The following is a 69507-nucleotide window of genomic DNA, read 5'->3' as shown; positions in this document are numbered from 1 at the left end:
CTGCACCACCAATTCTCTCTCTCTGGGATCATTCTTCAGAAGAGAATGCTAACTCTTCTCCCACCTTAGAAACAAAACAGGAAATGAATTAAACCCCCAAACAACCCTGTCTTCACCCCACCACTCAAGTTCTCTACTCCCAGGTCAGCCTTAACATTGGTAGAGCCTGGGACAAGAACACAGAGGGAGGCCCACAGACTCTAAGCCTAAATATCAAAATGGTATAAACACATTAACCAACTGGTAAATCACATATGCCCTCGCTTTCTACTTGAGAAGGAGATCTTAATGAAGGCTTTGGATTCAGAATTCTCCCACTCCTGGAACATGGTGGCATGGGGACAGCCAGCCTTGGCCTTGGCCTTGGCCCTGGTCCCCCAGCCCAGCCCCCTTCTGTCTCACCCGTGGCTGCATCCACACCTTGAATGGCCTTGAGCACCTGTGTGTGGACACCCAGCCCAGACCAAGCTCTCTCCACTGCCACCCCACGCCCAGCCCTGCAGCAAACAGTTGCCCCTCGGTCACCACTTGCGAGGGCAGTGGGCGGAGGCTCCTGTGGGGCTCTCTGAGCCTCTCGCCTGGGTTTCAGGGCAGCACAGCTGCTCCCCTATTCAGCCACACTCCTGGGAAGCATTGTCTCAACTTGCCCTTTTAACTTCCTTTCCCCTATTCTTTCCCAAACCCTCTCTTTCCTAAGAGGCTCCCTTCCACCACTCTGCAGGAGCTGTATCTGTCGTGTCCCCGTCCACCTCCGTGTTGTTGAGCGCTGCGCACCCTGGCTGAGGCCCCCTGCTCTCCTGGGCCCGCACCTCCGTGACCGCTCCTCTCAGACTCCTCTGCTGGTCCCTCCTAATCTCTTTGACTTCTAAATGTTGAGGGAAGCCCAGGGCTCAATCCTTGGATCTCTTCTGTGTCTACACTCATTCCCAGGGTGATCTCATCCGATCTCATGGGTTACTTACCACCCACAAGCCAATAACACCTAAATGTGTGTCCCCAGCTGGAACGTGGACTTCAGGCTCCCGGATCTGCTCCACTGCTCCCCGTGGATGGCTCGGATTTACCTCTGGGCACCTCAGCCTTAACTTGTCCAAGCTCAGCGCCTGCCCTCTCTGCTGCCACCCATCCCAAACCTGCCCCGCCCAGCCGGCCATTCTCCCAGGGCTGGGGCCCAAACCTTGGAATCAGCTTTCCCTTTCCTTTATCCATCCCCCTTGTATTCTTTCTCCAGGAATGCCCACTTATCTTCAGAGTCTCTCTCAACCTAGCACTGCAGGCTTCTAGTGAGTTGCAGCCTGTTTGTCACTCCTGCTCTGTAGTTAAATGATGCTCCAGACAAAGGGCAGGTCCCCTAATCACTACCCTGCCACACTTCTCTGCATGACCCCTTGCGCTCCCTGAAGCCCTCCTGTGAGCAGTCACCTCCTCCCTGAAGCCCTCCTGATTCACGCGTCTCTCTCTTTCTCTGGTGCCCTCCCAAGGGAAGCCACATTCCACCTGCGTCAGCGTTATCTATGGCTGCTGACTGTCCCACCCTCCCGAGGGACAGTGCACTCGCCAGGGATGGCTGACTCTTGGGCATTTCTGTAATCCGTCACTCCGCCCAGCCTCAGCACACAGTAGGTGCTCACTCAGTGTTTGCTGACTTGAGTTGAGCATTTGGCTTAGTTTTATGGTCAATAGTTTCCATTAGGTCTTAGTTTCATTTTTTATATTTTAAATCATGTTTATTTATTTTCTAGTTCATCTTTAAAGTATTTTTTATTACCTTAATTCACCTTTTTCTGATTATAAAACTGACACGTGCTTACTGCAGAAAACATTGAAATATGCAAGGGTATAAAGGAAAGACAAGATTACTCATAATTTAGCAATCTAGAGATAATCATTATTAGCATTTATTTGCTAATAATCCAGAGATAAGTATTATTAGCATTCAACTTTTTCTTCTGGGCACCCATTTCTTTCTTTTATTAAATCTTATATTGTGACCATTTCTTACGTCATCACTGTTCTTCAACGATATCGTATTTAATGGCTGCATAATATTCCACTGTGTCAGTTTATCATAGTTTATTTCACCAAGCGTTTCACACACAAATGTTCATGACACACATACCACCCCCCTGTCCTCTACACACATATACAACCCCCCCCATCCACCCTCACACCCTGAGAGCACACTGTCTGATAAACACCCAGACACACACTCCCGTGGCTCCCAGTCTCCACAATGGAGGTGATTTCCCAGCACGGGGTGAACAGTGCACTGGTCACGTGGACCCAGCAGGGTGGGGTTCCAGCCTTTTCCTCTTACTGTCCCTCAGACAGACAGCTGTCGGGACAGACACAAGACAGGCAGACAGGGAGAGCAGACAGGGGGCAGAAAGGGGTCAGGGGAAGAGGAGACAATGGCTTTGGGGGTGTCCGGGCTTTCAGGGGGATCAGGGGATGGGGAAGGTGGGGTCGTGGGCAGCAGGGCCCTGGCTGCACTGTGACGGGAAAGCCCCAGACAAGAGCAGCTGACAGAACGGGGCTTCCTCTGCTTAAGACTCTCAAGGGTATACAGAGGAAGGTCACAGAATGGAAAACTTGAACCTCAGAATCCTGGGAGCATGGAGGTTCTGCCCTCCAATGGTCAATGCATGCGCTGAGGCCCAGTGCTGGGACCTCTCAGGGCCCCTGACCCTGGCAAAGAGCCTTTTCTGCCTCCCCGTGTGGCCTGGACCAGGTTCCCCTGGTCTCTGTCCCCAGAGCCGGAACGAGCTTTTGAACTGCAAGAAGGCACGTGGAGGGCAGACCACTCAGGAGTGTCGCTAGGACTGGGCGGAAGGGCTTGGGGCGGCCCTTGAGCTGCAGGAGAGAGGGAAGAAGTCCAGACACTGGCGCCCCAGGCTTGACCCCAGATGTGTCCCTCCAGCGCAGCCCCTCCTGCCCCTCCCCCACCGAGCACTGCAGGATCCCTCCGGGTCCCCCAAGTGCAGAGGGCAGCTCAGAGACAGGCGCAGGATCCCTGCAGGATCTCTCCGGGTCCCCCAAGTGCAGAGGGCAGTTCAGAGAGAGGCGCAGGGGCCAGTGTCTGGGGTCATTTGCGCTCGGGCGTGGTCTCCTGAGGAGAGGAGGTTTCTGAGGCAGACCCCTGGGGAACTACCATGTCCCGGCTCCTTCCCAGAGAGCTTGGCTCTCACGGGTCTGAAACCAGAGGCTGTTTGCAGAAAAACATGGAAAAGAATGAACTCAGCTCTGGGTGGTTTGGGGGAGGAAGAGCGAATGCATGGGGCCCAGAGCCAGCTCAATGTGGCTGACTGTGGTATCTTGGACAAGTCACTTCCCTCCCAGGACCCCCAAGACACACCCATGCAGGAGGCTCTGGAGACTGACCACCCTGGGACTGCACTGTTTCCAGCTCTCCTCTGAGTCTCAGAAGTCTGCAGACCATTGCTACAGACGGAGTTAGCCCTAGATAAACAGTGGAAACGGCCATTACCTGCACAAGGGCAGTCTCGGTGCAGAGAAGGGCCGGGTATCTGCCCTTGATCAGAAGAGGCTCTGCAAAGAGGCAATTACTATACTGTGACACCACAGTGTAGCAATGCTGAGATTGCCCAAAGGAGGGAGACAACACTCCCATTTTGCAGATGGAGCAACTGAGTCTCATAAAGGGAAAGCAACTGTCCCAGGTACCAAAGACTAGAATCTAAGAGCCCTCTGCCCCTCCCCGCCCTCTCCCCACCCAGCCACCCCTGTCCCCTGGCCATTCTCCAGAGCTTCCCTGGGTATGGGGGACAGGCTGGGGAGCCCCACAAGGTATAACTGAAAGCAGAAACCCCTCCCCTTTTGGCTAACTGCCCCTAGGCTCCCCAAATCTCTCCTTCCAGGGCTGGGGTTTGTCCGCTTCTCTGATAGCCTGGGGTGAGTGGGACTGGTACAAGAGGGGTCCCCATCACTCCAAGTCCAAGGGGCACCCCAAGTGGGATGCTGTTCTGCCATGCCAGGACAGCGTGATACTGGGCCCGTGCCCCTGGCAGCAGTAGCTCCAGGCAGCTGGACCGGTTGCCGCCAAGAATGCCAGGAATGCAGAGCGGCTGTGTCCTTCCCGCTCCTCCTCCCCCCCACCCCACTCCAAGAACAGGATATTCCCTGTCCAGGGAAGCCCGAGTCCAGCCCCTTTATGGGAAAACCACAGAGCATGTGGTGGGCACTGTTCCTACCCTGGGATGGGCACTCGGTACAGGGGAGCCTGGGGGTCTGGCACCGCTGGGGAGGACACAGCAGGTCTGTGCAGGTTCGGTATGTGTTGAGGACCTACTATGTGCTAAGTGCTTCACGTGTACCAACACACTTAATCTCACAGCAATCCTGGGAGATTCTCCTTCACAGATCAGGAAATCGAGGCTCAGAGTGGCCAGGGAACATGCCGGAGGGTACCAGCTGGCAAACGGCAGAGCCAGACTTGAACCAGGCCAGACTGATCCTGAGGCCCTTGCTCTTGGCCACTAAGCCGGGTGGCCTCATCTCCACTGTGGCCACTGCGGGCCATCTCCTGGGGTCGCCCCATGGCACCTGCAGAGGGTGGAGGGCATGCTACAGAGAGGCAGCGCCTTCCTGCTGGCAGTTGATCTGTTTTGCAGCTGGCAAAGGGTCAAGGTGGGAGGTTTGTCTCTGAGCTACAGGGGCTAGAGGCTCAGCTCTGGCCCCTCCCTGGCTGTTCTTGTAGGGGCCCAGCATGGGGGAATCCTGAAGTTTGACCAGGTTGCAGGCCACCGGCTCCAGGAGCGGCTTTTTCTGGACCCTCTGTGATGGGCAGGTGGGCTGTCACTTGGTGCGGGCGCAGGGATAAGACGTAGGGTTCGGGAAGGCTGTAGGGAGATGCAGGGGTGGGGGGAGAGCATGAGCTATACCGGACTCCAGCCCTGTGATTCTAGAGGTGCCCCCACCGCCCCCAGGCTGAGCACCCATCTGTCCCTCCCGAGCCCAGCTTTCTCTGGCCCTTTGTCTGGGCTGCTCCTCTGGGGCACCAACCTGCCGGATCAGGTGCCGCCTTCCCATCCTTCGACCTGGACCAGGCCCTGTTGGTGGGTGGGGACAGACCACAGAACCTTGGGCTGTGCTGCAGAGGCTGCCCAGACTCAGGCCCACCCAGACCCAGGCCCAGGTGACTGGAGCACAAGAGGCCATCTACACAGGGGGTTGACCCATTAGAAATAGAGGAAACCAAGGCTCAGGGGGCCAGGGGGCCTGCTGGAAGTCACAGAGCTGTCACCCAGAAGAGCTCTGGTGTCCACCAGCCCTCCCAAAGGGGATCTTGGCTGGAGCCGCCGGCCCCTCACCTTCTCCTGGCCTTTCCGTTGGTCCCCTAGCCCCTGAGGCCTGGCTGGTTCTGTTCCAGTGTGTTGTCCTGCACTGGCTCCTGGTCCCCCGGGGGGCCAGGGTCAGGTAAACAGGATCCCAGCCAGCACTCCCTGACCTTGTTTACCTCCCGAAAGAATGTGAGGGCATTCTTCCCCTTCCCAGGCTGTGAGTCACCCCTCAGCGATGCGCCAGGCTCCCGCCACTGCCTGCCCGGTCCCCACTCACCCCCCCTCAGACCCCGGCCCCTTGCCTCCTCACCCGGTGATGTCAACCCTGTCTCCCCCTCCCCACCCCCGTGGAGCCCACCGGGCCTCGAGTCGCCATGGCAACAGCTCACAACAGGAAGCAAGGCCCCGCGGAGGCCTGAGCTGGGGCAGAAACACAGGAAGCAGCGCTGAGCACCGTGCAGCATTGTCAGTCCCGTAAAAAACAAAACAGGACAAAAAGATTTAATGAGAACAATTAGCCCAAAGAAAAAGGAAAAAAAAAAAGGCCAAAAAAACAAACAAGGCCAAACAGCCTGAAGGCGGGAGGCTGGCTGAGCTCCAAGGACCCCGTGTTTCCCCTCCCGACACAATGTCGGTTAAATAATACTTCCTTCTCAGAAGGCTCCTGGGGGGAAGAGGGGTCCTTCCCAGTGGCTCCTGTGTTGAGCCCCCCAACTTCTGAGGACCAGATGGGCTAGTCCCCCGCCCCCACCCCAGGTATTGTTACTCCCCAAGTCCTTCATCGGGTGGCATCCAGCTCAGGGGAAGACAGGCCAGAGGCCTGGGCCACTCAGATGGAAACAACTCCTGGCCCCAATGCCGGGAGATTCTGTGCAGCGATGATCTCTCCTGAGCCTCAGTTTCCTCCCTCGTTTGCACCCTTGCTGTCCTCATCGTCGTCAGCATCACCCTCCCCTCGTCTCTGAAGTGTCGCGAAGCTTCAATGAGTTGGCACATCCACAGGCACACAGTAGGCGATCGATGCGTGTTGAATGAACGAGTGAAGGAATGAATGAATCAGCGGAAGTTCGTGGAGTCAATTTCAGCTCAGTACAAATTAAGAGTCAGAGATGGACAAGATGCCCTGTGAGGGACAGAGCTCCCTGTCAGTGGAGGTGGACGAGCAGAGGTTGGGAAGACTTGGTGGGATCTTATAGAGGGAACTGAGCCCTGGGGTAGGGGAGGGTGCAGCGGAGGATCCTCGGGTCTCTCTCCCTCCCACCAGCGGAGGGCTCTGGCCCAGTGGCTCTATCTGGATGATACAGTCTAGTCCTGGGCCCCGTCCAGGCACCAGGGGGCCCCTGGTGGCTTCCGAGCAGGGCAGTGATACGTGCAATTGGATAACTTAGGGAGGTATCCCTGGACAGATTAGGAATGGTGGGGACACACCAGAAAAGAACAAGATGGGAGATGGGGGAAGCTGGGGTCTGCTGACTTGGTTTCTTTTCTTTTGAACTCAATAGTAATGACGCATAGTAAGTGTTCAGTCAGTATTTATTGAACGAACGAGTGATCACCCCCTTATACTGAGATATTTGTTTTGCGTACATTGTTTTATTCATCCTCATTACAACCCTATGAAGTAAGCCTCATTCTTCCTAGTTTACAAATGAAGGAATGGAGGCTCAGAGAGGTTGAGTGACTTGCCCCAGGCTGCACAGCATGTAATGGAGCTGGATTCCAGCCCATCTGACTCCACCTGCCATCTCAGACATGCCACACCGCAGTATTGCCCTGTGCTGACTCCATGCTGGGCCTTGGGGACACATAGATGATCAAGCCCCAGCCATGCCTCTGAGGAGCCCCTGGGTTAGTGGCCTCAGTTTTCCCAGCCATAGACTGAGGGGTGGTAGGGGAAGGCCCAGGCCCCTCCAAGCTCTCCCACCACCATCCCCAGTGAGGCTACACGGAAGGGGCAGCCAAATGGGCACCAGGGAGGGCAGGGAGGCAGCGTCAGGCCCAGGGGGGGAAGGGAAGGCTGAGATGGAGGAGGGAAGGAGGAGCCTTCAGGAGATCAGATAACCGCGGGGTGTCCCTCAGGAAAAGGAACAGAGACCGGGGCTTGGTGAGGGGGAAGGAGAAGCAGATGTGGTGAGAGGCAGGGACAGGTGCACTCAGGGCCGGGAGGAAATGAATCTCAGTCCCGGCGCCTGGCCTTCTGGCCCCAGGCCTGCTCAGCCGGAAGCTGGGCCCCAAACATAGCATCTGGGGTTTGGGGCTGCACCTGAGGGCTTCAGGTGGGACCCGGAAAGGACTTCCCGCCCACACCTGTCCTCCTGCCTCCTCATCCGGGTGCCCCACACGCACCTGCCTCGGGGCCTGCTAGAAATCCTCCTGGGGGCTGTTGAATGGGCTACAGGAAAGGGGATACAGTCTGTGGGTGGTTTGTGCCCGGAGCGAAGGAGGGAGAGGAGGCTGGGCGGTGCAGGGAGGGGCCCCGGGGGCCCCACGGGAATGGGACAGGTCTCCTAGGACAGGAAGCGACAGAGGGTCGTCACAGATGGCTGAGGAAGAGTCCTGTTCTACATTGGGGGTCTCTGTCAAGTTGTTCCCCTCTGGGCCTCAGTTTCCCCATTTGTGAAGTGAGGGCTCTCATTCTCAGGAGAGGCAATAGGTCAGCCTAGTGCTTAAGAGTGTGTCGGCGCCTGGACCACCTGGGCTCAGTCCTGGCTCCGAAGTCATGCCAGACAGACCCAAGGGTGCGGGGTTTTAATAACACAGAATCCAATAGGGTCTGCAGTGTGGCAATGTTCTGGCTCCACCACTTGTCAGCTGTGTGACTTGGGCAAGATGCCCAATGTCTCTGTGCTGTTTCTCACCTTCAGGAAGAAGGTTGTAGGGCTTCCCTGGTGGCGCAGTGGTTGAGAGTGCACCTGCAGATGCAGGGGACACGGGTTCGTGCCCCGGTCCGGGAAGATCCCACAGGCCGCGGAGCAGCCTGTGGCCCATGAACCATGGCCGCTGAGGCTGCGTGTCCGGCAAAAAAAAAAAAAAAGAAGAAGGTCGTAACAACGCGAATGTCCTGGGGAGCTGGAGGACCCAGAGAGTTAACACACCTACCGAGGCAGAATAACACTAAGTAGGTTGTAAGGGCCCAGAGACCATCCTAAGATGCTTTCTAACTGGGGATCCCCGAGACAACTCCACTTCCAGGCTCTGTGCCCAGCCTGGCCCTCAGGACAGAGGGGAACAGGCAGAGGAGAAACAGGGAGAGAAAGTGGGAAACTGTCTGGCCCAGAGGTTGGGGCTGGCTCCTTCAGCCTCTGCCCCCTGGCCCTGATCACAATTATCGTGGGTGGGGTCGAGCCCTCGGGTCCTGCCCTGTGGGTCTCTCTCCCTGGACTGGGCAGGGGTTTGGCACACAGCAGGAGCCCCCAGGAGGCACTGGGGCCCGGGGAAGAGTGCACGGCCTGGGTTTCTCAGGGAGTCGCTGAAGGCCTCAGCGTGCTCCTTGTAAAGTGAGAGCTGGAAGCGTGAGGACCCAGGGACACCCCTCACGTGGGGGCCGCTGCACCCAGGAGGTGCCCCCCATGCTGCTCCTCTTCCCTTCCCTTCCAGAACCATCAGCTCCTTCCCTTCCACCAGCTGCCCCATCGCTACTGGTTCTCCTCTCACAGCCCAGACTCGACCTCAATTGTCTGCCCTGAAACAGACAAGCTCCTTGACCCCCAGCTACCACCTCTCCGTCTCCCTTGTTCCTTGTGTCCACACCACCTCTGCACCTTTGTGGTCACTCTTTAGCCTGACACATCTCTCATCAGTCTTCAGCACTTCCAAGTCTCTCTCTCACTTGGCTTCAAGGTGCCCCCCTGACGTTCTTCTCAGACCCCTTGGCGCCTCCTCCTCAGTCTAGTTGGCTTCCCCTGCCAGCCTGGACCCTCAGGCCTCCTTCCTGTGCCTCTGCGTCCACCCTCTTCTCTTCTCCCAGTCCCAGCCGTCGCATCCACATCTGATCCCTCCCCAGCAGGACCCACCTCCTGGCTGCATAATCTTTAGCTACTTAGCTTCTCTGTGCCTCAGTTCCCTCATCTGTAAAATGGAACCAACAGTGGTTCCTACATCATAGGGCAGTGGAGGGATTAATGGAGTAACACAAGTGAAGCGCTCAGAATGTGCCTGCACGTAAGCCAGACCCAGCCTAGGAGTACCTGTCACGTGGCCAGTAAGTGTCAGAGCGGGGACTTGAGCCCAGGGACCCTGGATCCAAGTCCCGTTCTCTTCCACTGTTCTTGTGACACATTCATCGTCCAAGGCGTTCCTCGGTGGCGGGGGGTGTGTGTGTGGGGGGGTGCGTGCAGTTTGCAGCGTAGAGCAGGCATCCCATCCCCAGAGGGTGGAATCTGAGGCACAGAAAAGCAGACGGGGCAGGACCCCTTGAAGACCTGGGGTGACACCAAGGGCTGGCCTAGAGGAACCCACTTGCATTGCTGCTGTGGGACATGCAGGTTCTGGTTCCGGGCTCCTTGGGCCTCTATCCTATGAGGGAACATGTGCTGGGCAGCCAGACGCCTGGGAGCCTGGTGCCACCTGGTGGTCAGAGCGCATCCCACTGTGTTCTGGGGCTTAAGACGAGAACTCTGGGCTCCCGGCGTCCTGTAACCGTCCCAATGCAATTATTTTTCAATCGAGGCTGACTCGTTTAACAGCCTTCCCACCTCCTGCTGTGTAGCCCCAATTTAGTGTCCTCTTCCCCTTGCCTTGCTGAAGGCCAGCCTCTCACTGAGCATTTATTTATTCACTCAACAAATGCAAAACCACTATTGTGTGCCTGGCCCCGGGCAGAGTGCCAGGATGGTGACCTGAATCAAACCTGTTCCCTGTCCTGGAGGAGGTCCCATTCTGATGGGGGAGATGCACACAGACTGACAGCAGAATCAGAGCTGTCACTGAGCGAAGCCCAGGAGGTTTTGCTGGGGCAGATTAAGCAGTAGCCCAGGAGGCTTCATGGAGGAGGAGACGTTTGAGATTCATTTCGAAGGATGGAAACAATAACTACTGGTAGAGGCCCTCAGTAATCAGAGTAGGGACAGGGAAAAAAGTCATGAAGGGAAGAGCACATGCAGAGTATGGAGGCCTTGAGCTGAGAGCCATTGAATGGTGGTCCGGTATGTTTTTCCAACACCACCAAACAATCAGTTCTACCTGGGGATAGCGTCAAATCTCATAGGTTAAGGGCTCAGTCCCACAGGGCCAGCCATCCCTGCCCCCTCCCCCACTTTGGAAGCCAATCATAAGTCAAAGTTGTCACCTGTGCTTCTGTGCCACCAGCTACAAATTGGAGATTCCCACAACCCCTTCTTTGGGTTTGATTAAGTTGCTAGAGCAGCTCACAGAACTAAGGAAAACAGCTTACCTACTAGATAATCAGTTTATTGTAAAAGGATATAACTCAGGAACAGCCAGATGGAAGAGATGCGTAGGGCAAGGTACGGGGAAGGGGTGCGGAGCTTCCGCACTCTCTCTGGGAGTACCATTCTCCCAAGACCTCCAGGTGTTCACCAAGCCAGAAGCTCTCTGAACCCCCTCCTTTTGGGTTTTTATGGAGGCTTCACTACATAGGCATGATTGGTTAAATCGTTTGCCACTGACTATTGATTCAAACTTCAGCCCTTCTCACCTTGGAGCTGAAAGCTCCAATGCTCTAAGCATCTGGTTGGTTCCCTTGAACCAGCCCCTACCCTTAGTCGCTTTCCGAAAGTCACCTTATTAACATAAACTCAGATGTGGTTGAAAGGGGTTTGTTATGAATATCAAGACACCTTTTTTTATTTTTATTTTTTTATTTTTTTTGCGGTACGCGGGCCTCTCACTGTTGTGGCCTCTCCCATTGCGGAGCACAGGCTCTGGACGCGCAGACTCAGTGGCCATGGCTCACGGGCCCAGCCGCTCTGCGGCATGTGGGATCTTCCCGGACTGGGGCACGAACCTGCGTCCCCTGCATCGGCAGGCGGACTCAACTACTGCGCCACCAGGGAAGCCCTCAAGATACCTTTATCACTCTTCTCACTTAGGAAATTCCAAGGGTTTTAGGAGTTCTGTGCCAGAAATGGGAAAACCAAATATACATTTCTTATTATAATCACTATATCACAAGTGGTTAGTAGGGAATGACAGGGTCACTTAGGCTACAAGTGCCAGATGGAAGAGGTGGCAGGGACTGAAGTGAGAGGTGCTGGTGGCTTGGTCTGGGAGGGAGGATGGTGGTGGTGACCATAGGGGTTGGGAGATGGCATTGCGAGATGGGTGGGAGGTGAGTCAGAAGGAGGATCTGGGACACCCCTCAGGGTCTGAGAATATGCATTTTTTATTAAAAATATATTTAACTTTATTATTGATTTAAAAATCAAATGTTAATTCACCATATTAATTAACTAAACAAAGAACACCATATGATCATCCCAATAGATGCAGAAAAAGCATTTGACAAAATTCAACAGTTATAATAAAAACTCTCAGCAAACTGGGAATAGAAGAAAACTTTCCCAGTCTAATAAAAGGTGTCTATGAAAAAATCTGTAGCTAATATCATAAAAATCTGAGTGCTTTCTCCCTAAGATCAGGAAAAAGGTAAAGATGTCTGCTCTTAACGCTTCTAGTCAACATTGTACCGGATGTCTTAGCCAGTGCAATAAGGCAAGAAAAAAAAGGCATACAGACTGGAAATGAAAGAAAACTGTCTTTATTCACAGACATGAACATCTACATAGAAAACTTGATGGAATTTTTAAAAAGCTAATAGAACTAATAAGTGAGTTTAGCAATGTTGTAGGATACAGGTCAATATAAAAAAATCAAATTTAGTTATATATACCAGTCATGAACAGTTGGAAATTTTAAATTTAAAATACCACTTACAGCAGCATGAAACACTTAGGGATAATTCTGACAAAGATAGGTAGCAACTGCACCTGTGAAACTACAGAACATTGTTGACAATTTCAACATTGTTTAAAAAAATCAAATGAGAACTGAGCATTAAATATTGTTAAATGGAGAGTTATAAGTTTTTCATGATAGGAAAATTCAATATTGTTAAGATGTCAGTCATTTCCAAATTGAACTACAGATTCAAAATAATCTAAATAAAAATTCTAACAGTTTTTTTTGGTAGAAATTGACAAGATGGGTAACCATATGGAAAACAGTGAACCTGATCCTTACCTCATATCATATACAAAAATTAACTCATAATGAATCATATACCTAAATGCAAAAGCTTTTGTTCTTTGAAAGACACCATTAAGAAAATTAAAAGACAAGCCACAGTCTGGGAGAAAATATTTGCAAAACATACATCTCATGAAGGAGTTGGAATATTTAAAGAATTCTTATAACTTGAAAATAAGAAGACAAACACCCTGGTTTTTAAAATGGGCAAAATATTTGAAAACACATTTTACCGAAGAGGATATATGAATGGCAAATAAGCATATGAGGGGACCTCCCTTGTGGTCCAGTGGTTAAGAATCTCCCTTCCAATGTAGGGGACGCGGGTTTGATCCCTGGTCGGAGAACTAAGATCCCACATGCCACAGGGCAACTAAGCCCGCACGCCACAACTACTGAGCCCACGCGCCACAACTAGAGAGGAGCCTGTGTGCTGCAACTAAGACCTGACAGCCAAAAATAAATAAATAAAAAAATTTTTAAAGCACATGAAAAGATGCTCAATATCAATAGTCATTAGAGAAACGCAAATTCTCTACATTCTATCAGTATACATGCAATAAATAGCTAAAATGGAAAAGACTGATGATATCAAGTGTTGGCAAGGATGTGGAGCAATGGAACTCTCGGTGTTAATGGGAAGGTAAAATAGTCCAGCCATTGTAGAAAACAGTTTGACAGGTTCTTAAAAAGTTGCCATTTACAACCCAGTGATTCCACTCCTAGGTTTCTACCCACGAGACAGGAAAACTGCTTTCTAGGCTTGCTGCAACCGGTACGTTCCCGAGATTTCTTTCCACTGGACTTCTGGATAAATCCCTTTGTTTCATTTCCTACATCTTCCTCTTAGTTTCACCTTGTAAGAGACTGCAGTTACTCAGCAAAGTCCACGAGCTCCTCTGCTTCCTTGGCGCCTGGGTGGGTGACCCAATTCTTTGCACCTGTGCTGGGTCAATACGTAGTTAGTTCTGGCCAATGGAAGGTGCTTGGAAGGTTTGTTACTTCCGTGAAGATGATGTGCCTTCTTTACTCTCTTCCCTTGTCCTCTGGCTGAATGTCCGTGTGGAGAACTCAGATGAAAGGAGTCCGGGTCCTCAATGAATGTGTACAGCAGCCTCCCCTATCCCTTCCCTGGCCTCAGTAACCCTCACTGAACTCCAAGGTGGTCAAAAAATGAACCCTTAGTGTACTTAACTACTGAGACTGTGTGTGGGGGGTGTCTCTGTGTGTGTGTGTGTGTGTGTGTGTGTGTGTGTATTGATCTAATAGCTAGCGTTACTTACCCTGAGTAATACCTTGCCATTCTTGCTGAAGTAGATGCTCAAATAATTTCCTAACAAAGAATGTTGAGGAATTAAATTTTCAGAGCTCTTGCATGTCTGACAATTGTCTTTATTTCGGCCTCACATTTGAGTTTGGCTTGTGAGGCTAACCTGCTAGTTGCCTGCCTGATATCCATTCTCCCACTTATTTCTTGCCCCTTTTCTGTGTATAGGGCAGCAATGTAATTTGGCTGAATACTTGTTTTCTCAGGCTCTTTGGCAACAAGGAGGAGCTATGTGACACATTTCTGGCAACTGAACCATAAGCAGTTTCCCTGGGTAAGCTTTGTTTTCCTGACAAAATCAGGATAAAGGGGAACATAGGCAAGTGGCACCACCGTTCCTCCTCCTTCTCAAAAGGAACATGGGTGTGATGTCTGGAGCTGTAGCAGTCATCTTGTGACCAGGTGGCAACAAATATAAGGTAAAGGCCTGTGGAATCACAAAGATGCTGGCCCTGATGTCTCTGATCTACCTAAAAAGCAAGCAATGCTTCCTCATCTGGTTAGGTGAGAAAAGTAGCCTCCTATTTGGTTACAGCACTGTAAGTCATAATTTCTGTTGCACAGAACATTTTAAACTGGCCCAGAAGGCATATAATTTTAGGTTCAAAGCAATTTTCCCTTAGAATTTGAAGACCTTTCTCTGCTGTCTTCTGGTCTCTGTTATTGGTAATCCCAGACTGATTCATGTTCTTTTCTTTGAAATTATTTTTTTAAACAGAAAGCGTTTAAATTAATGTTCTTTTTATCCTGACGTTCAGACATTCGTTAGTGTGTTTAGGTGTTAGTCTTTAAAAATCCACTTTGTGGGCTTCCCTGGTGGTGCAGTGTTGGGAGTCCACCTGCCGATGCAGGGGACACGGGTTCGTGCCCCGGTCCGGGAAGATCCCACATGCCGCGGAGCGGCTGGGCCCGTGAGCCATGGCCGCTGAGCCTGCGCGTCCGGAGCCTGTGCTCCGCAATGGGAGAGGCCACAACAGTGAGAGGCGTACCACAAAATAAATAAATAAATAAATAAAAATCCACTTCGCTCATCACTTGACAAGTCCTTTCAATTTGATGGCTGTATCTCTGCTGACATCTGGGAAATTCTTTCCTATTTGGTCATTTCCTCCCCTTCGCCTTCCCTGCCTTCTCTTTCTGGAACTCCTGATACAGATGTTGGACCCTGTAGATCCTTTATATCTCTTGTCTTTTCTTTCATATTCTCCATCTTTTTGTTCTGTCTTCTAGAATCCACTAAATCTTCGGTTAATTTTTAAAATTTCAGCAATATTTTTAATGTTCAAGAATTCTTATTTTCTGGTTGCTCCCTTCTCAAAGCATCTTCTTCCTGTTTTTCATATGCGGTATCTCCTAAAATATCTCTGAGGAGGTTTCATCCCAACAGATCACTGAGGGAAAATTACAGCTGAATTTAATTCCTCAACATTCTTTCTTAGGAAATTATTTGAGCATCTACTTCAGCAAAGTTATCTTATATCCTGAATTATTTTATTTTATTTTGAGTCCGTTTTTTCTATTATTCTTAGTATTTCTCTTTCAGCTGTAATTTTCCCTCAATGATCTGGTACTTTTTAGGACAAAGACAAAAATCCTCAACACACCCTAAAATGCCCTGTGGAGTCCCTAACTACTGTTTCAGAAAGATTTCTTTTACATTTAATTTAACTTTTGGATTGTGACACAATGCATACATGAATGTATAAAAGATACGAACATTCAAAGACTAATGATAAAGCTGACATCCACATAAACAACTCTCAAGTTAGGAAAGGGGACATCACCAGGAACTGTGTGTCCCCCTGCATCCACACTCACCTCTCTCCCCAAAAGGAAGTCACTATTCCAGTCTCTGCAATAATCATTTCCTTGTTTCCTCATGAGTTTTTACCATCTACACCTGCATCCCTGTACATGCCTGGTTTTGAGCTCTATGTAAGTGGCATGATATGGTTTATATTCTTATTTCCATTGCTAAACCTTATTTTGAAAGACTCATTCACGCTGATGTGCATCATCATAGTTCGCTCAGTTTCAATGCTGGATAATTATCCAGTGTGTGAATATCCCGGACTTTACTTGCCCAGGCTACTGGAAGTGGGGGCTGTTTCCAGGTTCAAGTTTTTGCAAATGTTGTTCCCGCGAGCACTTTAAAACAGGTTTGCTGGTACGCATGTGCAAGAAGTGTCCTAACACGTGTGCCTAGGAGACAAATTGCTGGCTTCCAGGTGATGTGCAGGTTTCCATTTACTCAGTAGCGCCAAACTGATTTCCAAAGTGGTTGAATCCACTTTTATTCTCACCAGAAACATCTGAGAGTTCCTGCTCTTCCACCTTCTTGTCGGGACTTGCCATTATCAGACTTTACAATTTTTGCTTATCAGGTGGGAGTGAAGCTGTATCTCATTGGGGGTTTGTATTTGCATCACTTGTGAGGTTGAGCGGCTTTTCATTTTATTGGTCTCTTGTGATTCCTCCTTACGAGTGCCCGTTCCAGTCTTTGGCCCACCTTCTCTGCTCCTGGATTTTTGTTCTATCCTCCAACTGATTCACAGGAATTCCTGACAAATTCTCCCTTGTCAATTTATGGTGTTTTAAATATTTTCTTTATCTTTTCACTCTCTGCATAGTCTTTGGATAAAGAACATTCATAATTTGAATGTAGCTGAAGTTATTGATTGTTTCCTATGTGACCTACGTTCTGTGTTTCTTGTGTAAGAAATTATTCTCTACCTCATGTTAATAAAGATATTTTAAAATACCATCTTCTAAAAGTCTCAGAGTTTTGCCTTTCACATTGAAGCTTGGAGTCAATTTGGGGGATGTAGGAGGGCTAGTTTCATTTTTTTCCACATATGGAGAACTAATAATCCAGCACCATTTATTGAAAAGTTCATACCCACTGACCAGCGTCTCAGTCTCTCTCTCCCTCTCTCTAGACAGACCGATCTATTTGCCTGTATCTGTATTCCTCCGAGCTTTCATTTTGCTTTCATTGTCCTATTTGTCTGTTCTCATGTCCATAGTTCACTATCTTATTTGCTTCCGCTTTATATTGTCTTGGTATCTGCTAGGGACAGTTCCATCACCTCCATTTCCTCTCCCTTCTCCTCCTTCAGGTGTGCCTTGGCTTGTCCTAGCCCTTTGCACTTCCAAATAAATTTAACATTCAGCTTATCCAGTTCCAGAAAAATACCTGTGGTGATTTTGATTAGGTTTGCCTTGACTCTATAGACCAGTTTGGGGAGAATCGCATGGTTCCAGGACTGGGTCTTTCAACCCATGAACATGGCTTAACTCTCCATTTTTAGATAGTCTTTAATGTCTCACAATAAAATCTTATGATTTTATTCCACAAGGACCTAGATGTATAAATCAGTAGATTTACTCTTAGGTACTTTACATATTTTTATTATACTTAAGGGGTATCTTATATTACTTCATTTTCTAATTATTTACTGCTGGCATAGAGGAACACAAAAGATTTTTGCATATTGACTTTTTTAATCCAACAATTTTGCTAACTTCTCTTATTAATTCTAATAAATATTTTGAAGAATTTTTGGATTTTTCTACACAAAATTGGAAAATGACAGTTTTATTTATTTCTAATCCTTTGCCCTTTGTTTCATTTTGTCACTGTCTAGGTCAGCATTGTTCAGTAAAATTGAATGTAAGTCTTAAATGCAGACCACAGGTATATTTTAAAATTAATAGCCACATTAAAAATTAAAAGAAGCAGATGAAATGAACTTTTCTAATACAGTTCATATAACCCGATGTATCAGAATACTATTCCTTCAGTCTGTAATAAATATACAATTATTAATGAGATATTTTATGGTGTGGGGTTTTTTTTGTACTAAGTATTTAAAATCCAACATGTATGTAATTTGACTCTTACATCTAGATTCAGACTAGTCATATTTCAAAATCTCAGTAGTCACAGGTGGCTAGTGGCTACCATATTGGATAACACAGGTCTAGAATATTCTGTGCACCGTTTAATGAAAATGGGGATTGCAACCATCCTTGCCTTGTTACTGATCTCAAGGGGAATGCTTTCAACATTTCACCATTAATTAGGATATTTGCTGTAGGATTTTTGTAGATACTTTTACCAGGATAAAGACATTCCCTTGTATTCCTAATTTGCTACAAGTTTTAAAACATAAACAGATATTGACTTTCCTGGTATCTTTTGTGATAACAATATGTCTCTCTCTTTTAATTGTTTTTTTTTTTTTTGCGGTACGCGGGCCTCTCACTGTTGTGGCCTCTCCCATTGCGGAGCACGGGCTCCGGACGCGCAGGCTCAGCGGCCATGGCTCACGGGCCCAGCCGCTCCGCGGCATGTGGGATCTTCCCGGACCGGGGCACGAACCCGTGTCCCCTGCATCGGCAGGCGGACTCTCCACCACTGCACCAGCAGGGAAGCCCCTCTCCTTTAACTTTTAATGTGGTGAATTACGTTTTTTTTTTTTCTTTTGCTTTGCAGTGTTTATTGCTAATGAGTGGTAGCATTTTCCCCAAGATTTTTAAATTGAGATGTAACTGACATATAATATTATATTATTTTCAGGGGAACAACATAATGATTTGGTATTTGTATACACTGCAAGATGATCCCCACAGTAAATCTAATTACCATCTGCATATCGACCGACTTTCAAATGTGAAGCCAATCTTGCGTTGCTGGATGAGATCTGAGTTTGTCATAATGCATTATCATTTTATGTACTGCCTGATTTGGTTTGCTAATGTTTTGTTTAGGATTTATGTATTTGTACTCATGAGTGACATTGGTCTATGATTTTCCTTTTTTGTAATATCCTTGTCATAAAAAGAATTCCCTCTTTTTCTATAATGTGGAAAAGTTGGGGCAGGACTGAAATTTTTTCTTCTTTAAATAATTCATAGATGAAGACCCATTTTCAGTGAAGCCGGAATTTTCTTTGTGGGAACATTACTGATGATTGGTTCAACTCCTTTAATGGTCGTGCAGAGGTCTGATGTTCACTGGTGCCACAGAACGTCAGACTGCTAAAGTGCTGAAATAGTTTCATACCAGTTGGTACGTACCACCACTCCCAACCCCCTAAGTGCAACAACCCCTCCAAGGCTGCCCCAGATTCCCCAGACCTTCTAACGAATAGATCTGCTGACAAATAGATCAGAGAGTGAATCCCTGCATAGCCAGGGGGCTCTTGGGCTCTGTTCAGTGTTAGGGTTGGCACCTGTTATGAATGCCCAGTGCCTGGTTGTTACATCCTGTGGTACTATGACCAGGGATGGTGATCATTCAGGTTTCCTCTTGAATTAATGCTGGTAAATTATATTTTTCTAGGAATTAAAATTTGAAAGCTATTGTAATCAAGTTATGCACAATTATCTTTATCTTTTCTTTTCTTCGGTGTCCGCATACTCTTTAGCTTTTCATTCTGGTTATTGATGAATTGTGCCTTCTCTCTTGATCAATTTCACCAGCAGGTTGTCAATACAACTAGTGTTTTCAGAGAAATAATGTCTCTTTTGCTGATCCTTTTCATTATTTTCTGCTCTTAACTTTACTCTGTCCTTCCTTTTGTTTTCTTTGGTGTACTGTTCTTTTTCTAGCTTCTTGAGATGGGAGCTTACTTATTACTTTCAGCCTTTGCCCGTTTCTAATACAAGCATTAAAGGCCATAAACCCCTGTAAGTCGTGCTTTAGCTGTATCCTATAATTTTTAATATGTAATATTTCCATTCTCATTCAGTTAAAATATTTTCTTATTTCCATCATGAGTTCTTTTTTGATCCATCTCTTATTTAGAAACACACTTCTTAACTTCCAAACATATGGGGCTTTTGAAGTTATCTTTTTGTTATTAATCTCTGGCTTATTTGTGCTATGGTCAGAGAATGTACCCTATATGATTTCAGACTTTAGAAATTTCTTGAGTTTCACTGTTTTTGTAAATATTTCATATGTCTTGAAAAGGAGAGTATTCTGCAGATGTAGCCATGGTGTTCTGTAAAAGTCCACTAGTCAAGTTTCTTATTATTATCCTTATTGAATATATTTCTGCTTATTCTGCCAATTACAGAGGGATGTGTTTTTAAATCTCCCCTTATAATTGTGGATTTGTCTATTTCTCTGTGTAGTTCTCTTCTTCATGTTTCTTATATTTTAAGACTATGGTATTCACATACAAATTTGAAATTGTTCTATCTTTCTGGTCAGTTGGACCATTTTCATTTTGAAGTAACCTTCTTTATCTCTAGTGATGTTTTTTTCTGATACTAAAATACCTGCACCAGCCTTCTTTTCATTAGCCTTTGAATGATACATATATTTTTTTTACCGTACATTTACTTTCACCCTTTCAGTATCCTCATGTTTTGGAAGTGTCTCTTGTGGATGTCTCTTGTAAATTGCATATAGTTGGATTTTTATCCGGTCTGATAATCTTCTTATTTTAACTACAACATTTAGTCCACTTGCGTTTATTGAATTATAGTACATTTGAATTTATAACTGTCATTTATTTGTCCCACCTGTCTTGTATTTCTTTTTCTCTCCATTCTTGCTTGCTTTAGGATTGATTGGATTGATGTTCTCATTCTATTTCCCCCCTCTAATAATTTGGCTAAATATTATACGCTGCATTTTCATTCTTTTTGTTTACCCTGGTAATGACAACATGCAGTCTTAACTCATCAAAGTCTAAGTATATTTGATATCTGTTTTCGTTTTCCTCCTGAGGAATAGAAGGATCTTGGAACACTTTAATCCACTCACCCAAGTTCTGTGCCATTGTTGTTGTGTATTTTAATTCTATTTTTATCCAGAAGACATTGTTATTGTTTTATATTATCAATGTTCTTCATTGTTCTTTATTCCCTATTGCATCAGACCTCTGTCTGTGATCATCTTCCTCCTGCCTTTAGTCCCTCCGTTGGAATTTCCTTTAGGGAGGGTCTGCTAGCGTCAAAGTCTTAGTTTTTGTATTTGTAAATGTTATTTCCCTTCGTTCTGGAAAGACATTTTCACTGGGTACATAAATCTCGAAATAAAATTTCACTAAATTTCTCTCAGGGCTTTGGATATATCATTCTACTGCCTTCGGGCTGGCTTCCGTTGCTCCTGATGAAAAGTCAGTGTAAATCTATCTATCCTTTTTCTTTTTTCTCACCTGTACGCCCGACAGAGGCGTACAGGGGAACAGGAAGCTGTGGAAGGTTTTTAAGCACTAGGGTGACCCAGTTAGATGTGCATTTTAGAAAGCGGGCTCTGGCACTGTGGACACAGTCTCAGAGGGGATGGCAGTGAGAAGGTTGTTGCTGCGATCAAGAGAAAGGACAAGGGGTGTAGAGGGGAGGAAGTCAGAGAGGCAGGACTTGGGGTCCACGCAGGCAGGCGGTGGGAGCCGGCGGGGCACGGATGACTCGGGTTCCTCCTAGTGAGGATGAATGGTGGCGCGGCAGAGAAGACAGAACGAGGTTGGAGTGAACGGGGAAAATGAGATGGTCCCGGATCTCAAGATCCATTCATCCCACAAACAGTCGAACACCTACTACATGCAGAGCGCCTAGCGCGTGTGACTGGGGACTTGGGGCTGCGTGGCAGCGAAATCTGTCCCGCTGTGCACCTTAGACCCGCCGCGGCCACACCTGCCGCCAAGTACTGCCTAGCCGGGGCCCTCGAGGCAGCGGCCGCGCGATCCGGACGTCTCAGCACGACCGCCTACAGACGGACGGACGGACGGACGGAAGGATATACGTGGAGGCGCCTGCTCAGGGCTGGCAAACCACGTCGCTCAGGAGCCCGGATCTAGAGAGACCACTGTGCTGAGACGCCCGGACAGCTTGGGAAACCTTGGCCGTCCCCGCCCTCCTGCCGCCCAAGGGTCCGCGCCGCGACCCCGTCTATCCTTTGTGGGAGGTGAGGCAAATGGCCTCCCCGCTCTGCCCATGTTCTCATCTGCCCAACCGGGGCCATGCCGTTTCCGGCCCCTCAGAGTCACCGCGAGGACTTTAGGAAACACGTCTGTGTATTAAGATCTCGTCCCACCCCCGCGCCGACCGGCGCCGGCGCCAAATAAGTCCCGCGTGCTAGCGGATCCCGAGAGCCGCGCGCTACTGACGGCCCAGGCGGGGCGGAGCTCCAGAGGGGGCGGGACCAAGAGGGGGCGGAGCCGATGAAGGAGGGGCGTGACCTGCCCGGCAAGAGCCGAGCCCCCGCTCCGCCCCCGCCCCGCGCGCTCGCTCGCCGGCTCGCGCGCGCCGAGGAAAACGTTGCGCAGGTTCAAAAATGGAACGTCGGCGGCGTGAGGGAGCGCAAGGGGGTGTGCGCGCGTGCGCGTGCGCGTGCGCGCCCGGGCGAGGGTGACTGGGACCCCGCCGGCCCGAGCATCGCGCGCCGCAGCCGCGGCCCCGCAGCTCCGCCCCCGGCCCGGCCCGGCCCGGCCCCGGGCCCGCTCGCCCGCCGCCCCGCATGGAGCTGTCAGCCATCGGCGAGCAGGTGTTCGCCGTAGAGAGCATCCGGAAGAAGCGCGTGCGGAAGGTGAGGCTGCCCGGGGGCGGCTCCCAGGACCCCTGTGGAGTCCCCTCCTGTCCCCAGCACTGTCCCCTCCGCGCTGGAGGCGAGGGAGAAAGTGGAGCGGGGGTGGGGTGGGTGGGCAGGCAGCCCCGCGCTGCCGGACTCGTATCCCCAGCCCGTGCCTCAGTTTCCCCCACCACCTTGTAGAAAGAGTAGAATAAAAGTTGTCGCCCCAGGATGCTGGGGGCAGCTAAGTCCGCCAGAGCTAGAGGTTAGGATCGGACTGTATGGATCCTGAACGGCATCCTTTCTCATCCTCCCCTCATTCTAAATATGGGGAGACTGAGGCCCGAGTTGAAGAAACGGCTTGCCTAGTGTGTTCGCGTCGGAGCTGGGTCTCGAACTCAGGACTCTGGACTCTCGGTGCCAAGTCCTTTGAAGTTGGAGGCGGAGCTTTGGAAAAGCGTCCTCCCGCCTCTTAAGTCTAACTGCTGGACTTCGATCCCCTCCACACCCCCACCTCCACGTCTCTCCCCCACTTCCAGTGCACACCCCTCTGTCTTCCCCTCCCCACCTCCCAGCCCCGCCCGGCCGGCTCAGTGGAGCCGCCTACGGCGCTGGGGCATCCTCAAAGCTCCTCCCCCTTTGCCTTCGCCTCCAAAACATACACCCTGCAATTTAAGGAGGCGTCTGTTCTGCTAGGTTCGGTCCCCGCGCCTCGGGCCTGGACTTTGGCCGTGCACATTTCCTGTGCACACGTCTGCAAAGTGGTCTGGCCCCAGACTGGAGGGTGGAGATGGAAGGCTTTGGGGAAAGTTCCTGTCCCGGCACTCACCACTATCCTTTTCCCTTATCTCCTCCCTGCAGCCCCATGGGAGGCTCTAGCGGCAGGGCTGGGAGGGGTCTTAGAGTTCACCTCCTCCCATTTGACGAAGGCACAAACTGAGGCCCTGGCTGGGGAAGTGACCTGGTCAAGGTCACACAGCAAATTAGAGATGGGTGTAGAGCAGGAGCTCCAGTTGGCTGTTTGCCAGCTCATCTTTCAAGAGAGAAAACTCAGTCCCGGCATCTTGGGTGACATCTAAGGGTGACAGTCAAGGTGGGCCATGACCTTTTCTTCCCCAACTCCAATGGGGTTGAGCTCTGTCTTCAAGTTGGGGCTGCCCCTCCTCCTCCCTTCCCTCAGGGTTTCCTCGATTTGAATTTGTTCCTCAAAGCTCAATGTTTTCCATGCAGTGTAGCCTCAGCAGGTACAGTAATTACTCCCTTCTACATGGGGCCTGAGGGGTAGTGCCAGAGAGTGAGAAGCATCATTCCTTTCGCCATTCATTCAAAATGTATTTATTGAGTATCTCTGTGCACCAGGCACCATTCTAAGCCCCGGGGAGGGAGCTCCTTCCCTCGTGGAGCTGCCATTTTGGCAGCAGAGACACACAGTGAAAGAGGAAATAAATATAGATGCTTTCCAAGGGGGCCGTGTGCCACACAGAAAGAGAACTACTGGAAGGCGGGAGGGAGGGTGTTGGGAAGGGTGGCCAGGGCAGGCCTCATTGAGGAGGTGACATATCTTGGTCTTCAAGTTCCAGTGTGGAAGGGTATCACCCATCAGATGGGGTTGGACTGGGAACTTTTAAAGGCCCCTGTCACCTTTGAGGAAGGGAGGAACCTGCCTCTGTTTTCTAACTACTGGAGGGGCGATCACCCTTTCTCAAGGTGGAGACTTTGTCAGCCTTCTCCGGGGTCCTGCCAGGTTCTTTTGACTTGAGAGTGAGTTGAGTCTTGGAGTCACTAGCCTGTCACCTCTGGCCCAGAGGCAGCCTCTCACAGGGAGGGGGCTGATGGGGCTAGAGCCATGTGGGACATGCCAGGGAGGAGTATTCTAGGACTTGGAGAGTCTTCTAGTCGAAAAAGGAAGGAGAATTACGGTGTTAGCACCGGGACACTGGACGCTGGATCTTTGGCCACGCACATCCCCACACGGTCTGTTTCCCCACACGTGACATGGGCTCCAAGCTTCTGCCACAGGAGCCCCAGAGGTGTCTGGGGCCCAGTGCACTCCTGTGTTCTAGTAGGGAGGACCGTCTGGGGGGGTCAGTTTGAGGATCTCTGGTTGATGGGGATCTTGTGGGGGGCGTCCCTGACAGTGTGTATGTGTTGGGGGACTTCTGTCTGCAGAGGGGATTGGGCCTTACTGTCATGCAAGTGGTCGTAGGGGCATCTGTGTATCTCACCGTGTCTACTTCTTCTCTCTTTCTTCCCAGGGTAAAGTCGAATATCTGGTGAAGTGGAAAGGATGGCCCCCAAAGTAAGGCTTCTTTGTGTGTTTCTGTCTGCCTACCTGTACATCCTTCCATCCACCTTTTACCCTTTCTCCTGCCTCACTTTTCACTCCAGCTGCTCTAGTAATTGGCCAGCAGACCTTGATTAATCATCCTCTTCTCTGGGCCTCAGTTTCCCCTCTGCCAGCTGAGGGGCTTGGAGCACATGAGGGTGAAGGTGGGCCCCAGCTTCTCATGGGCCCCATTCAGTGTTGCACTCCACCTTCTGGTGGGACCCTCTGCTCCCCTGCTTCTGGCCTTTCCCGGCACCTAGGAGGTGAAGGCCCATCATCTTGGCTTCAGAGATGGCTGCCTGCAAGGTGGAGGGGCACTCAAGCTGCAGCAAGTACAGTGCCGGGTGGGGGTTTGTGTGGTTGGGCAAGACAAGTCTAGCCAGTGGGGCACGAGTCCTCAGTGCCATATAGCTAGGGACAGAGCCCGCCTTTGGCCAGCACTCTCCAGTCTACAGAGCAGGCTCCTGTACAGCCTTGTGAGGCAGCTGTGGTCCTGATCTCTAAAGATGAGGAGACAGGCTCAGAGAAGGTAAGCAGCTTGGCTTAGGTCACACAGCAAGTGGAGGCAGAGTTGAGAGTTGAACTGGGCCTCTCCATCTTCAGGTATCTCTTCTGTGCCTCCTCCATCTCCCAGTTGCGGGGCCAGGGAGCTGGGTCTAGGACCTCTCCCAGTTGCCCCACCTCTCCGCTGAGGCCCAATCAGGAACCTTCTCACCAACCAATCACCTCCCAGCAGGGAGTTGTTGGGGGAGGGGAGGGAAGGAGCAGGTCGTGGGGCCTCCCCATTGGTCTGTGGGTGCCCCACCTCCCAGCCCTGCCTCCTAGAGACTGACTCCTGGAATCCCCCTCTGTCCAGAGCCCCTGCTGTCTGTGCCAGGGGCTTTCTGCTGTGCTGGCGTTGGGGGCTGACCTGGTATTTGGGTCCTGGGAGTGTCTTGGACACGCGGTGGTGAGAAACAGCAGAGAGGAAGACAGGCCATGCTGCCTCAGCTTCTCTCTCTGCAAAATGGGTTCAGTAGTCCAGGCCCTGCTCTCTTCTCACAGGCTCCTTCACTTTGTGGGGTGAAAGGCCTGGGGGTGTGTTCAGGATGGCTGCAGGCATCGTGATGATTAGGGTTGGTGGCTGGTTAACCAGATAATGCATTCATCCATTCCTGCTGCCCCTTCCCAAACCCCTGGGACTGGAGGATAATCCCCTCCTCCACTGGGCAGATGAAGGTGGGCTTCTGGTCTGGGTGAAGGGGCTGGTAAGAGGAGATGGAAAGCTAGAAAAGGAACATGTTCAAGGTGGGCATACTCCCTGGGTACTCGCTCCCCTCTTAGCTTCCGCGCCAGAAGGCATTGCGTCCCAGCGGGACACCAGCCTGTTGGCCTTCAAGGCACCGTTGGCTAGTTTTCCTGCTCTGTAGACTCCCTTCTCTAAACAGAGGTTTTTATCTATTTAAACTTCCTTCCCCCACTTTTATTAATCCTGAATGAATACGTCTGCCCATCAGAGCTTCAGTCAGGGGAAGGACCTGGCATTCCAAGAGCAGTCCCTCCATGGTTCTCCTGGCCTGTGCCCCCGAACCTGGGGCCCACTTGTTTCCTAACATGCTGAGACCACCAGATGGGCCCTCATGACTACTTTTTGTGACACTCCCCGCTCCAAGGGAGTTCTGGAAGCCCTGTTTGGCCAGATGACCTGGGGCATTTCTGGCTCCCCTATACTTTGATCCTGGGTTCTTGGCCTGGCTCACAGCCAGACAGCTGGGAGCCCTTTAGCAAGTCCCCAACATGGCAGGACCTCTGCTTCCATCTCCAAATTGGAATAAATCCTCCAGCACAACAGTGTTGTGAGGATTAGATGATGGATATAGGGTACCTGATGCATGCTTAGCCCAGACCAAGCACTTAGTGAACGTTTGCTATTAATAGTAAGTTACACAGCTCAGGCTTCTAGGTCTCCACTCAGCCGGGAGAGGGGTCTGGGGGCGTCTGCTCCTCACAGGAGCCCAAAGTAGCCTTAGCAATCATTGAGATCAGTCCTCTCATTTTTCAAATGGGGAAACTGAGGCCCAGAGAGGGGAGTTATATACAGTAATATAACTGCCAACCCGGTGCAGCATGGTGCCCACTTTATGTCATCCACTGTGCCACCCCGCTTCACTTGGGGGAAAACAGGTTCAGTCGCAGGGAGAATCAGGAGAACCAGGGCTCCTTTGTAACCCACTTGGTCTTCAGTCTCTCCTCCTCAGGGGGCTTTGCTTGAGGAAGAGGCTGAGAAAGTGGATGGGGAGTAGGTAGCTGGGCAGGCTGCCCGCTGCAGGCCTGGGAGCCTTGGCTAGGGCAGGGCAGTGATAGCCTGGGTGGGAGGGGAGTCAGATTCTCCTGCTCCCCAGCACCTCCGCCCCCTGGGCAGGGAGGCTCATGTTAATAACAGAAGCCATGATTTAAACGGACACTCACTCTGTGCCAGGCCCCTGTTAAACCTTTGGGTTCTTTGCCTCTTTTCTCTCCCCAACAGCAGACAAATGACTGCCCTTCCTCCCCAGCAGATGGGGTAGAGGAGCTATCTTGCTTGTTCTGGAAGGAACAGCAAATGGCACAGGGAGGGGCTGGGGGCACAGGGCAGAGGATGTTAAATAATCAGCTACATGCTGTCAGCACCACAGAGATGCTCACATACCCCACTCTCATCTCAGCCTGCCCAGGACCCTGCCGCTCCTCTTTGGAAACGCTTTCCTTCCCTCCGTTCTTACCCACTTGTGAATGCTACGCCATTTGTGGGGAGGACCGCCTCCATAGAGCTTCAGTAGTGATATTGTCAGTGTATCAGGGTACCGCAATAACCAAGCTGCCTATCAGTAAGCCCCTATTAAGATCAGGCATTGGCCCCTGTAATTGCCTAACGGCAACCCATTGTACAGATGGGGAGACAGAAACCCTCAGCAGAGGCGTCCTTGCCCCAGGTCATAAAGGTGGGACGATTTGAATTATGGGCACCTCCATTTCCCCACCTGTAAAATGGGGCCCTAGCCTCATGGAGCCCTGTGGAAGGCTGCCTGAGACAAGAAAGGGTTCGTAACAGTGCCAGACGCGGAGGAGGCTCTTCTTTCTCCTCCAAGGCCAGGTTGAGTAGTGGCAGCACAGAGTCCTCGGTTTGGCCCTGGCAGGTGTGTGTTTGCGCTCTCCAGGCTTTTGATATTGATTTAATAAATGCTTGTTTGCTTTTATTATGTACCACACTGCTCTAAGTGCTTTATGTGGCTTAACACATCTAATCGTCACATCACCCCTAAAAGACAGGGACTATTGGTAGGTCCGCTTCACGGATGAGAAAACGGAGGCCCGAGCAGCGGAGTCACTTGCTCACCGCCGCCTTCGGGAGTCCGCTGCGCTGCTTCTCATTTCGGCGAATCTAAATCGGAGTCGGGGGCTGGGGCGGGCCTGGCTCTGCAGGGCGCCCCGCCCCCGGCACGGCGGGAGCCTACGCGGCGGGGCCCAGGAGGGGCGGCCGAGAGCCTGTTTACCCCGGCTCCGGTGGCGGGAGGGGGGGGGGGCGGGGGCGGCGGGGCGGCGGTCACGTGGTCGTGTTTACCTCGGAGCCGGTGCGCGCCGTCCCCGCCCCCCCCCGCCCCGCCCTCCATCAGTAGGCCGGGTAATCTGGCGCGCACGCTCCCGCGCTGCGTGCGTGCGTGTGCACGCGCGGCTGCCCGACTCCGGGGGGCGGGGCGCACGGCGCTGCGATGTGGATGGAGCCTCTGTCCGCCACGCTTCGTTCCCGCCCAGCCGGCGGCCCGGAGACCTAGACCCCGAAGCCTCAGGCCGCGGGCCTCGCCGGCTGCGCCCTCCTGTCTTGCCTGTGCCCGGCTGTTCGCAAAGAGTGTTTGCCCTCGCTGTGGTCTCTGGCTTCCCACACTGCGGAGGGCCGCTGATGGCCCCCTGTTTAGGAGGGCCGGGGTGTCCGAGAGGGTGAGGCGCCTGTGCAACGCCCCGCCCGCCTTTCCGCAGCACCGAACGGGGCCAGGCCTCCAGCTGCCAAGTCTCTCCCTTTCTGTGCACCCGCTGTGTGCCAAGCCCCGGGTCAGACACTGAAGACGTGGCCAATCAGACTGTGCCCCTCTCCTATGGACGTTACAGCCCGGTGAGGGGCCATTTACCTCGACATGTGAGAGATCCAAAGGGAGAGGGTGGCCAAGATTCAACTGAGTTCTGACCACAGATTGGCCACTTCCTGGCTCGGTGATCTTGGCAAGATGCTTAACCTCTCTGCCCCAGTTTCTTCATTTGTAACATCTGTGACCTACCTCATAAGGGTGTTACAAGGAATGGATGCGTCCTTGCAGTAGTCTGCTCTGGCACCTTGCTGTTATGGTGGTGGTGGTGGTGGTGGTGATTCTTAAGATGAGGAAACTGAACTACAGAGAAGGTTAGGGACTTGCCAGGAACCACAGAGCAGTTTCATCAACAAAAAGTGGGCAGGGCAGTGGGGAAGTGGGCAGGGCAGAGAGGACTAGAGCACTGAAGAGAAACATCCACAGCTAGAGAAAAAGGGAGGGCCAGGCAGAGGACACTGGAGGAACACAAAATTCCCCCTCTCTTCTTACTAGTTACAGTCAAGGAAATTCAACCTTTGTCTGGGGGAGGGGAGGAAGGTTTGAAGTCTCTGCCAGCTTCTGGTTGCTTTCAGTTTGGGCTTTACCCAAACTATAAAAAAAAATCTCAGTTTCACTTTCAGCATTTCTCCAGGGTGAGCAAAACTCTTCAGTGCCTTCTGCAGCCATTCCCAGAACACCTGGGGGCTGGGGGCTGGGCTGGGCACTCTGGCGAGGCGTTACAGCCTGCCAGCCAGGACACCAGCTTGATTCGCCAATAAGGATGATTCACCAATAAGGATGGCAGGTGCCCAGTGCGATAATAGGGCCCTGGAGAGCAGCTGAGGGAGGGTTCATTCTGCTGGGAGTAGGACAGCTAGGAGAGGATGTCAGGAAAAGCTACAAGGACCTGATTCTTAAAGGATGAGGAGTTCACTGGAGGAAGGGGGCCCTCCAGGAGGAGAGCACAGCACGTGCAAAGGAAAGGAGCTGTGATGGTGCCTGCTCAGGCTGGGCGTGTGGCACTCTGGGCATGGACCTTCACTGCTGAGTCCACGGGGCCCAACACGAAGTAAGTGTGCAGAAGTGTCAGTGAAAGAAAGGAAAGAAGGGTTCTGTCCTTGGGCAGCTTGCTGTTTAAATATTGATTGGACTACTTTTAGGTTTCACAGTAACCAGGATGGTTGAAGATGAAGGTTTAAACTTGGCTGGTAGAAGGCAGCAGGGGCAGGGGCTCTGCCTGGCCTCTCTCTGCCTCGCAATACCTCCCTAATACCTACTCACCTCCCTCTTTTATTTGTTTATTTTTTGGCTGTGCCACGTGGCTTGTGGGATCTTAGTTCCCCAGCCAGGACTTGAACCCAGGCCCTTGGCAGTGAAAACTTGGCGTCCTAACCACTGGACCACCAGGAAATTCCCTCACCTCCCTCCTTATCCCGCAGTCCTGGGTGCAGTCTTGGCCAGAATCACAGTCCATTGCTTTGGTTTTGTTTATACACACCCAGGTACATACATCTACATATATGTGTGTTTTTATGATTATATGTGTATTTGTAGGCATGCATATATATACACCCATACATATATATATATATATATATATTTTTAAACAGTTATCAGGACTTGGATTGTTTTTTAATGATTTTCTTTTTTTTTATAAATTTATTTATTTTTGGCTGCGTTGGGTTTTTGTTGCTGGGTGCGGACTTTCTCTAGTTGCAGCAAGCGGGGGCTACTCTTCGTTGCGGTGCATGGGCTTCTCATTGTGTTGGCTTCTCTTGTTGCAGAGCGCAGGCTCTAGGCACGCAGGCTTCAGTAGTTGTGGCACGTGGGCTCAGTAGTTGCGACTCAAGAGCTCAGGCTCAGTAGTTGTGGCGCATGGGCTTAGTTGCTCCGCAGCATGCGGGATCTTCCCAGACCAGGGCTCGAACCCGTGTCCCCTGCATTGGCAGACGGATTCTTAACCACTGCGCCACCAGGGAATCCCCATATATATGTTTTTATATTAAAAGTTTTTAATGTATTAGCATCTGTTTATGATGAGTCATCCTGGTTTTTCCACTTATGGAAGTCATAAAGAGTTTGCTTTTAAAATAAAATGTTTTAAAAAAGCAAGCTAATTTTTTTATACATAAATTTATTTATTTATTTATTTTTGGCTGCGTTGGGTCTTCGTTGCTGCGCGCGGGCTTTCTCTAGTTGTGGCGAGCAGGGGCTGCTCTTCGTTGCGGTGCGCAGGCTTCTCATTGCGGTGGCTTCTCTTGTTGCGGAGCATGGGTTCTAGGCACGCGGGCTTCAGTAGTTGTGGCACTCGGGCTCAGTAGTTGTGCCTTGCGGGCTCTAGAGCGCAGGCCCAATAGTTGTGGCGCACGGGCTTAGTTGCTCAGCAGCACGTGGGATCTTCCCGGACCAGGGCTCGAACCCGTGTCCCCTGCATTAGCAGGCAGATTCTTAACCACTGCACCACCAGGGAATTCCCAAGTGAGCTAATTTAAAGGCAGATACTAAGTAAATAATCGTGCGGGTGGAAGGAGGATGGCTGAACTCTGGAAATGCCCAGTTCTGTCCCAGCAGGGAATGCTGTCTGGCCTGGGAGTGGTGGATGGTCCCTCATGGAAAGACCTAGGGGCCTGCTGTAGGACACTGTACCATTCAGTCACTGAACATTTACCAAGTTCCTGCCGTGTGCCAGGCCCCACCTGAGAAGGGAACTTCAGACCTGGCCTTGATGGTGCAGATGTGTTCCAAGGAGGGGGAGGGAGCAGCTCAGCCTGGGCAGAGGGCCCACTGGGGCTGGGGCATCAGGGGGGCCAGGGATGGTGACAGTAATAAGCACAGAGCACTTCCTGTGCACCAGGCGCTGCTCTAAACACTTAGATACGTGAACATGTTTAATCAGCACAAGAGACCTTTACAGATGGGGAAATCAGCATAGAGACACTGAATAAATTGTTTAAAGTTGTACAGCTAGCCAGGGCAGAGCTGGGGTTTGAACCCAGGCAGTCTGGCTCCAGAGCCGCAGCTCTTCACCACATGCTCTTGACTCTCATAGGAAGGGAATCCGGGGACATATGGGGCCTGCCCTCTTCACCTGAAGTGAACATGGGGATCTAGTCTGGAGTTGGACGCGATCACTTACAGGGTGGTGTGATCAGCGCTCAGAATGAGGGGAGTTCCGGTGTCATGCAAGCCCCCAGGAGGCCTCCGACCTACCCTGGTAGCCAGGGACAGTTCATGGGATTAGGTGACAGTTAACACTGGATCAGGAAGGGGCAAAGTCCTACAGGCAAGTGGGCCTGGTGGAGCGGCTGCGGCCTCTGAATGGGGGGTGGTGGGGTAGGGGGCAGGTCAGCTCTGACCCCTTGTCTCTCTCCCCAGGTACAGCACGTGGGAACCGGAGGAGCACATCCTGGACCCCCGCCTGGTCATGGCCTATGAGGAGAAGTAAGGGGCTCAGCCTGCCAGGGGGCTGGGTGGAAGGCAGGCGCTGAGGTTTCACGGGCAGCTGCTGCTGGCTTGGCTCCGAACAGTGGTCACTGGGGGCAGGGTTCTGGCAGGGACTGCCGGGTCTCGTCCGCAGCTGGGGGAAGGTGCTGGGCACCAGGTCCCAGGGCAGCTGAGGGCCCTGTCCCTTTCCGGCTGCTGGGTGATGTCAGCCACTCCGCTAACAACCCCAGGCCTCTGTCTCTCTGCTGTTGTAGGCCACCCCCAACAGCACCTGCCCCGATTTCCCCAGAAGGCAGGGCTTTCAATTGCCGTGAAGAAGGTGAAAATGGGCGTAGAGATGCCATGCGTGCGAGGGGCAGCAGTATTAATCATGCCCAGTGATGGGCCAGAGGGAGGTTCCCCCCTACAGATCCTCTACCATGTTTGATGAAGCTCTCAAGAAAGGCCAGGGGAGGAAGTGTGGCTTTGGAGCCAGGACAGCTGGGTTCCGGTCCCTCCTGCTTGGCTACCTCCTAGCTGGGAGGCCGTGGGCAAAGCTGCCCCCAGGTCTCAGACTGCCGCGTCTGCCAGTGCTCTGCTGCAAGTGCTCTTCCAAGGGTTGCTTAGTGATTGGCAGCTCGTCCCATGGGCCATGACGGCACACCTTAGCGGGGAGCTTCTGCCAAAAATGTTGTTTCTCCTGGTGGGAGGGCCTTTTGAGCATAACCTAGCCATTCCCTTCTGCTGCATGAGCCCCAGCGTTATTGGCCTCCCTGCCGGCAGGCTGCCCACGCTTTCTGCCTCTCCCCAACCCATCGACCCTGTACAGTGCGGGACCGTTTTATAAAATCATTTTTATTTGGTTCCTTTTAGCAACTGCCTGAGACAGGGATGAGGGTCTCATCTGACAGATGAGGAGACCGAGGCTCTGAAGAGCTAAGGGGCTTGTCCAGGGTCCTTGCAGCTGGGAGGCAGCCCAAGTAGGACTTAACCTGGGTGGGGCTCCTGAGTCCCAGTGATGCCGTTCCTCTGCCCCTCCTCGCCCCCTGCTGACCGCTTTTCCCACAGGAGGTCTCCCGCTGCTGATTCAAAGGAAACGTTCCCACTGCTCTTTCCTTTAAAAATCACAGTGTTCCTGTCCCACAGCTTCTTTCTGGTTCCCGAGTGCTGGTGGGGCCTTGATGCAAAAGGGTTGTGACACTGAGAGAGCCCTGTGGAATGTCCTGGATTGTGGTAAGGAGAGCATTGGGCAGGTGTCAGAGGCCTGGATCAAATCCTGGCTCTTCCACTCACCAGCTGTGAGGTGCTGCACAGGACCTTTTTCCTCTCTCAGCTTCTCTGTCTGTGAAATGGGGAGAACAGTGCTGACCTCAAGGGCTCTCATGGGGAGGAAAGGCTTGTGAAAGCGCTCCGCAAACCATTAGGTGTGGGCACACACGGGCAGATGTCTTCCTGATGGTAATTAGGGGTCAGCTAGTTCATTCTTTCATTTGTTCAACAAATCTTTATTGAGGTCCTACTGTGTGCCAGGCACTGTTCCAGGGACTGGGGCACAGCAAGGAACAAAACCAACAAACATCCCTGCCCTCGTGGGGCTTACATTCCCGTGTGGAGACCTGCAGTGAAAAGTACACCAGTAAACGTATAGATGCCGACGTGCTGCCTGCTGCACAGACAGGGTCAGGCCGGGGCCGCTGCTTGCAGTGGGATGGTTAGGTGGTGGCATTTGACCAGAGACCTGAGCTAAGTGAGGGAAGGACCCCAGTAGGTATTTTAGAGAAGGCCATCCAGGTGAAGAGCACCCCAGAAAGTGATGCAGAGATGGGCTGAGGAACTGCATGGAGGCAAGCGCGGCTTCGAGAGTGGCCAGCTGGAGTGGTGTGAGCTGGGCAGGGGTGGGGCGTCTGGGGGAGGGGCAGGGGCAGGGGCAGCTGAAGGGGTGGGCGTGCAGCTCAGGGAGGGCCCCGTGAGTCCTGGTAGAGGATTCGGATGTTGCTTTCAATGAGTCAGAAAAGTCCGTAGTTAAGGAACAAATGAGGAGCTTGGGGATTTCTACAGACCCACCGTGTGATTTGACTTCCTCTTTCTCTCTGGGTCTTGGTGAGAAGGAGATGGAAGCGGGGTGACGACCATTTTAACACCTGCTTTGCAGGGTTTTTAAGAGACTCAGAAAGAGTCGGGCCAGGGGGCTCTAATGGGGAGTCCCTGCATCCCAGGAGGGGCCAGTGGGGCACTGAGGGCTTGTGGGACCACGATCCCCACAGCCCTGGACACTGATGGGCCCTGGGTAGGTAAGGACTGGACAGAATGGAAGCTCCCTGCACACCCCCGCCCCCCCACTCCCACGGTTGCAGGGCAGGAGCGGGGGTGCTACAGATGGGAAGCCAGGTCATGTGGCCTGGGCTGCAGGCCTGCCCCCCTGGCCCTGACTGGGTCCCCAGGCCTGATCCCGCCAGGCCTGGAGCCCAGAGCTCAGCATCTTCACTAGTGGCAGAAGTTGTCAGAATTGTGGCATCGGGCAAATGGCTTAACCTCTCTGTGCTTTAGCTATAAAATGAGGATAGAAAATGTGCCTCCGTCACAGGGTGGCTGTGAGGGTTAAAGCATTGAGAGCAGTGCCTTGTACAAAGTGTGCAGGACATAATAAAAAATAATAATAAATAACACTTATACAAATATAATAAAGACATATTATTCTTATTCTTCTCCCTCAAGGCCCTTTCCTTTTTCCTCTCTCTACTTCCTCCTTCTCTTCCTCTTTCTTGTTTTTCTTCCCTCTCTCTTCCTCTTTATTATTTTAGTCTTTCTACCCCCCATTTTGAGAAATGCCGGGCACCTCTCTCGCTCCCCCCAGGGGCCCCGGGGACCAGCTGAGAAGGGAAACTCTTTCTCCAGACTAGAAAACTGAGGGCCAGAGAGGGAGAGTGACCAGCCAAGGTCTCCTGTGGGTCAGGTAGAGCTGAGCCTGGAACAGGGTGTCCTGGCGCCCAGCACCGGGCTCTGAGTTAAGGTTCGCACCCTCCAGGGCTTGGGAGGCCTGGCTTGGTGTGGGTATCCCACGCCCTGGGTGCTTCTCTCGAATGCTGGTTCTAGGGCCCCACGGCAGACCTGCCGAAGCTGACTCCGTGGGGAGGGAGGGAGAGCCCTCCCCCCAGCGTCCCTGGAGTCTGATGTCTGGAAGGGGGTGGCAGCCACTGCCTCGAGGAGGGACCAACAGTGGAAACAGGCTCCACGGATGCACTGGCTTAGCTTGGCTCAGACTGAGAGACTGGACCAAGGCCACAGACGGCATGTGTGGAATGAAGTGAAACAGAATGAAACTACTTTGAATTGTCCCATCACTTCCAGCACATTGTTGGCGTCTCTGGGGTGTTGTCTGGTGTGTTGTGTGTGGCTCTGTCTGCGTCCTCAGGTTGTGCCTTGTGTGTTTGTGATGGGAGGAAGGCATCCGGCAGAGAGTCTGGCATCTACTGGGGACTGAATGCAGGCTAGTTTTTCTCCCCTTCCCCAACCAGATGATACAGACGAATGGGGGCCTGTCCTCCCCACCAGGTTCGTGGAGATGCCAGACTGGGGGGCAGTTCTGGGCAGAACTTCGCTTGCGAAAGGACTCGTGGCCATTCTCATCAGTCCCCCTGGGGCATTCAAGGCAAATTTAATTAACAGGTTTCTGTAGACGTCTCCTAAGCGTGGAAACTGGAACTACATTGTTTTGGGGGCTGTTCCCAGTGCATATAGAGAAGAGGTCTGGCATGACCCTGGGGCCGTGAAGACCCACATATTTTTGGAGATGTCCCCCGAGTCCCACCTCTAGCAATTGGGACCAGTCGCTGTGCCCTCACCTTTAGTCAGGTGGGAAGATGCAGCCCTGGGAGTTGAACACACGACCCCGTTGTTATGGTCTAAAGTGAGGAGCCCTACCCCAGGATTGGGGGGGTGGCCTGTGGAGGGTGTCCCCCTCCCCCATAGACAGCAGAGAGCTGGGTGGAGCGGATGCCTTACTTTCCCTTAAATGTCAACAGTGTTTCCTTTTGTTCTGCCATCTGCTTTGCACCCCAGGGAGGAGAGAGACCGAGCATCGGGGTATAGGAAGAGAGGTCCGAAACCCAAGCGGCTTCTGCTGCAGGTAACCCCACCAGCTCTGGTGCCCGCCCACAGGGCCCCCTTGCTCCTCCCACCAGCCCCTGCCCATCCGTGCATTTGCACTGGGTAGTTCTGCGGAACCACTAACCCTCCTCGGCTCCACCCAGGACACTGTGGGGTGGGGCGGGGCACTTAGTGGGTAAGTTTCAATGGGAGGAGTTGGGAAAAGTCAGAATGTGGGGCTGGTACCCCTGGAAGACACCGTGGGTGGAAGGTACTGTGGAGGGAGGGAGGGTGGGTGTATGGCTTACGGGATCCTAGAATTCTGAAAGCTTAGAATCTTGATGCTCCAAGTCCCCAAAATACAAAATTGTAGTATTTGAGAATCTTAGAAGCATAAACTTTAGAAGAGGGAACAGGGGCGTCTGGAATTTTAGAATCCAAGCAAAGGAGATTCATAGAATTCTGGAACCACAGCCTTGGAATGGTCTAGAAATGTATCATTTTTTAAATTATTTTTAAAAATTTTTTTAAATTTATTTTTTATTATTATTATTTTTTTAGCTGCGTTGGGTGTTGGTTGCTGCACGCAGGCTTTCTCTAGTTGCGGCGAGTGGGGGCTACTCTTCGTTGCGTTGCGCGGACTTCTCATCGCGGTGGCTTCTCTTGTTGCGGAGCACGGGCTCTAGGCGCACGGGCTTCAGTAGTTGCAGCGCACGGGCTCAGTAGCTGTGGCTTGGGGGCTCTAGAGCACAGGATCAGTAGTTGTGGTGCACAGGCTTAGTTGTTCCGCGGCATGTGGGATCTTCCCAGACCAGGGCTCAAACCCACGTCTCCTGCATTGGCAGGCGGATTCTTAACCACTGTGCCACCAGAGAATTCCCTAGAAATGTGTCATTTTGAGTGAGAAGAAGCCCTCTGCCACAAGACTGGCAGCCCGTGTTACCCAGGTCTTGGGGACACTTTGCTACTTTCACTGGTTCGCACTGAAAAGAGGATGGAGTCTGAAGTGATGTAGTTATGTGATTTGAGGCAAATCTCTGAGCTTGAGTTTTCTCATCTGTAAAATCGGGATGATAAGAATACCTGCTGTCCTTAATTTAATAAGGCCCACCCGGGAATTTGAAGCCAAAAAATAAGGCTTCTTGGTCCACGTGCAGTGTGAGCCATGTCCAACCTCCTGTCCATTCCATCGAGAGTCACACAGCTGGATTAAAACCCAGATCTGAGTCCTGGTGCTCCTGGACCCGTTAGTTAGTAGCTGTAATTCTCTCATGGTGAGGTAGAGAAGGACAGAACTGTATGAGAGTTACGAGGCCTGTGATGGTGTATGAGCCAGGCTGAAGGGGTGGGTTTTGATAAAGCTGCATATGGGATAAGCCCTCTTAGCACTGCAGTATCTTCACAGTCTCCTCCCAGTTCAGCTCTCCTCCCATCACCATGACAACCTGAACCCCATGCTGAGTGATGGGGATTAGCTGGTGGGACTGAGGAATGGAACTTGCACATGTGATCTCTGCCCCCAACTGGAGATGTTTGACCTACAGTTCCTATCTGCTGGCCTCACTCTCTTCCTGGGAACTCTTGGCCTCTGGTGACAGGTAGCAGGAGAAGCTACTGTCCCAGAGTGATCCAGGCCCCCCCAACATCTTAGCACCAAGGATCTTTCTTGGGTTTGTATAAATTTCCCCCAAAAGTCAGTAAGACAAATGCACAAATTATAAAACTTCAGTCTTTGAATGGCAGAAGAATGTGCCCTCCAGCCCATTTAAGCAAGAAGGAGGCGGGGCAACAGACGTCTGGACCCAGCCAGGGCCCCCCTGCGGCTCAGAGCCCAGGAGAGTCCAGGGGGAATGGAGGGGTGTCTGCAGGCTGCTGGCAGACCTTCCTGTGGCTGGGTGACGTGGTGCACCCCGGTGCCATGTGTACCCCTGGTTAACTTTTCCCAGGAAGCTTCAGAGCCCCGTGCCTCACACCATTTCCCTAGCGAGCTGGCCGTTTCAGCTTTTGGGGGTCCTTTAGAAGCAAAGAGTCCTTCCCTGTAATGAAGAATAACTCCTTAATTTATCTGCCTCATAAATGCAGGTGTGTTTTTTGTTGGTCAGTTTTCACCTTGTACCGCTTGTGTGCCTCCGCCATGGACCAAAGGAACGTGCCCTGAGGCCCCGTCCCTGAGCCACTTACAGGGCCCTGGGAGGCGAGGCCGCACTGTGAGGCCTCTTGGCTAGCTGGGCCAGGTCCCGGGGCTGGGGCTGGTCAGGGGGAGCGCTCTGGGCTGGGGTGAGGGGCGGGATGCCGGCTGGCTCTGAGCCCTGAAACACGGGGAAGAGGACCCCGGGCGGGAGGGCCAGCACGAGCAAAGGCGCGGCAGTGGGTGGGAGGGCAGGGCTGATCCGCCGTGCCCTGGCTTGCCCCCGCAGCGGCTGTACAGCATGGACCTGCGGAGCTCCCACAAGGCCAAGGGCAAGGAGAAGCTCTGCTTCTCCCTGACGCGCCCACTCGGCAGCGGGAGCCCCGAGGGGGTGGTCAAGGCGGGGGCACCCGAGCTGGTGGACAAGGGCCCCTTGGTGCCCACCCTGCCCTTCCCGCTCCGCAAGCCCCGCAAGGCCCACAAGTACCTGCGGCTCTCACGCAAGAAGTTCCCGCCCCGCGGGCCCAACCTGGAGAGTCACAGCCATCGACGGGAGCTCTTCCTGCAGGAGTCAGCGGCCCCGGATGTCCTGCAGGCGGCCAGCGAGTGGGAGCCTGCTGAGCAGCCCCCTGAAGAGGAGGGTAAGGCGGCCCAGCCCCGAGGCTCAGACCCAGGGACCCTCAGAGCTGGAAGGGTCCCTCGAGTCCTCAGGTCCAGCTGGTCCAGTGCCCAGAGAGGGCCTGGGCGCTCCTGAGGCCACATAGCCTGCAGGGACCCTGGCACCAAGCCCAGAGCTCTTTCCGTGGTCCCACTCGGGCTGAGTTCGTGTCCAGCCAGGGAAGGTACATGTAGTGACGTCTTCCTGTGTGTCCAGCCTTGAACTAGGCCCTGACCTGGCTGGAGACTCAGAAGAAGATCAGGTGTTGGGGGTGGGGTGGGAGGTGGTCGACAAGCTGCCACCCACGCCCACCTTCCCCACCTTGTTGCCAACGCTGTCCCCCATCTGTCTGTGTGTCTTTGTCCCGTGGCTGCAGCAGACGCAGATCTGGCCGAGGGGCCCCCCTCCTGGACACCCACGCTCCCCTCAAGTGAAGTGACAGTGACCGATATCACCGCCAACTCCATCACCGTCACCTTCCGCGAGGCCCAGGCAGCTGAGGGCTTCTTCCGAGACCGCAGCGGGAAGTTCTGAATCACCATTTTTACTCTTCTTCAACTGTTTTCTTTTGGGCTTGGGGTGGGGACTTCCAGAAATGGGGAGGGGTTGGGGTGGGTAATTATTTTATTTAAAGAAACATTGACGAGGAGAAGGGGGGAAGATCCCAGCACTCTCCCACCGCCCCGCCCCTTTCTCTGTGCGGACGTTTACAGGGCGGCCTTGGGTCTGTGTCAGGGCTGGGCCTGGGGAGGCCTGGCACTGCTCTGTCACTTGGGGTACCATCTCCAGGGTAGGATGGGGACAGGACCAGCCTCCCCCGGACACCTCCATCACCATTCTTCTCTAGAGAGACAGCAGCTGGTCCCCAGGACTAAAGGAGGATGGGAAGGCCTGAACCCTCCCCTTAAGCAGCCCACCCCAGCCTTTCTGGTTGGTTTCCCCTTTGCCTTTCTGTGTGTGTGTGTTTGGGGAGCGGTCTTTATTTTTAACTTTCCACTCCAGCTTTGCGGGGGGATATGGAGGCTGGCTTTGACCAGAAGTGATTGGGTCACAGAGCTAAGGGGCTGGGAAGGGTTTGAGATTGCTGGGCACGTCCCACCCCTTCAGAAAGGTCTCTCCTTTCCCCTGGGGGCAGCTGCCAGCTAAGCCCCTTCCGCTGAGAGCTACCCGCCCCAGCTCCATCGCCTGGCCCGTGCAAACTGCTCACTTGCACACCCAGCCCTGCAGGTGTGTGCACACGGCCCCTCGCGCCCTCATGACTGCATACGCCGGTCCGCAGACGTGTGCAGCGGGTCTTGCAAGCCTCCTGACTGGGTGGACGGGGCGGGGTGGGGGGGGAGTGATTCACAGCACAGAAGAGCTTGCTGTAGGCAGCCCCGCTCATCCCACCTTGCACAGCACTTCGCCTGACAGGACCTATCCGAGTCAGCGTGGATAGCTGTCAGTGGAGGGCAAGGCTCCGGCCAGGGGGCAGCTGGATGGCCTCCGACGCTCCAGGCGTGCGGATGAAGTCTTGTGGTGTCACCTGGGTAGCCACGGGCGTGCAAGCGTGTGCATGTGTGCTGTGCAACGGCACGAGCTCTGAGGCACTTGTGCCCTGTCCCCCCCACCCCCGGGGCTCCTGTTCTCTCTGACTCAGGTGACTTTCCAGCCCTTCTGTCTCCCCTCTTTTTCTGCCCTCCCCTTCAACTCAGCCAACCAGACATGGGCGTGGGTGGTCAGGGAGGGAGGAAGCGTCCCACCACCTTCTCAGGGCAGCCCTCGACTCCTGACACCCTTCCTCCTTCCATTCTGGGTCTCCCCCGCATCCACCCTCAGTGCTGCAGCTGGGACTAACCTTGTTTCTCTGCGGCGGGACCTCTGCCATGTCTTCCTGTGGTCGGGCTGTAGTGGGTGATGGGTCAGGCTGTGCACGAGCCCCCCACCCTGGCAGGGGCCTGTGTCTGCCAGAAGAGGGGCGCTCCGTTTCTGGTTTGCACAGACGTGCCCTGTGGACTAGTGGCTCCCCTGGCAGTAAGGAGTGACTTCTCCCCTATCCTGGTCCTGCAGGGGAGAAAAAGCCAGATTGGGGGTGGGCCCCAGGGGAGCAAGTGAAAGGCTGGCCCCCTCGCCTCTCCCCATTGTCAGACCAGGCACTCAGGTCCCTCCCCCGGGGCTGTCTCCATGCTCTGCTGTGTCCTGAGGAAGTGGGCAGAATCCTGCTGAGGCTCGACTAGGGCAGTTCTTCCCCCAGACTCTTCTTCCCAAGTTCCCAAACCAAAGACAGCCTGCACCCCCTTTTTGTTTGGGGTGCCTTGCTGGCAAGATCCCAGATCCCTGAGTGTCTGTCTCCCCTTCCTCCTTAATCCTTCGTTGTCCAGGGTCAATTCAGTGCTTCCATTGGGGGATGGCTTCCTCCCCCCCACCCCATGACTTGATTCACCCCCAGGCTAGGGGGTTGTGTCTAGGGGAGTCTGGGGGTGGACCAGGGAACGAAGGAGCAGTGGGGAACCTCCCCAGCTGCGGGACCCTGGGAAGGGGAAGGGCAGCCTGAGTGGGAAGCTGTCCCAGATCAGGGGCTCCCGGCAGAGGGGAAGGTGGTGGGCAGGGGTGTCGTGCTGACGGAAAGCTGTGGGCCCTGGCTTGGGACTCGGCTGGCTTCAGCTTCCAAGAGAAGTCACACTCCGCAGCCCCAGGGGACACGTGGCCTCTCCTGCCTCACTTTGAAGAGCTGTTTGTGTAGTTTGCGGGTCTGGGGCCTCTCTTGTGGGGTGAGGCAGCTGCCACAGAGGAGCACTTCTAGCCTCTCTCTCAGCCCTTCACAGCCCGCAGGGCGCCCTGCTCTCTGGAGGGCCGGACCTGGGAGCGGAGGCTCCCTGGGGGAAGGGCTGCAGGCTGTTAGGACCTTCCTGCCCAGGACCCAGGACGGTGACCTCTGTGAGGGGCTGGAAGTGGCCTTGCAGGACTCCTCCAGCCCTGAGCGTCCCAGAGGGCCTTGGGGTGAGAGGGGGCAAGGTGGGCACGACCTCCCACCCCACTGCCACCCGAGAAGGCCAGTACTCACTTGGGGGTGGGCGTTGAAAAGGTTGGACCACCTGCCTTTCCTTCCCCCAGCCCCACCTGTTTTGAATGTAGAGAGACCGGTTGGTACTTTTCTTTTGCTGTGGGGTGGGGCGAGGGGCATATTCTCCGCCCGTGGCGCGGCCACTCGGGAATCACCGCCGCTCTTAGGATGGTGGTCCCTCCACCAGCTTCCCCCTGGCTCCTGCCCTGGGGGAGGGCGCTTGGCTTGTCAAGTGGTGTCGCTTTTGCTTTATAACTGGCCAGCCTGGCCTCCGGGTCTCAGCACAAGAACGCTTCCTTTGCACAGAATGAGCGTCGAGCTTTGTTCAGACTAAATGAATGTATTTGGGAGGGGTTGGGGGCGCGAGTCAATTCCAAGCACACGCCGTTTCAGAGTGAGTGTGTGCGGGGAGAGCTAGAGCAGATGCAGAGCGTGGTTTTATTTTTGTACTGATATTGGTAAGAGACTGTATAGCATCTATTTATTTAGATGATTTATCTGGTAAATGAGGCAAAAAAATATTAAAACTACATTAAAGATGATTTTAAAAAAAAGCTCTTGGGCATCTGATCATTGCTTGTGATGGTGTCACAGCTGTGCCGAGAAAAGAGCTGCAGCCCTGGGGGTGAGCCCTCCAGACCTCCCAGGCCCCCCAGAGCCATCTTGGCAGTACATGGGGCTGGCGCCAGGTGTCCTTGTCAGCTTGCAAATCCTGAGACATGGCGATGCTCTCATGTCCATACAGTCTCCCTGTCTGGTTAGTTTTCCCCTCAAAGTTGCAAACCCTCAGATCCAGCCCCACACGTGTTCTTGACACTCCTGTTCCTGTGTGTCTGTGGGTCTCGCACGTCTTCCGGTGGGTAAGTTATTTCCTCCTGGGTAAGGAGTGTGCTCCCTGCCTGGTCAATGCTGGGAAAAGGAGGGGGAGGCGAAGGTGGATTGAGAAGGAAACGTGCGATCTTGAGGAGTATCTGCCTCAGGTGAAGCCCTTACTTGGTCACCAGGTAGTCAGCCGTCTTCCAGTGCCAGCCAGAGAGGTCAGGGGATTGTGGTGGGCAAGTTTCTTGGGCCCGTTATCCCTAATGTTTTCATCCCAGGGCTTCGAGCTCTGCCTCTTCCCTGTTGGCCCTCAACTTAGCATAAGAGGCCCATGAGGCAGTGTGTTCAGTCTCCTTTGCAGCTCTTTCTCTCTTACAACTAACTGTCAGGCCCCATGGCCAGCAGGATAGGCCCCGTGGGTGCAGGAGGTCAGGGGCTCTTTAAACACTCTCATAAATAAAATACAAAAAAAATATGATTGATATACATACATGGAAAGTAACTCTACTTTCCAAAACAAAAAGAAACCTAGAAGAGGGCTTCCCCGGTGGTGCAGTGGTTGAGAGTCCACCTGCCAATGCAGGGGACGTGGGTTCGTGCCCCGGTCCGGGAAGATCCCACATGCCGCGGAGCGGCTGGGCCTGTGAGCCGTGGCCGCTGAGCCTGCGCGTCCGGAGCCTGTGCTCCGCAACGGGAGAGGCCACAACAGTGAGAGGCCCGCGTACCGCAAAAACAAAACAAAACAAAACGTAGAAGAGGCCTTCTGGCTTTCACAGCATGGCCTGAGCGGATAGTGGGCTGACCTGGGGCTGCCATTCCCTTTATTCAGGCTTTTACACTGAGCCGACTCTATATTCAGGGCTAGAGCTGTTGTGCCAGTGCTTCGTCTGCAGCCCGTCCCAGTGCACAGTTGTGGTGAGGCCGCAGCACGTCAGGGATTATCCCAGGGTTCCTGTTGCTGTCTGGTGGGGGATTGGGGTGCACATCCCACCCTGAAGATCCGTCTCTGAGACCCACGTGCAGGACCTCTGTCTTAGCTTCGGTTTCTCTCATGGGTTGAATTGTGTCTCCAGAGCCAGCCCCACCCCCTCACCTCCCAGAATTCATATGGGAAAGTCCTAACCTCCAGTGCTTCAGAATACGACTTCATTTGGAGATTGAGTCTTGACAGCGGTAATCAAGTGAAAATGATGCCATTAGGATGAGCCCTAATCCAGTGCAACTGGTGGCAAATTTAGGCCCAGAGACAGACATAGAAGGAAGGTGATAAGAAGAGACATGGGAGGAAGATGGCCATCTACCAGCCAAGGAGAGAGGCCTGCAACAGATCCTTCCCTCACAGCCCTCAGAAGGAACCAGCCCTGCCAACACCTCGATCTTGGACTTCCAGCCTCCAGAACTGCGAGAACATAAATTCCTGTTGCTCAGGCCGCCCAGTCTTAACTTTGTTACAGCAGTCCCCGCAAACTGCTACCGCATCCATGAGCGCAAGAGTCTGGGACTAGGCTTGGGGGCAGGTCTTTTGGAGGTGGAGTAAGGACTAGGGGCATTACAAGGACTCCGACATTATTTTTCAAATGGAAGCCTGATTGCAACACGGCACAGCTTGTGTGAGGGTTCTGTTTACCCCTCCCATCTGCACTGTATCCCCTTGAATGGTTCCTTAAGCTTAGACCAAGGTGAATGGTGGACACGTGAACTCTAAGAAATAAAAATCAAAACATGTCGTTAGTACTATATTTTCCTTTGCTTAGAACTTCAGTATATTAGATGTAGGGAGAGCCTTAGTGATCATACGATAAAGAAATTGAGTTCTGAGTGAATGTAGTCAGCTGGTTCAGTACTCTTGTTTTACAGATGAGAAAATCGACAGTGCTAGTTGAACTCTTTTTATAAGAGGAAAGTGTGGCCTCATTTTAAATAAAAGTAAAGTTGAAAAAAAAAAAAAAAGTCCTTACTCCTAGGGGGCCGGAGTAAGCACTGGGGAGAGAGGGACAGGGAAGGAGGAAAAGCCAGGATAAGGTGTGCCACTGAGGTTGGTGCCGTGGGCAGCAGGTGCTTGATTCCACTCAGACTTTGTGAGAAGCATTCCAGTGCCCCCCCGCCCCCTGCAGATTGTCACCCCGGAGGACCGGAGACGGGAGTGTTTATCTGCAGCCTCCTGTCCCTCATTGGCAAGGGTCCCAGGGTCACTGACTCCCTTGTACCTAGGAGCTGTGTTCCTACAGAGGTCAAGGGCATCAGAGGAGTCCGCGGGGCGGGAAGTGAAGATGGACCATCTACCCTCCACGGCTAAAATCAGAGAGGAGGGCGAGAGGACGGGAGCTGAGCAACCAGAAGGAAGAAAGCCGATCCAGTCAGTTTTTCGTTCTGAGTTTAAAGTGTTGGTGGGCACATAAGTGGTAGATAAAGCCACAGGGTGATGGCAGGGGTCCAAGGTCAGGGTTGGTTGGGAAGAGGCGAGAAGGCAGTGGGTGGGCGAGCTCCTGCTGCCTCTTAGTTCTTGCCCTGGGGAGAGTCTGGCCTCTTCCCTGGCAGCTCCTTGATAACTCCAGTTAGAGACTGGAGGACTTAGCAGGCCTTGCCCTCAGCTCTGAGCCGTCACCCTGATTCTGGGTCCCCAAGAAAGGTCGCGTGGGACCCTGGTACAGATGCGCAGCCTGACTCTCAGATGTGTTACCTGAGCACAAGCTTCTGTGGTGGCACCATTACTGCGCCCACTTTTATGCGTGGGACAAACAGAGAGGGTGTGGTTAGCTATTCAAGTCCGCACAGCCAGGTCGCAGGGAGTCAGGAATTTGAGCCTGTGTCTCAGTATTAATCTCTCCACAAGCAGTTCTCAAACTCTTTGGTGTCAGGACCAGTTTAGAGTCTTAAAAATTATTGAGAAGCCCACAGAGCTTTTGTGTACGTGGGTTATATCTTTCAATATTTACTGTATTAGACATTAACATGGAGAAATTTTTAAAATATATATTCATTAAAAAATAATATTGACCTATTACATATTGATATAAATAATATTTCATGAAAAATAATTACATTTTCCAAAACAAAAAAAATTAGAAGAATTGCCATTGTTTTTTTTTTTTCAAATCTCTTTCATGTCTGGCTTAACAGAAGATAGCTGGGTTCTCGTGTCTGCTTCTGCATTGTCTGTTGCAATAGCCCATGGTATGTAGCCTCTAGAAAATTCCACCATACACTTGTGAGAGCATACAGTGGGAAAGACAAACAGTATCTTAAACATTATCATGAAAAGCTTTTGACCTTGAAGACCCCTGAAAGGGCCCTGGGGACACCCAGGGCTCCTCGGTCCATGCCTGAGAGCCACTGCTCTTCTTGTGAGCTCTGTGGTGGACGTCTGGGCCGAGGTCTGGTTCTGACTCTTCCGTGGAGTCATGGGGGCAGCCTCGAGGTTTCTCCTGGTTGGGGCCTTCAGAGAGCTCACTGTGAGTGACTTTTCCAGAGATCAGCTGTCAACATCCCACCTTCGTTCCTCGCTGCCTTCTAAAAGGAAAAGCCAAAGAACAAGAAAGAAGGCCAGCCGAGGAAGAGAAAAGATGGACGAGAGAGGAAGGATTTAAGGCAAGTGGGAGGAACGGCAGGGGTGGTAGGGGTGCGGATGGAGCCTGGGAACAGAAGGGGTGGCAGCAAGGGGAGAGAGCGGCTGGGAGGAAAGGAGGCCACCGACCTTGAGAAGCCACGTAGAGAACCACAGGGCCAGCAACTGTGAAAAGGAAGAGAAAAGAAGACCCCCCCAGAAGGTGGGGGAAGTGAGAGGGCCCTTGGAGGGGCAGAGGGAGACCGCCCTGGCCTGGGACCGGGCAGCCAGCAGCCTTCCCGGCTTTCTGAAGTTTCCCAGCTGTCCTTGAAAATGTGACGGGAAAGGGGAAGAGACACTGGCTCCCAGCGTTGGGGGCTGCAGCCCCACATGCCCCCGGGTCAGGCCTTCCCCATCCAACCCCAGCACCGCAACCCAGGGCCTTCAGTCTTTTCCTGGACCCCACCCTTTAGTGGAATCAGGCGCGTCTGAGCCGGGCGTGATCCTAACACCCATACACCCCTAGTGATCTTCCCTGGAAGTTTGATCTCTCTTCAGTCTCTCTCCCCGCTGGGCGCATTTCGACTTTGGGAGGCTGGGAGTGGGATGGGAGTCCCTGCCTACCACAGAGAGAAAGGAGTCTTGCCAAGGAAGCTGTGTGGCGGGGTGTCGGGGGAGCCTCAGGGCAGCCAAGGACGGGGCGAGGTCTGGTTGAAGCACAGCAGTCCAGCTGCCCCCAGGAGCTGTCCGCCCGCCAGCCCTCAGTCACTGCCGTGAACATTTTTCCTCTGCTCAACCATTCGTTCACTTTCCTCTTGATTCTTTCATCTGTCCAATCATTCAGCCAGCACAACCCACACCTCCGGTTCAAGATGGCAAACTGACCCCAGGCATTTATTTTTTCTCTCTCCTAAAATCCCAGGAAAATGACCGTCAAGCTGAAACTAGAGGAGGATGGAGAGCAGGACTGCAAAACAGGAAAGGAGGCATCCAACAAAGGAGAGATGGTGAGGAACTTCCAGAAGGTATCAAAGTGACCGAGGTCAGAGTAGCACGGGGGCCAATCAGAGCTGACAGGGCAGCAGGTAGAGGGCGCACTCAGGAGGACAGGTAAGGGGTGGGGACAGGTCTCCCAAGCAACAAAGAGTCTAGTTTTTCAAACAGACCTCGAGAACACTCCCACTCTGGACATTGTGACGTATGAACAGTGGTCAGCTTTCTAGAAATGACCAGCCAGGTTGGCTCCTATGGGGGTTGGGGACGGCTTTCCCAATAGGCTTCTGACCTGGACATCAGGGTCAGAGCACGCAACAGGGAAGAGGGAATAAAGTGTTCCCAACAGCCATAAAGCACCCTCCCAGCCCCTGCTTCCGGAGCTTTGTACCCACTTCTTGCTGAAGAAGGGCCTGGGGGGGCTGACTGTCTCCTGAGTCCTGCCCTCCCCAACCCTGCTCCACACCGAGGTTGACACTCTTATTGCTGCATTAGTGTCCCAGGGCCTCCAGAACAGAGGACCACAAATGGAGGGTGGGGCTTGAACAGCAAACATTTATGTCCTCACACTTTTGGAGGCTAGAAGTTTGAAATCAAGGTGTCAGCAGAGTTGTTTCTCCTGAGGCCTCTCTCTTTGGCTTGTAGGTGGCTGTCCTCTCCGCATGTCTTCACGTGGTCTTCCTTCTATGTGTGTCAGTTTCCTAATCCCCTCTTATAAGGACAACACTCATATTGGATTAGGGTTCACCCCATGACCTCATTTAATTTATCACCTCTTTAAAGGCTCTATCTCCGAATGCAGTCACCTTCTGAGGTCCCGGGATTAGGTCTCCAACGTGAACTTCAAGGGGGGGCACAAATCAGCTCATAACAGTTGCCTCCCGACACCCAATTCGTCTTCCTGCTAGTAGAACCTTCATCATTCAGGAGGAGAGGAAGTGGCAATTATCCAACGAAACACTCAATTTCCCCGTTCCCCTCCCCAGCTCCCTTCAGCTAGGAGCGCTATATGACCAATGACAGGTAACTGAGCCATCTGAAGTGTGCCCCTGAATTTGGGCTCACCTGATGTTTCTTCATGTCGTTGAAAATTCAATTAACTGGCAAGTTAAGAAGAAAAAGGGGAATTTTATTTGAGCCAAACTGAGGATTATAACCTGGGAAGCAGATTCTCAGAAAGCTCTGAGAACTCTTCCGCCTGTTAATTAGAAGTCAAAGGCGCAGTCATATACATTTTCGAGACAAAGGGTCATACGTTGAAAGGACATACTGGTATTTTACTTAAAGTTCACCAAGGATACGTAGTCCAGGTAAGCCTCGACAAAGCGAGCAGCAAGTCATCACGACGCCCTACAGCGCTGGGAGAGAAAGCTATTCTTGAAAAAGTTACATTGCTAGCCTCAGAAGAAAGGGAAAAAATTGATCTTTATGGTCAAGTAGGCACTCCCGTCTTTGAGGAGCTCTGGTTAATATGTAATGCAGATGCACACCGCACATGAAGGAGGGAGGGAGGGAGGAGGCCCAAATGAACACGCAGAGAGAGAATTTTATGTTTAATTTTTCTTGTCCTGCCTTAAAATATAAATTTTATTTCATCACTTGCGATTAGATTCAGGTCATGCATCTTCAGCAGGAATATCACAAAAGTGATGCTGTGTTGCCATGGTACCCCATCCGGATACGACTACTCATGCTATCCAGTTTGATTATTTGATTAAGATGGCGTCTGCCAGCCTTCTCCACTGTGAAGTTACTCTTTGTTTTGAAGTTAATAAATATTTTCTGGAGGAGGTATAGGCGTACCTTGGAGATATTGCAGGTTTGGTTTCAGACTACCACAATAAAGGAAATACCGAAATAAAGCAAGTCACACAAAAGTTTTGGTTTCCCAGTGCATATAAAAGTTTTGTTTACACTATACTGTAGTCTACTAAGTGTGCGATAGCATTATGTCTTTAAAAATGTACGTAACTTAATTTAAAAATACAAATTGGGCTTCCCTGGTGGTGCAGTGGTTGAGAATCCGCCTGCCAATGCAGGGGACACAGGTTCGATCCCTAGTCCAGGAAGATTTCCACATGCAGCGCAGCAACTAAGCCCGTGCGCCACAACTACTGAGCCTGCGTGCCACAGCTACTGAAGCCTGTGCGCCTAGAGCCCATGCTTCTCAACAAGAGGAGCCACCACGTGTAGCCCCTGCTCACTGCAACTAGAGAAAGCCCGTGCTCAGCAATGAAGACCCAAGGTAGCCAAAAACAAATAAGTAAATTTCTTTATAAAATAAAATAAAGATACAAAATGAAAAAACCCAATTAGAACAGTAACATCAAAGATCACTGATCACAGATCACCATAACAAATATAATAATAATGAAAAAGCTTGAAATGTTGAGAGAATTTCCAAGTGACACAAAGACACAAAGTGAGCAAATGTTGTAGGAAAAATGGTGCTAATAGACTTGCTGAATGCAGGGTTGCCACAAACCTTCAGTCTGTAAAAAACACAGTGTCGGGGACTTCCCTGGTGGCGCAGCGGCTAAGACTCCGTGCTCTCAATGCACGGGCCCGGGTTCAATCCCTGGTCAGGGAACTAGATCCCACATGCATGCCACAACTAAGAGTTCGCATACTGCAACTGAGGAGCCCACGTGCTGCAACTAAGACCTGGCGCAACCAAATAAATAACTAAATATTTTTAAAAGACAAACAAACGGGACCGCCCTGGTGACGCAGTGGTTAAGAATCCGCCTGCCAATACAGGCGACACAGGTTCAAGCCCTGGTCCGGGAAGATTCCACATGCCACGGAGCAACTAAGCTCGTGCGCCACAGCTACTGAGCCCACGTGCCACAACTACTGAAGCCCGCGTGCCTAGAGCCCGTGCTCTGCAACAAGAGAAGCCACCGCAGTGAGAAGCCCATGCACCGCGATGGAGAGTAGACCCTGCTTGCTGCAACTAGAGAAAGCCCACACGCAGCAATGAAGGCCCAACGCAGCCAAAAATAAATAAATAAAATAAAATAAAATAATTAAAAAACCCAGTATCTGTGAAGCACAATAAAGTGAAACGCAATTAAACAAGGTCTGCCTATAATTTGAAACTATGTAAAATCACTTCCTCATCACACTTTCCGTGTAGTTATTTATATTAGTATGGATTCCTGGTTTGGTTTTTTTTTTGCGGTACGCGGGCCTCTCACTGTTGTGGCCTCTCCCGTTGCGGAGCACAGGCTGAGCGGCCATGGCTCACGGGCCCAGCCGCTCCGCGGCAGGTGGAATCTTCCCGGACCGGGGCACGAACCCGCGTTCCGTGCATCGGCAGGCAGACTCTCAACCACTGCGCCACCAGGGAAGCCCCATGGTTTCCTATTTTATTCAACGGCTATCATTCATTATTATCACTATTTACTTGAATGCCCAAAATTGCTCAGATTTGGCCAGTTTTAACCTATTTTGGCTACTATAGCTTCATGGTGTGCTTAACATTTAATGTTTTTAAAGTTTTTAAATACTTGGCAGGGCAATTCTCCTCCCTGCCCCCCAGCAACATTGTTGTTCTTTTTCAGAATTGTCTTGGCTATTCTTGCAGATTTTCCCTTTCCATATTGAGTTTAGAATTGGATTTCTCAAATTATATAAAATTTTCAAATGAAATTTTGGTTAATATTATTTTGAATTTATAGAAGAAAGGAGAAAGAAAAATAAAATATTTTCTCTAGGAACATTCAATGCTTCTTCACTTTATGTAGCTTCTATTTTATGTCCTTTATTATGGTTTAACAATTCCATTCATACAGTGTACTTATTTCTTCTTAGGACTCTTCCTAGGCATTTCATGATTTTTGTTACAGTTGTGAATAGTATTCCCCCACACCAAACACACACAAACATTTTTAAATTAGTTATCACTGATTTATTGGACCACTATTTATATATATGTACATCGTAATGGTTTCCTAGGCTGCCATAACAAAGTGTCACCAAAGGGGTGGCTTTAAGTGACAGAAATGTATCCTCTCACAGTTCTAGAGGACAGAAGTCTGGAATCAAGGTGTGGGCAGGCTGTACTTTCTCTGAAGGCGCTAGGGAAGAATCTTTCCTGTGTCTTCTCCAGTTGGGGCCTTTCTCTCCTGGTGTTGCTGGCACTCCTTGGTGTTCCTTCGTTTGTAGATCATTACTGCAGCCTCTATCTCTCACCCCACACGAACTTCGCCATGCGAGTCTGTGTCTCTCCTCTTCTTGAAGGACACCAGTGCTGTTAGATGAAGGGTCTACCATACTTCAGTGTGACCTCATCATAAATAATTACCTCTGCAACGATTCTATTTCCAAATAAGGGCAATATTCTGAGGTCCTGGGAAGGGGGGGATACTCCCCAACTCAGTACATACATATTTCACATTTATTATTAAAAGCTTTCTCACAAATGGGATAGAAACTACTAATTATCCCACTCTTTTTTTCGGAGTCTATAACCCATGATTTTTAGCAAGTTACATGGCCATCCAAAATAAAGGCCACATTTACCATACGCCTTTGCTGCTAGTTGTGGCCGAATGACTAAGTCCTGCTCAGTGGGATGTGAAAATGAATGCCGTATAGCAGCTTCTGGGACCCCTCCTAAGAGACAGCTGGTTTGGTCCTTTGACCTTTCTTCCCCTCTCCCCCCATCCAGCTACAGAACACAGATGTTATGATGGGGCTATGTTCTGGGCCACAAGGACCAAGGTCCAGCACATCCTGAGGATGACAGCAGAAAGCTGGAATCAGCCCAGGTCCTGAACGGCTGTGGGCCCATTTTCTGAGCTCTGCAGCTTCTATCTGGACTTCTCTGTTTGCGATAAGCTTCCATCCAGGGCTGCCATATTGCACAAGCCCAGGGAGTGCTGTTCACAGGGCACAGGACATGAACGGAAGACTCTGGAGTGGTGAGATGAACAAACTGCACGGCCATCCTCAGAGGCCCTGCTTCTGTCTGGTTTAAGCCCCTGGTTGGATTTCAGTTACTTCCAGGCAATCTTAATTTTAATAAATTTTTGATAGTTTCTTTAATATCCAGGAGTGTTTTGTGCTTGCAGGGGAATACTCATTAGTATTGGTACTCTGTTTATTACACAACTTGTAAAAATAATACAGCTCTGAAAATCAGTTTTCCTCAAGCATTTAAACATAATTATAAATGTGACTAGCTACAGTCCCTTAAAACTTAAATGGCAATTACAGATCTAGTATGATTGATTTTTTGAACCCTTCAGATGTCTTAAATAACTGGCCAAACATTCACAGATAAAATATTTCAGAACAATCAAGGTTGTAGGATCTGAATAATGTAATGATTGATTCTTTATTGAGATGCACAAACTAAGGAGATTTAAACTGAAATCTTTGAGTGTTAGGCCAAGTCTTTTTTAACAATAATAAATATTTGTTTATGGCATCAGAAACTGTTAAGTTTCTCTTTGTCATAGAGATTTTTTTTTTAACTTTTTATCCATTTAATTAATTAATTAATTTATGCCACGGCACACAGCTTGCGAGATCTTAGTTCCCCTGACAGTGACGGGGCTGAATCCTAACCACTGGACTGCCAGGGAATTCCTTTTTTTTTTTTTTTTTTTTTTTAATATTTATTTACCTATTTATTTGGTTGCATCAGGTCTTGGTTGCAGCAGGCGGGGTCCTTTGTTGTGGCATTCGAACTCTTAGTTGTGGCTTGCACATGGGATCTAGTTCCCTGACCAGGGAGCGAACCCAGGACCCTGCGTTGGGAGCGCGGAATCTTAACCACTGCGCCACCAGGGAAGTCCCTGTCATACAGATTTTAACTTCTGACACTTTGTATCTTTTCCAGAATTTATGCATGTTCTGAGTTTGCATGGCAATTTGGGATCCCTTGTAATTCCATATGAACTTTTAGGATGTTTTTTCCTATTTCTGCAAAAAATGACTTTGAGATTTTGAACTGATCACATTGAACCTGTAGATCATTTTGGGTAGTATGGACGTTTTAACAATATTAACTTTTCGAATCCATGAACATGAGATGTCTTTCCACTTGTCCGTGTCTTCTTTAATTTTTTTCAGCAGTGTTTTGTAGTTGTCCATGGAGCGGTCTTTGGCTTTCTTGGTTAACTCCTAAGTATTTTATCCTTTTTGATTCTGTTGTGAATGGGATTGCTTTCTTAATTTCCTTCTCGGATTGTTCATTATTGGTGTAAAGAAATGCAACTGATTTTTGTATGTTGATTGGATTTAATACTTCTTATTGCTTTTTTAAGTGTAATATTTCCCCCTTTTCCATTTTTAGGTAATTGTTGTTAATATAGAGAAAAAGCTTTTATACATTAATTCTGACTTCAGCCCTCTTGTTTACCCTGCGTCTTTTCTCTTTTTTCTTTCCCTTTCAAATTCAAGTCTCGGGTTTGGAAGGTATAAAATCATCAACAATAACAGGAGAAAGTTTGTATCTTCTTTTCCAATGTTTACACAATTTCTGGAATTTCCTTGTCTTATTCCATTCCTTAGAACTCCAAGACAATGAGGAGTAAATGGTGACATGGTCCCAATTTAACTGAAATGATTTTAATATTTTGCCATTATAATAATATTTATTGCTTTTCTATAAAAATCATTTCATACACTTGAGCATTTTTAATTTCTATTTTACTTAGCATTTTAATGACGGCTGAATTCTATGAAGTTCTGTTCAGCATCTATTGATATGAACACATGGGTTTTTTTAAAAATTTATTTTTAATACAATTTTTAAAGGTTACTTCCCAGGGCTTCCCTGGTGGTGCAGTGGTTAAGAGTCCGCTTGCCGTGCAGGGGACACGGGTTCGTGCCCCAGTCCGGGAAGATCCCACATGCCACAGAGCGGCTGGGCCCGTGAGCCATCTCCGCTGAGCCTGCGCGTCCGGAGCCTGTGCTCCGCAACGGGAGAGGCCACAACAGTGAGAGGCCCGCGTACCGCAAAAAAAAAAAAAAAAAAAAAAGTTACTTTCCATTTACAGTTATTACAAAATATTGGCTCTATTCCCCGTGTTGACAATACATCCTGGAGCCTATCTTACACCTCCCACTCCCCCACCCCTATATTGCCCCTCCCCCCTTCCCTCTCCCCACTGGTAACCACTAGTTTGTTTCTATAACTGTGAGTCTGCTTCTTTTTTTTCTTTTTTTTTGCGGTACGCGGGCCTCTCACTGTTGTGGCCTCTCCCGTTGCGGAGCACAGGCTCCGGACGCGCAGGCTCAGCGGCCATGGCTCACGGGCCCAGCCGCTCCGCCGCGTGTAGGATCTTCCCAGACCGGGGCACAAACCCATGTCCCCTGCATCGGCAGGCGGACTCTCAACCACTGCGCCACCAGGGAAGCCCTCTTTTTTGTTTTATTCACTAGTTTGTTGTATTTTTTACATTCCACATATAAGTGATATCATACAGCATTTGTTTTGTCTCACTTATTTCACTTAGCATAATGTCCTCTAAGTCCATCCCTGTTGCTGCAAAAGACAAAATTTTGTTCCTTTTTAGGGCTGAGTAGTATTCCTTTGTGTATACGCACCACACCTTCTTTATCCATTCCTCTGTTGATGGACACTTAGGTCGCTTCCATGTCCTGGCTATTGTAAATAACACTACTATGAACATTGGAATGCATGTATCTTTTCAAATTAGTGTTCTTGTTTTTTTCCAGATATATACCCAGGAGTGGTATTGTTGGGTCATATGATAGTTCTATTTTTAGTTTCTTGGGAAACTTCCGTGCTCTTTTCCACAGTGGCTGCACCAATTTACATTCCCACCAACAGAGTAGAAGGGTTCCCTTTTCTCCACACCATCGCTAACGTTTGTTATTTGTGTTTTTTGATACTAGCCATTCTGATAGGTGTGAGGTGATATCTCATTGTGGTTTTGATTTTCATTTCCCTGATGATTAGCGATGTTGAGCATCTTTTCATGTGCCTGTTGGCCATCTGCATTTCCTCTTCGGAAAAATGTCTATTCAGTTTTTTTGCCCATTTTTATTTTATTTTATTTTTTTATAAAATTTTTTAATGTATTTCTGGTTGTGTTGGGTCTTCGTTGTGCGCAGGCTTTCTCTAGTTGCCGCCAGCAGGGGATACTGTTTGTTGCAGCACGCGTGCTTCTCATTTTGGTGGCTTCTCTTGCTGCAGAGCACGGGCTCTAGGCACGTGGGCTTTAGTAGTCGCTGCATGCGGGCTTTCTCTGGTTGTGGCGAGTGGGGGCTACTCTTCGTTGTGGTGTGCGGGCTTCTCATTGCAGTGGCTTCTCACTGAAGTGGCTTCTCTTATTGCAGGGCACAGACTCAAGGTGTGCGGGCTTCATTAGTTATGGCACGCAGGCTCAGTAGTTGTGGCTCACGGGCTCTAGAGCACAGGCTCAGTAGTTGTGGTGCACGGGCTTAGTTGCTCCGCGGCATGTGGGACCTTCCCGGACCAGGGCTTGAACCCGTGTCGCCTGCATTGGCAGGTGGATTTTTAACCACTGCGCCACCAGGGATGTCCCTATACTAGGAATTCTTAAGTAAATTTTTCCTTAGTGCTGTAGTATGAAAGTTCTTTATACTCATCTTTTTATGAAGGAAAAACCTGATTCTCCTTTCAGAAAGTAACCCAAGTTTTACAGACTTTCAAATTATCTTTATTTTTTCAATTATAAAAATATTTACCCACTTAGAAAAGAAAGGAAAAAAGAAGAATGAAAGAGGAAAGAAAGGTCTCTGGACTTGGGCGAGGGTCAGGGGTGACCGTGGGGCTTGCTCCTTGCTCCTAAGAGCCAGCAGTTTATGAAGCAGTGAGATGCCCCAGGACCTGTCATCTTGAGTCACTTCTTAACGACGAAGGGGATGGGGATCCAAGTCTCAAGTCTCTGAAGGAATCCTCTAAATTATTCCAATTCGAGGGCTATTGAGAGAGAAATGAGAAAGCTTCGGTTGGCAGGAAACTGAGGGAGGAAGGGGAACAGAGGCGAGGCTGAAAATGCCGGGACAAGAAAAGAACTGGATCAAGGCAGGCCAGGGATGCCTTAAGAGAAACAGAAAGCTAACAAGAGTCTATGAAGAGGGGCTTCCCTGATGGTGCAGAGGTTGAGAATCCTCCTGCCAATGCAGGGGACACGGGTGTGAGCCCTGGTCGGGGACGATCCCACATGCCATGGAGCAACTAAGCCCGTGCGCCCCAACTACTGAGCCTGCGCTCTAGAGCCTGTGAGCCACAACTACTGAGCCCGCGCGCCGAGAGCCCGTGCTCCGCAACAAGAGAAGCCACCGCAATGAGAAGCCCGCGCACCGCAACAAAGAGTAGCCCCTGCTCGCCACAACTAGAGAAAGCCCGCGCGCAGCAACAAAGACCCAACGCAGCCAAAAATAAATAAGTAAAATAAAATGTATTTTAAAAAAAGTCTATGAAGAGAGAGAGAAGGAAGGAACTGGGAGCCCCTGGAAGAGGGGACCTAAAGGGGGTGTCATGAGAAAAGAGAAAGCAGTGGGGGGCAGTGGGGAGAGAGCAAGGAGAGGATTGACAGACAGAAGTGGGGCTGAAGCTGGGAAGGGGGTCGGCGGGGTGTGGAGAGGCCAGGGGCCTGCAGCGGGGAGAGCTTCTCACCGACAGGATCCTCTGGAGCCGACGGCTTATGCTCTCACTGTATTGCTCCAGCTTATCCCAGGACTCGAAGGGCATCCCCTGGTTATCCACAAATTCTTCCCAGCAGTCTTCAAACTCTGAGACGAGAGAGGGAAACTGAGTCAGGCCCCAAGGGCAGGGGAGCAGCAAGCTTGCACCAGCAGGGCCACCGTCCCTCCTTCCTTTCCCCTTCCTTCTCTTCCTCTCCCTGGAATTAGTCTGTCCCTGGAATTTCCCCTTCAGGTGGTATCACACCTTGGGTCTCAGCTGGGCCGCCATCCTTCCTGTCCAGCCTCCCCTCTCCCCCACTCCCACTCAGTGGCTTTCGCTCTTGGAACTGCAGATCCTCCCGTCCACCGACAGCTCTGTCTCTCTTCCTACCTGAGCGGGTCATGACAGCCACTGAGACCTGGGCTGCCTGTAGCTGCTGCAGCCCCCTCTGAAACACCTTGATCCAGTGGAAGTACAGGCGGGAGGCAAAGATCTGCAGGCTCAGGTTGTCCTGACTGTTGATGAAATCAACCAGTTCCCCGGCACAGGCAGCGCAGGGGCTCCACGTGACATAGCAGATGATTTTGTAGCGCTGGTTTGGGTCGAGATTCAGTGAGGTGATCTTGTCAATAAAGCGAATTTCTGCATGTCGCTGTTTCTGGAGAGGTTCTCAGAGAGACGGAAGGGTTGGTTAGAAGGCAGAGGCCAGAGGTCGCACACCGAGGGTGAAGCTCGGGACGAGGGCCTCTGTCCTGTGAACTTTCCAGTATGTGAACTGCCTATAGCACAAGGAAAGAACCTCCTTCTTTCCTTCAATTATTCATTCCTTCACTCACTCACTCATCCATTAATTCCACACTCCCCAAGCACCTGTAACTTCATTGGAATCAGATCAGGGTCCCAGTGCCCAGAGGAGACGGGTTGTAGAACAGACACCCCCAGGGCACAGTCCTGAATACTCTGTGACCTGGCTTTTGGACATGTCCAGGAGGTTGTCTGGAGACGTTTGAACCTGAGGGTACCAGGGAGGTCAGGGAGGGAGGGAGAGGGGACGGGACAGATAGGAAGATGGCAGAAAGGCAGAAGTGTGATGGAGATCTTGTAGGTGAGGTTAGGTGCTCAGTCCTTGGAAGAGCGCTTGGCTTCCCCGGAGTGGTGACTGAGCTGAGCTCTGGAGGGTGAGGAAACATCAACTTCTCAAAGAGGGGTTAGGAGGTACATTCTGCTGGCGGGAAGGGCTTGTGTGGTGGCCCGCGGATGGGAAGGAATGTGGAGAGCTGCAGGGAAGCGGGGTCACTCAGATTCTGCTTCCCTGCCTGGTGCGGTTGCCCCTGCTTGCCGTGCCCAGGGAACCCGCGTGGCACCTTGTTTTGGAAGCAGCCTTTGTCAAGCGTGAAGCCATCGAGCTGCTTCAGCTGGTAGCACAAATAGGTCTTCCTCCGGTAGCCGCGCTGTGGGACCCGGGGCTGGTTGCCAAACTGTTGTCTGAATATATTTGTTTTTAGCAGATTCATTGTGTTTCTGTGCAACAGGAAGGAGAAAACCAAAGATGCAGAGAGTGTTTTCTGGTGTCACCCAAGGCTCTGTCACATTCTGAACCCAGTTCCTTGGGCTCACCTAGGCCCCTAAGGGGAGGTAAGGGAGGGTCTCTTCCTTCTCTGTTGGCCAGGAGTACTGGGAGGGAGAGGGAAGAGGGCGAGCTCTCCCCCCTCACACATCACCACCCCTCCAGCCCATGCTAGAGGCCACTGCAGGCAGGACTCCTGGGCTAAGTGGGGGTGCCCCCACCCCGAGAATTGGACACGGCATGTCCTTCCTCGTCTCTCACATCTTTGTCTTGAGCCCCAGACCCCTCTGTTAAGGTCCCACAAGCACCTCAACCCCGTACCTAACGTCAGGACCCTTCTCTTTGGGGAGTGGGGAGGGGGATGGAAGTTAAAGAACTTCCTTTAACACTGTGCTCTTGGCCGAGGTGTGTGTATCATAATTTTGACTGTACAAAGAGCACAGAGGCATGTGAACAGGAAAAACTGTTGTCACCAAGGTAGTGTTGTGACAGAGCCTTTTGGCCGAAGGGCTCACCTAGCTTTTTCTCCCCCTAATTATGACTGTACTCTATAGAGTATTCCATTTTGTATCTTGCTTTCTTTTTCATTTAATGTTATACTGCAAAGTGGCCCAGCCCATGTGGGGATGCAGAACCACCAGGTTCTTTTCAATAAGTGCTGTTGGCTCTGCACGGACAGCAGTAGGTGGATGTAACCAGGGGCCTTCCTGCCGGGCCCCAGAGAGGCGCATGAAGGCTCCCTCTGGCCAGCGCCGCACTGCACGCGGACACCCATGCCCAAGCAGATGCCAGTCTGAACGAGCTTGGGAGCTTCACGGCCCCAGCCCATTGCCCTCCTGGACACTCCACCCAAGGTGATGTCACTTGGTTGACCACCGAGTCAGACTCAGATGACCTCAGAGCCTCAGAATTGGCATCTGGACACAGGAACCAAGCCAAGAGTGCCCTCACGGCCCAGATCACGGGACACAATACTTTGTTCCTGCAAGGCCAGAGGAGTCTCGCCATATTTCCAGCCAACTCACTGAAACACCACCAGTTCCACCAACGAAAAACCATTTCTGATATGTTATGCTAATTAACAAAGCCACAAACTTCATCAGTGGAAACCTATCTCTGACGTCCCTTGTGTTAATTAGTAAAACTTTAGATGGATTTGGGTAACGATTGCTGAAGAGACCATCTCTGGACTGTGGCCTTCGATTACTGGCCAATGACCTCGCCTGAAGTTCATACTCCCCATGAGGGCAACTGGCCGCCCTCAGGGTAAGGATTAGAAGGGAAACCCCATTCATAGCACACCTGAGACAACCACTGCCCCGTCTGCCCGGAGTCTTCCTGATTTTAGCCCTGAAGTTCCCATGTTCTGAGAAACTCCCCAGTCCTGGGGAAAGCCAGACACTCAAGGCTGAGATATTTCACATCTGAGACAAGAGGACTTATCTTCATAGCACAAATGTTGCACCTTGCCCTTGAATAGCTAAAACTGTAGGTACGATAGAAACAACTTGTAAGAAGTACTTAAAGACCAATTGAATTTTTTATACTTGGTAGTGTCTTCACGGGAAACGAGTTATCTTCTTGTCTTGGAGAGTTTTCCCTCCACAGAGGAGAAATGAGAATATTCTCTGCAAAATTGTACCTTTAACATAAAATTTACAAAAACGCTTTTATAGCTGACTCCAAACGTTGTTTCGCTCATCCTTGAACCTAAAGTCTAGGACTGAGGGTGCACGGAGAGCTTTAGGAAGACCCAGTGGCCATGCCTCTGGGATATGGCCAGGGACACAGAGAGACAGGCTGTGGCAGAGGTAGGGCTGGGAGGCCTGAGGCAAGAGAAGGAGCCAGAGAGGGAGAGAACCCAGGGCTGGGCGCGGAGCCCGAGGCAGCGAGGAGGACCAGCAGCCCCACCTGGCCCCTGCAGCCGGGCTCCAGCCTCCTCGGCAGACATGTCCCAGCTTGCCCTGGGCACTGGGATCTCTGGTCCCACCTGCCTGTCACAAGGCTGCGCTTGGCCTTGGGAAAGTCCCTTATCTGAGAGCGTTCCCCTACAGCTCTCGGAGCGGCAGATGCCCTTCCTGTCTGGGTAAGCCGAGGTGGGAGGCCCAGGGTGGTTTTTGTCTCTCAGACCCATCCTCTTTCCTCCTCCTGGGCTCTGGACTTACCTGATCCCAGGAGTCCAGATGCAGTCTCCTGGCCTAGGAAGGCTTGTCCAAGCCCAGCCCTTTGTCATAGGCACTCTGCCTCGATTTCCTCTCCCAGGACCCTTTTTTTAGGACAGCCCCCTATGTGAGAGCGACCTCCCAGGCCGTCTCAGCCGAGGCTCCACCTCCTTCCTGCTTTGGCACCAGGGGTGGGAGGGCCCTGGGGTGGTTTGCTTCCTTAGGCTCCGACCCACCTTCTCCTGGGCCCTCTCTCTTGGCAGAGGTCGGTCTCTGATGCAGCCGGACCCCTCTGTGCAGCAGGACCCGAGGTTATTGCAAAGGGAAAGAGAAAGTAAAGATGCCAGAGAGAGGGGGATGGGACAGACCCTGGCGGAAGAGAGCAGGACAAAGGCCTGCCCCCACTGGGGGAGGGGTAGGCGGGAGCCCTCTCCATCCTACTCCTACTTGGCACTTAGCTTTTATTCAGTACCCTGACAAGACTCTGGGTAGGATGGAAAATGAGGGCTGGGGGTCAGTACTACAGATCTTCATCTCCAGCCCTGTGCTGAGCAGATCCTGTGCACCGTCTGCTACCCCCAGCTCCCCAGTAGCATCAAGTGGGGAGGAGCATTATCCTGACGTTTTAGATGTGGTCCCAGCACAGAGAGGTTAAGACACTCTCTTGAGGTCACACAGCAAATAAATGGCAGAACTGGAAAGCTGTCCAGGAAGCCTAGCCTGGTTCCCTCCCCTTGCTTCCCCATTGTTCCATGAAAAGGAGTGGGGGAGGGAGCACAAGAGAAGGGGTAAGCTATCTGCTTACTTTGTCACGTGGCCACCAAGACCTCCAGATGAGAAAACAGCTCTGGGGAAAGTTGAAACCTAGTGAGGAGGTCTTAGAGCAGTCATGGCCACCTCCAGTCCAAACTGCACACAAATGTGATTCCCAAATTAACTTTTCCCAGCTTGTCATCCCACTGCTCCCCGCTGCCCGCCCTGCACACACCACCTTCTGCCCCACAGGCCCTGGTACGGCCTCGGGGGTAACAAGAGCTTGGGCAGGAGGTTAGAGGATCCACAGGAATGGTGTCCCCTTCACCCCCATCTGTCCTAATGCCCAGGGCCACAGCCAACAAAAGATTCTAGAATGAGCTGGATCCTTCTGGGAAGAGTGGCCAGATTTTTTTTTTTGCCGCAGCACGTGGCACGCAGAGCTTGCCCAACCGGGGATTGAACCTGTGCCCCCTGTACTGGAAGCATGGAGTCTTAACCACGGGACCACCAGGGAGACCCAAAGAGTGATCAGATTTGTACACTGAAGTGTTGGTCAGACTCAGAGAGCTAAGTCACCCCTGGCCTGAGAGGCAGGAAAGATGGACAAGAAGGTTGAAACCCTTTGCTGGCCTTTCCCTAATGACAGCAATCCTACAGCCCCGGCTTGGAGATTCCTGTGAGCTACCTGAGATGGACCAAAATGCAGGTGTGCCAGGAGAGGGACATTTTAAGCTGGCCACTGGGGCCCGTTTTAATGCCCGAGACAAGCAGGAGGTACGCCATCCCCAACCATGTCCCTCTGTGCCTCCCTCCTTGAAGGAAACACCGACAGGGAGAGCATCAAGGCAGAAGAGCCGAAGCAACCAGAGACACCCTGGATTCTGCCCAAGACCTCCAGGCAGCAGTGCAAACAGGAAGGGAGAGTAAAGGGACAGGTGTCTGCTGCCACTGACAATTCCCACCCAGACGGCCAAGATCAGTGGGACCCCAGACCTTCTCCACGAGGACTTTAAGGACAGATTCCAAACCAACAGCTTCCCCCTTGCTGTTCCTTCCTCTGCATCTGCCTGCCCAGAATCCCACCTCACCAGGCTCTTACTCCCTTTTGGCCCTGCCACAATCCCGGCCACCCTTTCTGGAATCTCCACTGAGCTCCTCCCCGGTGCGTTCACGTGGCAGCTGGCTCTGTGGACAAAGGGCCAGACGCTCGCTTCCTGATCTACCTCGAGCAACTGAGCTGTGGCCTCTGACCTGACTCTTGGCAGTCCTTCCACTTTCTATTCCGCTTTTTGAAAAAGCTCCAATAATCTCAATCCTCACATCCCCAATGCTACTTTTTTTTTTTCTAAAAACGTATTTAAATGTAAACATAACCATTCTTTTTTCTTCCTTTTGCTCATTCTCCGTCACCACCCCCAGAGCTTCGTCTCTGGCAGAAATCTGGGAATGGGATGAGGGATGAGCAGAGTGAGGACAGGGTGTGATGATGACAAAGTGAAGGTGGGGTGGCGGTGGGGTTCTAGGGACACCGAGGTCTGGAATGGAAGCAGAGGAGTCAGGGTCAAGGGGGCATAACCCGGAGAGAGACACACAGGACAAGGATCCTGCTCTCACTGCACCTGCTCAGCTCAAAAAAGCCTTTGGCCATCGTATGGGCTGAACCGTGTCCCTGCAAATCCATATGCTGAAATCCCAACCTCCAGTTTCTCAGAACGTGACTCTACTTGAGATAGGGCCTTTAAAGAGGTGATTGTGTTAAGAGGAAGCTCTTAGGGTGACCCTTAGTCCAATCTGACTGATGTCCTCATGAGAAGAGGAAATTGGGACACACAGAGGGACACCAGGGGCTCCCCAGGGGTCATGCACAGAAGAAAGACCATCTGAGGATAGAGCGAGAAGGCAGCTGTCTGCAGCCCAGGAGGAAGGGTGCAGGAGAAGCCCAACCTACCGACTCCTTGATCTTGGACTTCTAGCCTCCATATCCGTGAGAAAGTAAACACCTGTTGTTAAGTCACCCAGTCTGTGGCGTTTCGTTGCGGATATCCTAGCAAATGAATGCCATCATTCCCATCAAGGAGCCTCGTTCTCTGATAAGTCAAGTCTGTCTTCAAGGATGTTTCTCAAATCTCATTTTCACACTTATACATATTCATGCCCATTTATGTTCAGTTTAATAACAAGGTTTGGTCAATGTGTGAGATGGGAGGAGGTGGGGCTCCCTCGCTGGGGGAGAGGGAGATCTCACGGGGGCGTAGGGGGAGACGCTGGGGGAAGAAAGGAGAGAGGAGCTGAGGGAGGGCAGGGGCAGCCCAAGGGCAGTGGCCCTCTGGGGCCAGGGAGGAGAGGAGGCTGAGAAGGGAGGTGGAAGGTACTCGGAGATAAGGAGGAGGTGGGGGGAGGAAGGCTAAGGAAGCCCTCACCCGAGAATTTCATGAAGCTTTGCCACCAGGAACTGATAATTTTTACGCAGTTTCTTCCAAGGCTTGAAGGGCATTCCCTGATTGTACACAAAGTTTTTCCAACAGTATTTAAAGTCTGAGATAAAGAGGAGAGAAAGCCATCAGGTCCGGGCCCTGGGAGGCCTTTCTCGGCTGACCATCCTGTGCCCTGCCCCCTCCTGCCCCCTCCCTGCCGTGTGCCCTCAGTCCTGCCTCGTTTCCCAGGTTCTCCGCCCGCTCACCCTCCCGGGCGGGTCTTCTAGGTCCGCCCCCATCCCTCCCACCGCCCCGCCCTCCAGCCCCCAGCCCCCTCTGCTCTCACCTCGGAAAGACATGATGCGCACCCAGGCCCTCTGGTGGTGCAGTATGCGCAGCCCGTGCTGGTAATCTGGATTCCAGAAGTAGTAGAGGCGGGCGGCGAAGATGCTCAGCCTCACGTTCCTGTTCTCCTTCAGGAACGCAACCACCTGCTCTGCACATGACAAGCAGGGGCTCCAGGATAAGAACCAGGTGATGTGGTACTGCTCGTGAGAGGACAGCTTCTTAGCGCGAAACCAAGAGAGGAAGCAGAGTTCCACATGGCAGGCATAGACCTGGGAGAGATGGAGGCGGAAAGGGGGCGTTTTTGGCCGCCAGAGCAGGCAGTGAGGCTGGGCTAGGGAGCTGGGGAGGAGGGGTAAGGGGGGTGGGCATCCCAGGGGCAGGTTGTTCATGAGTTATCCCTTCTTTCCATCTCTCCCCTCCCTTCTTTTCTTCTTTAGTCATCGACTTCCCTCATTCATCGACTCACCCATTCATTCTAACATCCATCTTCCCATTCATTCATTCTACAAGTAACCTGAGTGCCTGCTTTGGTCCAGGCCCTGTGGGGTCCAGGCTTGGTCCCTAGGTGCTGTCTGCTGGGAGGCCCACAGAGCTGCCCTGTCCGTCGGCAGAAACACCAGCCACACATGTCTACAGAGCACTTGAGGTGCGGCTCGTCTGAAGGGAGGTGTGTGTCAAGTGTAAAAATACACAGTTCATTTCAGTGACTTCGTATGAAGAGAAAAGAATGTAAACTGTCTCATGAAGAAGTTTTATATTAGTTATATATTAGAAAATACATCTAATTGAAATAATAGATTAGGTATACAGTCAGTCCTCTGTATATGAGAGTTGCTCATCTGCAGATTCAACCTATTGAAATTATTCAGGAAAAAAAAAAATTCCAGAAAGTTCCAAAACGCAAAACTTGAATTTGCCAGGCTGGCAACTACTCACATAACATCCACATTGTATTTACAGCTACTTCCATAGCATTTACATTGTATCAGGTATTATAAGTAAACTAGAGATGATCTAAAGTCTACGGGAGGATGTGGGTAGGTTCTATACAAATGCTGTGCCATCTCACATGAGGGATATAGCATCTTCAGATTTTGGTGTTCGTGGGGGTCCTGGAACCAACCTCCCCATCCCCATATCTAGGGATGACTGTGCTGTCTAACACAGCGTCAATATTAATCTCATCAGTTTCTCTTAACTTTTTGAACACTGGGTAGTAGAAAGAGTGAGATGACACCTGTGACTCAGATTAGGTTTTGATGGGATAATACCGCTACAGTGCACACCCCCTCCCCGCCCCTTCCGCACACAGGTTCTGAAAAGGCTGCCCTCTGGGTGGAGGAGGGCAGGCGGGTGGGGGGACATTTCGCCAAGCCCGATGACAAACTCAGAGACCCACCACCAGCAGACTCGCTAAACAAGGCTTTGTGGGATTAAGTCAACCGCCATCGCGTCTCCGGTTCCAGGACTTAAGAAAATGTGTGGGAAGATGCATCCGCCACTGAGAACCCCCAAAAGGCGTTGGACTTATTACCATTTTTTCCACATCCTCTACTGGCGTATGTGAGCCTGTGTAACACCTCTGACATGAGGGACACCATTTGGGGGCTAAAATTTCATCCCATTTTTGAAACAGGCACCAGATTTGAACTATTACACTGGGCAAGGGCATAGGACAGAGCCTGTCACTGCTATATCCGCATTCTTTTTTTATTGGGTGGGTGGGGGCTGGGTGCGGGCGAAATGCGGGATCTTAGTTCCCAGCGCCCCCTGCATTGGGAGCACCCAGTCTTAACCACTGGACCGCCAGGGAAGTCCCCATATCCGCATTCTTGATTAAAAACTGGACACACTGCAAAAGGGATTTTCCTAGTATCTGACATAATATACTCTGAAAACCAATGAATTGCAATTGTAATTATATCTCCCAATCATAATATTGGGAAAACAACTTGTGCAAGCATCCTAAACCTTCCGCAATTTGCCAATGCCCGCCCCCGCCTCCGTCCCGGCTTTTTTCCCTGTGGCGGGACACAGCGCAGGCTGCACCTGAATCTGTGCTCCCCGCATTGCAATTCTAAGGCACCAGATAAATGCTTTTGTGTCTCTCGACCCTCTTTTCTGGGTCAACACTTAGCTCCCGCCTGCGATGAGAGTGTCCTGGGGCTCATACCCAGTTTTGAAAGACCCCCCAGTCGGAGAAGTCAGGTGAGCAGTGCTTCAGTCTTTCCACCTGGTAGCAGAGGTAGGTGCAGTTCCGCCCACTGGCAAATCTCAGGTTGCGAAAGTGGAAGGAGAAGGTTTGGCGATCTAACCGCTCCACTGGGTGTCTGGGGCAAAAGAGAGAAAAGGGAAAATGCAGAGAGCGGCCCCTGGAGTTACTCCTGGTTGGTCTCTCCAGAGCGTAGCCCCCTGGACGCCCCAGGCGCTGGGCCTCCCAGCAACCCGCCTGGGCCTTGAGAATTTCCTGCGCCTTTCCAGGCAGGAAGGCTGGGGGAGAGGGAGAGGAGAGGGTGCTGGGACAGCAGGGATGGGTGATGTTCTCCCACAGGGGCCCTGGCTCTGCTACTTCCAATAGCACATCCCGCCACCTCCACTCCGGTTTTCCTGCCCACCCATCCCCCAAATCATTAGAAAAATAAAAAAGAGTAACGAAAACCTCTCCACTCCAAAATCAGAGGCTTTAACATTTCAGTTCAATTCCTTCCTGACTTTTCACTTGCGCATGTTTGTTTTGTGTTTTAATGTCGGATTAACACCTAAAGTCACAGGCTTGGGCTATGGTTACAAGTGCTTTCTGTATCTGAACTCAAATGCTGCGGCAGCCATGCCCATTTTATAGAGGAGGAAGCGGGGATGCAGAGGGGGACGAGTAGCCTGCCTAAGTCACAGAGCTGTAAGTGATAGAGCTGGGTCCCCTGACCAGGCCAGGCCATTTCCAGCTCTTCCATTATGTGACCTTGCGGCTGTGTGAAGTCTTGGATGTGGCTTTCTTTCCTACTTAATTTTAAAATAGGAGCGTTTCTCCTGATCTTTCCTCCAGTTCCATTAGAGCTGTTAGCGGTACAGTTATAAACGTGAAGCGTGGTCACCTAGGGCGTGGCCAGGTTTGTGAACAGTGTGCATTTATTTTCCTGCTCAGAGTTGAGATATCCTTGGAAGAGATGATTTATCTTCTTGCCTCAGAGAACTCTTCTCACACTGTGTTTACGATGGTGTAAATACTATAGAAAACTGATCAGAGTGCTTTAAAAAAAGTCACCAGCTGCGTCAATCATCCTTTCGCCAAATTCTAAGCGTTAACAGAGCACAGATACTTCCGACCAATAGAGGGTGCAGCCCCGCACAGGCAGGGAGGGGATGGCCTAGCCCGACAGACTTTCAGACTGAGAGCTGGGCCACGAGGACCCTCAGAGCTGGGTGGAGGTTTGGGAGGGGCCAGCTCAGAAACAATAGTGGGGGCACCCCCAGAACAGGGCAAAGACCCCAGATGGGAGTGGGCCCTGCAGAGAAGGAGCCCAGAGAGGGAAAGGAACAAGGCCGGGACTGCAGGGACTGCGGGGGGGAAAAGCAGGCCAAGGACAGAGGCGCAGCCCTAGCGAGGGCTGGAGATGGGGTCCAGCGGGACAGAGCAGGCAGCAGCGGTACCTGATCCGGGGCCTCTGGCTGCAGCCTCCTTTGCTGGCTAGTCCCATCCCTGCCCTTTGTCTCGGGTGCTGGGGCTCCATTTCCTCTCCCGGGGCTCTTGTGTAGAAAACCCCCTTATCTGTGAGCGACCTCCCAGGCCGTCTCAGCCGAGGCTCCACCTCCTTCCTGCTTTGGCACCAGGGGTGGGAGGGCCCTGGGGTGGTTTGCTTCCTTAGGCTCCGACCCACCTTCTCCTGGGCCCTCCCTCTTGGCAGAGGTCGGTCTCTGATGCAGCCGGACCCCTCTGTGCAGCAGGACCCGAGGTTATTGCAAAGGGAAAGAGAAAGTAAAGATGCCAGAGAGAGGGGGATGGGACAGACCCTGGCAGAAGACAGCAGGACAAAGGCTTGCTCCCATTGGGGGAGGGGCGGGCTGGAGCCCTCTCCACCCCACCCCTGCACCCAGCCCAAATCTGCACCTGGCTCTACACTCGCCTGTTGAATGAACGGAGACAATGAGGAAGTATGGACCTTGGATCAGGACTCCTTATTTTCTCCTGGCACAGCCAGAAGTGAGGGGACAGATGTGCTTTGAATTCCTACTTCTGTGCTCGGTCCTCGGCAAGAGTCCCTTCAGCCTTCGCGTGGCAGAGAGAGGGCATGCTTGCACGAAGGCTCTCTTTATAAGGACACTAATCCCCTCATGGGGGTCCCATCCTCATGACCTCATCTAAACCCCATCACCCAAAGGCGCCACCTCCAAATTCCATCACACTGGGGGTTAGGGCTGCAACAGAGTAGAACAAACCTGACTTCGTATTGAATCTATTCCTTTACCTCTAACCCTTGTGCTCTGTTGCCTGTGCTTAGTCATGCTGGCTCTGCACCTTTATACAAGAATGTTGCCTAGAATCTCCCATGGATTCAGGCTCTGGGTCCCACTCTTTAGAGCAGGGGTGGCAAATTATGGCCCCAGGCTAACCACCTGATTTTTTGTAAATAAAATTTTATTGGGACTCAAGAAAGAAAGGGGAAGTCAGGGAGTTCCCTGATGATCTAATGATTAGGGTTCGGCACTTCCATTGCTGTGGCCCGGGTTCAATACCTGGTCAGGGAACTGAGATTCCCACAAGCCTTGTGGTATGGCCAAAAAAAAGGGGAAGCAGAATCAATCAATAAATGTTACTTCAAACACACACACACACACACACACACACACAAGAATGTTGCCTAGAGCCTGGAATATAGCTGATAGCCCATTCTCTAGCCTCTGACCTTTAAAGACACACTTTTCCATTCATATAGAGATAAAAAGTTGCAGAACAGGGGCTTCCCTGGTGGCGCAGTGGTTGGGAGTCCACCTGCCGATGTAGGGGACACGAGTTCGTGCCCCGGTCCGGGAGGATCCCACATGCCACGGAGCGGCTGGGCCCGTGAGCCATGGCCGCTGAGCCTGCACGTCCGCAACGGGAGAGGCCACAACAGTGAGAGGGAAAAAAAAAAAAAAAGTTGCAGGACAGAAAATAACAATTATCTTGTTG

At 51.5% G+C, this 69507-nt stretch overlaps 2 protein-coding genes across 5 annotated transcripts; one reads left to right on the top strand and one right to left on the bottom strand.

Annotated features, from left to right (window-relative positions):
• Positions 1-22097: 22097 nt before the first annotated feature.
• Positions 22098-44648, top strand: CBX7 (chromobox 7). Of its 3 annotated transcripts, none has more exons than XM_067698128.1 (6): positions 22098-22378; positions 24616-24659; positions 32141-32206; positions 36248-36314; positions 38692-39043; positions 39440-44648. In XM_067698128.1, the coding sequence occupies exons 1-6, from the start codon at positions 22310-22312 to the stop codon at positions 39592-39594; spliced, it is 753 nt and encodes a 250-aa protein (XP_067554229.1). In that variant the 5' UTR covers positions 22098-22309; the 3' UTR covers positions 39595-44648. The 3 variants fall into 3 exon arrangements, with proteins under 3 accessions (XP_067554229.1, XP_067554230.1, XP_067554228.1); XM_067698129.1 differs by having other exon boundaries at positions 22117-22378; positions 38971-39043; positions 39437-44648; XM_067698127.1 differs by having other exon boundaries at positions 22117-22378; positions 39437-44648.
• An 11451-nt stretch (positions 44649-56099) lies between these two features.
• LOC137202486 (DNA dC->dU-editing enzyme APOBEC-3B-like) lies at positions 56100-68312 on the bottom strand. 2 transcript variants are annotated; one of them, XM_067698123.1, is made up of 9 exons: positions 67989-68312; positions 66514-66670; positions 64339-64609; positions 63999-64113; positions 63527-63622; positions 58458-58614; positions 57484-57751; positions 57085-57200; positions 56100-56385 (listed from the first exon to the last, which is right to left on the bottom strand). In XM_067698123.1, exons 1-9 carry the CDS (start codon positions 68066-68068, stop codon positions 56296-56298), a joined length of 1350 nt encoding a protein of 449 aa, XP_067554224.1. In that variant the 5' UTR covers positions 68069-68312; the 3' UTR covers positions 56100-56295. The 2 variants fall into 2 exon arrangements, with proteins under 2 accessions (XP_067554224.1, XP_067554225.1); XM_067698124.1 differs by lacking the exon at positions 63527-63622 and having other exon boundaries at positions 67989-68310.
• Positions 68313-69507: the final 1195 nt, after the last annotated feature.

The sequence above is a fragment of the Pseudorca crassidens genome, chromosome 11 (genome assembly GCF_039906515.1).
Source record: "Pseudorca crassidens isolate mPseCra1 chromosome 11, mPseCra1.hap1, whole genome shotgun sequence".
Lineage (NCBI taxonomy): Eukaryota > Metazoa > Chordata > Mammalia > Artiodactyla > Delphinidae > Pseudorca > Pseudorca crassidens.
This window is presented reverse-complemented; position numbering and strand designations above follow the sequence as displayed.

What these genes read in the sequence shown, in the direction of transcription:
- CBX7 (XM_067698127.1), top strand. Translation starts at nt 22,310, where the DNA reads ATGGAGCTGTCAGCCATCGGCGAGCAGGTGTTCGCCGTAGAGAGCATC. An exon ending in TGGAAAGGATGGCCCCCAAA is followed by an intron (nt 24,660 to 32,140) that starts GTAAGGCTTCTT and finishes CTCTCTCCCCAG; the next exon opens with GTACAGCACGTGGGAACCGG. An exon ending in GCAGCCCCCTGAAGAGGAGG is followed by an intron (nt 39,044 to 39,436) that starts GTAAGGCGGCCC and finishes CCGTGGCTGCAG; the next exon opens with CAGACGCAGATCTGGCCGAG.
- LOC137202486 (XM_067698123.1), bottom strand. Translation starts at nt 68,068, where the DNA reads ATGGAGCCCCAGCACCCGAGACAAAGGGCAGGGATGGGACTAGCCAGC. An exon ending in AAGCTTCATGAAATTCTCGG is followed by an intron (nt 63,623 to 63,998) that starts GTGAGGGCTTCC and finishes TTCATTTGCTAG; the next exon opens with GATATCCGCAACGAAACGCC. An exon ending in AGTCCAAGATCAAGGAGTCG is followed by an intron (nt 58,615 to 63,526) that starts GTAGGTTGGGCT and finishes CCTGTTGCACAG; the next exon opens with AAACACAATGAATCTGCTAA.